Genomic DNA, 72,089 nt, shown 5'->3' on the forward strand with positions numbered 1-72,089 from the left:
CGGTTTTAAACACTCACTGCTGTGCTGTGGGTCGTACATCGATGGGCCAGTCTTACCAGGGACCTGCTGTGAGCATAAATTTTTACCAGCAACCAGTTGGGAAGGAAGGGGGTGGATGGGGTCTAGTGTCATTGTCTCATAGCCAAAAATGTATGTTTGCATACAATGTCCCCTTTCCTAAAGCATACTCGCCTTCTCCATTCCCCTGCAGCAGTCTTCTCTTCCCTCGCTTTTCTTCTGCATTAATGTATGGCTCTATTGTCGGCAGACGCAATGTCATGAAATAATGCACTGCTCTATTGCCAGTGAGCGTTAACACAGAAATTAAGTAGAGGAAAAGAGGACTGCTGTGGGGGAAAGGGGAAGGTGTGTATTGTATTTCTTTTACAGAGTGTGGCCGCGGCCCGGGACCAGGTGGTCAACAGCCCGGTGGCTGGGGAACACTGGTGTATAGGACAGCTAGTGATCAAGATGATCATGGACATGCTATTTCATATTTATTACCTTATTACATGCTCATGTATGTTGGTTAGAAATGCATAGCTATGGCTAAAAAAAGATTCTCCAAGAACAAAATGTGCCCTTACCATAGAGCCAACAAGCCAGGCAGGAGTTCGTCCACTGGTTGTGTAATCTGAACTTAAATGTCAGTAGAGTTATTAAGCCACTGGCACATCTTCTATGTGACATATGACAGCTCATTGTGTCCTGCTCCCTTATAAACGTACCTGAGCATAGTATACTGTTCTTATCATTGGAATGAGTCAACTGTAGTTTGAATACTTTGCATTATGGAACATGACATAATATGGACATAGACAAGGTGAAATACATATTACCGGCAAGGTAAAGGTGTGCTTTGTAGAGAGACTTATGTTTTTAGTGTCAACTTTAATTATATGAAATTTATGGTAATGTGCCAACCTTGGGCGAAGTACACATAGTGCCTCTACTCTGAGTCTCTTGAATAATATATAACATCATAATTTAACTTAAAGGAAACCGGTATCGCGGTTTTAACACTTTTTAAACTTTATAGCAGAAACTGCTTCGGCGCTGCGTGCGCACGCCTACATAGGTCGCGGTCGCGCGCAGCGCCGAAGCGGCTTCTGCTATAAAGTTTAAAAAGTGTTAAAACCGCGATACCGCGGTTTATAACACTAACGAAGCTAAGCACCGGCACCAGCTCACCCTGAGCTGGTGCTCGGTGTTTACAGCTTACACCGACGATCTGAAATGGTAGGTTTCCTTTAAATGGTTGACTGTTGTTGCAGCTCTGTATAACTTGCACCTATATTTTTCATAATGAAAAAGTGTTGCAGGATTTTCATTGCAATTCATTACGGTAAACACTGTTCCATTCAGCTTGATATCCAGCCGCAGTATTAATATTAAGCAATGGGAGTAACCTAGAAGAAAGAACAACTACACTTTAACATCACAGGACATAAAAAACTGAACAAAAAAGCTCTCAAAACCGTTTTCCAGGAATTCCTCATCCTCATATAGCGGACCCCTGAGGAAGTCGCTTTGGGCGACGAAACGCATGGGTATTCTACCACATTGCCCTAAAAAGCACTCTCTTTATTGGAAAATACTATGGACTGGTAACCATGTACCACGGGTAAAACTATTATATGTTTTTTTCAAGAGTGTGCGTGCCACCCATTCCATCTGTGCTTCATGCTTTACATTGTGGGAGCTATTTTGACCTCTATTTGATGTTATTTTAACATTTGTTTACACACATGGGACACGTGGCAATATTTATATCTGTTTTTGGTGCAATGTGATTTGTGTCTTGGTGAGATGTACTGCTGTACGTTTTAAATGCTTTTAATTTATTTGTTGTGTGCTAAAGATATGGAATAAAGATTTGTTGATATATGTTTACATGAGTGTGTTGGCCTTTGCGGTCACTATAACGGACTCTGATGAGACCAGTCATTGGCTGCAGCAAGTCCCATGACCGCTGGCACTTTTGGATCAGTCGCAAGTGTCGGTAAGCAGAGGCAATGATGAAACCAGCAGCCGAAACAGGGTAAATACACTACACCTACCCTTCCCAGGATTCCTAAAAACCCCTCTAAGAAAACATTAAAAGCTTTATCCTCCATCTAACTTTAACCACCAACGATGCCAAATCTGCCATGTAATCCAACAAAAATACATGCGGCAAATATTTATTTGTCAGACCTGACATCTCCAAGCAAATTTATCCACTCTTCCCAGAGGCTGTACTATCTATTTGTTTGGTTCTAATGTTAGCAACGAGTTTCTAAGCTCATTTATATCTTATCTATTCAATACTAGCACAACATTAATGACTGAAAGGGGATGTCCCAAGTTTTCAAGTTATCTCCTATCCGTAGAGGTTAACAAGCTCATCGGTGAGGCTCCGACTGCTGGGACATCAATAGGACTCTCAGCAACCCAGAAGAACAAGGATCCCATTCTCATTAATTACTGGAGTCGTAGAACAGAAAAGATTTCTGATAGGGGGACAACTAAAAATGTAAAATCATAACTGCAATGTCAAATTCCCTGCCCCACATGAACAAACATGGCAGGCAAGGGACAGAGCTATGGGCCAAACCAGATACAATGGTGGATCTTCATATAGGCGGTATGGGTGGGCACCAGGGCCCTTTGGCTTCCGAGGGGTCCACTCTGACCCATACCAGGGCGCTATATGAAGATCTGTCATCAATCTTAAATTAAAAAAAAATTATACTGACCTTCCGGCTTTGTCTGCCCATCCCTGTGGCTCCATCTTTTCCTCTTCCGCGCGTGCAGGGAGAAGATGCCGGAAGGTGAGTATAAAGGGTCATTTTGGTAAAGGGGGCATCTGCTGTGGACATTTTAATAAAGAAGGCAATCTTCTGTGGACATTTTATTAAAGGGGGCATCTGCTGTGGACATTTTATTAAAGAAGTCATCTGCTGTTGACATTTTATTAAAGGGGTCATCTGCTGTGGATATTTTATTTAAGGGGTCATTTGCTGTGGACATTTATGTAAAGGGGAGCTCTGTGGTGGACATTTCATTAAAGGGGGCATCTTCTGTGGACATTGCTTTAAATGGGGGCTCTGTTGTGGACTTCTCTTTAAAAAGGAGCTCTGCTGTGGACATTTCTTTAATAAGATGTGGCTGATGCTCAGCATTTTATTAAAGTAGCGGCTGTATAGTCTTATACGCAAGTCAATAACTTTTCCCAGTTTTTTTGTGGTAAAATAAGGAGTCTCAGCTTATACACGAGTATTTAAAGTATGAGGTAGAGATCAGCTGCAGAGCACACAGAGACTGAAACAGCCAGTAGTAGCATCGCCTTCACTTTTTGGGAGATCTGGTCTGGTTGGTAGTCAGTGAATGATTTTATCTGACATGTATCTGACCAATACATCACTAGCTTCTAAAACACCAGTCTTCTAAGCAGTTGGAGTGGTAGAATACCCTCACTGCTTGACTAGTTTCCACAATTCTTTTCAACTCCCATAAGGAGGTGGACAAGCTTACTCTTCTGCGCAAACACGGCCCACATTTATCAAAACTAGTGCACTCTGTACTATATAGAAAATAAGTTATGACCGGAGCTCCGGTCAGAAGTTATTTTCTATGTTTTACAATTTGGGTTTACTGGATCAACCCTTGACTGTTTGTAGCTCCACGAGAGAGGTGTACAGCATAAAGCTGTTATTGCTGTATTTTTTGCTTGTTACAGTCTGTACTCAGGGCCGGCGCTATGGGTAGGCAAAGGTGGCAATTGCCCAGGGCCCCCAGGGAGAAAGGGGAGAATCTCTTCTTTCAAATGAATCTTGAATTGTGTTTCTAGGTGTTATGGATCCAGAGATATTCAGGTTTAAAGTGAGAATATCAGGTGCCATTTTTATATATAAATATCTCCGTTTTCCTACATTTTAGAAACACAAATTTAGATTCATATAAAAGAGGAGACTCTCTTCTTTCATAGGAAAAAAGAAGTAAGGTTCTATGTGTCACAGAACCAGAGATACAGCCCCCTGAAGTGTCTTCCCCCATCTCCAGATTCTTAGCCATCAGGCTGCGGGAGCATTTGCTGCACAGGAGCTGCTGCACCTCACAGATAATGGAAATATTCACTTTATATGTTACTACATTTTGAGAAGGGATAATATCAACTAATATTCATGTTTTTAACCCTTCTCTATGCAAATCTAAGAACACACTTTGGGCCACATGTATCAATCGTTTTTTTCTGTTGTTTTTGCGCCTTTTCATTCAGGCGCACCGTTTTTGTGCCATTTTTGCAACTAAATGCCAAACTAGCTGCGCAGCAAAAATGACCAGCTTTCCCTCATTTATCCTAGCAATCCAGATGTTTTGATGCGCCTAATGATATTCATCACTTGCGACTTTTCATTTAGGCGCAAAAACGGGAGGAAATACACTCTAACCCGAAGCTGGCGTTAACTGAGAAGAAAGCACTGAGCCCCTTTGCAGAACAGCTCATTTCTAGCAGAAAAGCTCATCCAGACACTGCAGACACTAGAACAGATCATACAGACATGAGATACTCTGCAGACACTAGTACAGATAATACAGTCATTAGATACTCTGCAGACAGGAGCTGCAGACTCTATTTACAGTTCATCACCTTCTATTTACAAAACATTCTGCAGAATCCTGAGCTCAAAGCAAGAGAGAAGAGAACGTTACAGAATGTTGCACATAGTACTGACAGGTGTCCCCCATGTAATTCTGCACAGTATCACCAGTGTGTCTGAGGGGGATACTGTGCAGGATTACAGGGGTGCAGCAGGAGATCAGCACTGGGGGATCCCCTCTAGGAGAAGCCCCTGCTGAGGAGGTCACTGGGTGCAGGGTGTCACACACCTGGGTGCTGCTGTGAGTGTTATCTTCATTCTGGGCTATGGGAGAAGCAGAGAGGAGCTTGTAGCAGGATCACATGTAAGTGCCCGAATCTAACATTGCGCCTTAACTGCGCCAAAATTGCGCCTAAACTGTGTTAAAGTAAAGTGATTAATAAGAGGCAGGAAATTACCTTATCACAGATGGTTGTAGCTTGTGATAATTCTGGAAAACAGTGCGCCAGAATTTAGGCGCAACTACTACTCTTAGGCGCACAAAAGTGATAAATGTGGCCCCTTCTCTCTTATTCCCTTTTATTTTGTGAGTTTTTTTTTGTTGGGAAAATTGACTGATACGATGAACATTCAATCCTCTTTGCCTAATGTGACTAATGTCAAAGCCTAATGTGACTACACCGCGACCAGAACATGTCCATAAAGTTATATGTAACACCAAAAACACACACGTGTCCTGGAATAAAGTTTTTATTTCCCATCATCCTCCATTATTTCCACCGATGTTATGACATTCTCACTCTCATTCTTATGAAGCGCGGAGGATTCTGTTATTGTGCAGCTAATACAATGGCGACATCTAAACGTGACTTTTATTATCTCATTAGAGAGGTTTATGGATATATAGTTATTTATTTGGGTTACCATTGTCTAAGGAACAGACAATGATACATATGTGTGAATTTTCTGCAGTTCCCTTTTGCTGCATATTTTGGTGAATATATTGGTGTGGGGTCTGTATGATCTCCTCACATCTTACTGTTTTAGGAAAGTAGATTTTCTTTATATAAGTATCTGGATTTGTACATATTTTAGAGGAAATTTTGAATGTTAATTGCCAAATGCATCGCCTGTTTGTCTGCTTTCAAAATTCTATAGGTTTTATGGCGCCTTTACTTTTTATTCTGTTTTATTGCTATATTTTGCAGGTTGTGACTGTCTAAAAATGTCTAGCTAAAAAGCAGATCTCTAGTTATTACAGTTTTAGTGATATTATGTGGATTTATTCATGTGAACATATCAATAGGGCACGTTTGTGAACTCTACAAATGTCCATGTTTGGATAAAATTTTTTGCCATCAAGGTCAAATTTTAAGTATTTTTAATAAAATGTTTCAATTTGAATCAAAATTGCATGAAGGCGCCTATGTCTATAAAATCTTTGATGCAATTTTGAAAATGGGGCAAGTGTCTGCTTTCAGAAAATATCGGTCCCTCTCCCCAATGGGCCTCACAGTTTAATCAGTAATTTTTTGGAGTGTGGGAAGAAACCGGAGGACCCGGAGGAAACCCACGCAGACACAGAGAGAACATACAAAATCTTTGCAGATGTTGACTAGCGCTGCAAGGCTGTAGTGCTAATCATGGAGCCACCATGCTGCCCATAAATCTCCCTATCATTTATCATCTCCTATAAAATTCTCCCATATTACATTTTGTTTTACCATACTAAAGGAGCCTCTTGCTGACTTTGACTGGTCATAAAATAGTTTTATTTTGGGGCCCCACTTTTAATTTTGCCCAGGGCCCCACTTTGTCTAGAACCGGCCCTGTCTGTACTATGTGCAGTTTGCCCGAGGAGTGTGCAGAGTGCGACAGATTCATGATATGTGTTTTACGGTCTTCATATATATATATTTTTTTTTTAAATGGCAAAAAAATTTCAAATTTGGGCGCGATTTTCCGTTACAGGGTTACACGCAGTGAAAAACTTATCATATTTTGATATATCGGGCATTTTCGGACGCAGCGATACCTGTGTTTATGATTTTTACTGTTTATTTATATTTATACCAGTTCTAGGGAAAGGGCGGTGATTTGAATTTTTAGTTTTTTTTATTATAATTTTTTGTAACTTTTTTTTTATTTTTACTATTTTTCAGACTCCCTAGGGTACTTTAACCCTAGGGTGTCTGTACGATGCTATCATATACTGCCATACTACGGTATATGTCTATTTTACTACTCATACATTACAATGTGCTGATAGCACATTGTAATGAATGGGTTAACCCGTAGTAGCTTCGGGTCTTCGAAGCTACCCGAAGCTACCATGGCGACGGATCGCCGCTCCCCGATGACGTCACCGGGAGCGTCGATCCTCAGAAAGATGGCGGCGCCCATGCGGCGCCATCTGTTTGAAGCCGCCAGCAGCTTTGCCGGCGGCGAATAGCAGGGAAACACCCGCACTCGCTACCGGTATGCCTTTGCTGCAATATGCAGCAAAGACTTACCGGATATGGAGAGGGCTCGGCCCGCGACACTAATACGTCACATGTCGGTAAGGGGTTAAGGTAGATCCGGCGGTAGATGCATCTAATGTATGTAAGGACAGCCCTTTTAAGGGCTAATCCTTTACTCCACTCTATCTTTTATAATCTTTAAAATCTTTACTCCCCGCCCCAGTAGCCTCTTTGATCCTCCTACCCAGACATCTACAGTGCACAGCTACAAGGAGCTGCGCACACTCGTCCGCGAAGCCGGAGTTCTGCACATGTGCAGAAAGCAGGCCGGCGGTTGCATGATTTTGGCTCCAAAGCCGTGCTGTAGATGTCTGGGTAGGAGGGTCAAAGAAGCTACTGGAGCGTGGAGTAGCCGCGCTGTGTAGCTTCAGCTCCGGCTACTCCACGCCCCAGTAGCCTCTTTAGAAAATGTGCATATTACCCCAATTAAAGACTATAAAAGTTAGAGTGGAGTAGAGGATTAGCCCTAAAAAGGGCTAACCTTACAAACGTTAGATGCACCTACCACCGGATCTACCTTAATAAGTAGATCCGTGGTGGTAGGTTTCCTTTAACAGTATCGCCATTATGCAACTTTGCTTTATGAAGTCCACAGGGGGATACTGCAGGGGGCATCGCTAAGCGGGGTGTTTTCAAAACTGGAAACCACTTCTCTAAAGCCACTCCCAGGGGACTAATGGCCTAGTCACAGAACACATAACATTGAAAGGTAATATATCACATAACTTTTTTTCTGTAAAGCATTTTTTTTTTAAAGAGAACCCGTCTTGCAAAATAACCCCCCTAAACTAAATATATTTTCATAAACTGCCATTAGAGAGCATTGCCTCTATCCCTTCATTGTCCCTCTACATGCCTGTAAACCTAAGCAATGAGGTCCTAAAGCTGTATGCAAATGACCTGTGAAATGTCGAATGAACCATTAGCATATTCAAGCTGTCCACTCTATTCATGAGTGGGAGGCACAGCCACACCCCCAGTGCATGACTGACAGCCTGTATAATGATGTGAGGCTGTATAATGATGTGCTTCCTGCTGCTGGTGGCCACGCCCCCTGCAGCTTGTGTGTGCATGTGTGTGTGTTTAGGAGAGATACAGCAGCTCCATGCAGCCATGTTACAGCAGAACATGTCAGATTCATGTGTAGCTGATGTCTGTGTCTCTCACCTGTATATTAGGAGGATGCAGCATGTCAGCAGATGCAGCACACACTAGCAATGCTTTACTATACATTACACACAGACATGAGCAGGGGGAGGATAGGGGAGGGTTAACAGGGGTGACATCACTGCCTCTGACCATGTGACCAGCCTCATTTACATGATAAAAAATAGATGATTTTACAATGAATAATGTATGAAATGACTAGATAAAGGCTGGGATGGATCCTTGTGAGCTGCTCCAACAGGTAGTAGTGACAGGACAAGTGACACAGACCTGATGACAGGTGTCCTTTAATACAAAAACTCTTTGGCAGACTCCATTGGGACTTGGGGTGCTAAAAATGGGTCTCCTGGTGACAGGTTCCCTTTAAAAAAAAATTCATGAAAACATTTTCACATAAAAGTCACAAAAAAGTGGAGATTTACTCACAAATATAAAAATAATAAGTAAAACTGAGTTATGTATACTACAGTACTCAACATCAACAAGAATTAATACTCACAAAAATGCTAAAACAAAAGCCATGTGCCATGTGTGGCTTAAAGATGATACTAATTGCAATGTCTGGCGGCTTGCAAGGCTTTGTGATTATTTCAGGGCTTCTACACCAGTTTTCTAGTGTTGGAGTTCCGATACATGTCCCATAATGAATGTGGCCCAAGTTGGTTCATATAAGAAATACTGGTAAATACATGAATAGGGTATGCAGTGCATATGCACTGTGCCCCCTGTGGTGAACCCCTGGCTCTACCAAATGTAAAATAAAGGTGTGCACAGATGGACACAGCTCTGTCCCCTTCCTCCCATGACCTGTACAGATATGAACTTGGTCAGAAGAAAACGAGTGGTTACTCCAGTGTGAGTGGAGCATACTGGACTATGGAGTATATTGCAGAAAGGAGTATACTGGAGTGAGGAATAGTATGAAGTATAATGGAGTGTAGTAAGGAGTGCTGGAGTGAGTATGGAGTAATACGGTGTGCTGGAGTGAGTATAGAGTATACTGGAGTGAGGAGTAGTATGGAGTATACTGGAGTGAGGAGTAATACGGTGTGCTGGAGTGAGTATAGAGTATACTGGAATGAGGAGTAGTATGGACTATACTGGAGTGAGGAGTTGTACAGGGTGCTGGAGTGAGTATAGAGTATACTGGAGTGAGAAGTAGTATGGAGTATACTGGAGTGAGGAGTAGCATGGAGTATAATGGAGTGTAGTATGGAGTGAGTATGGAGTATACAGGAATAAGTATGGAGTATACTGGAGTGAGGAGTAGTACAGGGTGCTGGAGTGAGTATAGAGTATACTGGAGTGAGGAGTAGTATGGATTATACTGGAGTGAGGAGTAGCATGGAGTATACTGGAGTGAGGAGTAGCATGGAGTATAATGGAGTGTAGTATGGAGTGAGTATGGAGTATACAGGAATAAGTATGGAGTATACTGGAGTGAGGAGTAGTACAGGGTGCTGGAGTGAGTATAGAGTATACTGGAGTGAGGAGTAGTATGGATTATACTGGAGTGAGGAGTAGCATGGAGTATAATGGAGTGAGGAGTAGTATGGAGTATAATGGAGTGTAGAATGGAGTGAGTATGGAGTATACAGGAATGAGTATGGATGGAGTATACTGGAGTGAGGAGTAGTACGGGGTGCTGGAGTGAGTATAGAGTATACTGGAGTGAGGAGTAGTATGGATTATACTGGAGTGAGGAGTAGCATGGAGTATACTGGAGTGAGGAGTAGCATGGAGTATAATGGAGTGTAGTATGGAGTGAGCATGGAGTATACAGGAATAAGTATGGAGTATACTGGAGTGAGGAGTAGTACAGGGTGCTGGAGTGAGTATAGAGTATACTGGAGTGAGGAGTAGTATGGATTATACTGGAGTGAGGAGTAGCATGGAGTATAATGGAGTGAGGAGTAGTATGGAGTATAATGGAGTGTAGAATGGAGTGAGCATGGAGTATACAGGAATGAGTATGGATGGAGTATACTGGAGTGAGGAGTAGTACGGGGTGCTGGAGTGAGTATAGAGTATACTGGAGTGAGGAGTAGTATGGAGTATACTGGAGTGAGGAGTAGCATGGAGTATAATGCAGTGTAGTATGGAGTGAGTATGGAGTATACAGGAGTGAGGAGTATAATGGAGTGTACACGCAGTGCTGGAGTGAGTGGGGAGTATAGTGGAGTGAGGAGTAGTATGGAGTATCATGGAGTGTAGTATGGAGTATACAGGAATGAGTATGGAGTATACAGGAGTGAGGAATAGTACGGAGTGCTGGAGTGAGTGTGTAGCATACTGGAGTGAGGAGTAGTATGGAGTTCATGGAGTGTAGTATGGAGTATACAGGAGTGAGTATGGAGTATAAAGGAGTGAGGAGTAGTATGGAGTATCATGGAGTGTAGTATGGAGTATACAGGAATGAGTCTGGAGTATACAGGAGTGAGGAGTAGTATGGAGTATAATGGAGTGTAGTAAGGAGTGCTGGAGTGAGTAAGGAGTATACAGGAGTGAGGAGTATAATGGAGTGTACACGCAGTGCTGGAGTATAGTGGAGTGAGGAGTAGTATGGAGTAACATGGAGTGTAGTATGGAGTATACAGGAATGAGTATGGAGTATACAGGAGTGAGGAGTAGTATGGAGTATACAGGAGTGAGGAATAGTACGGAGTGCTGGAGTGACTGTGTAGTATACTGGAGTGAGTGTGTAGTATACTGGAGTGAGTAGTGAGTGTGCACTCCATTCCCCCTCTTGTGGGTCACACACGTGCTCTCCCCCGCCCTCCTGTGACCGGTGCTGCCCCCTCCCTGCGCTCGCCATACGCTGGAGCCTGCGGACGTGTATATGCAGATGCGTGTGCAGCCGGGGCGGCGCATAGCGCATCACACAGCACGGCCCTGCGCTCTCCACAGCTATATAAATAGCACGGCCGGCCCGGCATGCACGCTGTCCTGTAGTCCTAGGGAGGTAAGTGGCCCTGTGGCTAGAGATAGATACTGTGTCTGCTGGGGGCTGGGGATGAGCTGCCATGTGCAGAGTCCAGTGGCGCAATATAAAGCTGAGAGCTGCGTCCTAGCGCTGTGTGCGGATTGTGTACTGGGATTATGTGTGACTTAACCCCTCCGCTCCTGCAGCCATTTGTGATTCCAGTGGGGTGATCTGCATTACTTTCAGTTTCATCTGCGGTGTATACAGTACAGGAGCTCAGACCTCTCTGATCTTCTGCATTTTCCAGGCTTTTGGGGATTTTCCTTCCTTGTACATGGTTTGCAATGCTGCAGAGAAGCTACAATACAACGTGCGTTATTTCCTGGCGTGTGTAATGTGGCAGTGCCATCTAGCTGCCAGGTGCGGCTTTACCTTGTCGTCTTGTGTTTAGGAGCACTGACAGCTCATGGATTATAGTTTTCATTTTTCTTCAGATTTTAACAGTGTATTTTTGCTGTGCATGTAAAATTTTGACCACAGTATTTAACAGGAAATACAGAATTGGACCTATAATATTTGCATTGTCTAAAATAGAACATTCTCAGTCCAATCCTTGTTCTCCAAATGTATTGACTAAGGAAATTGTGACAATATAACGTAGTCTATCCCCTTCCTCTGCTCAGTTTAATCATATTCACAGTATTAATGTCTCTGTGGCCTCGGTATTGGCTGGGATTTGTAAATGTTTTCCTAAAATATTCACACCATGTTTTATCGTTACGCTAAGTTCATACACCGGGAAAGCGGGAGCGGATGCTGCGCATTGCATCTCTCCGCACAGCCCCCCCAAGCGCATACGTTGCTTGGCAGGAGGAAGGACCCAGTGATGTCACTGTCCATATAAGGACAGTGACATCACTCGGGGAACACCCTATTCATGTGCACTCCTACCACCACCACATCAAGGGGGCTGACGCACCCCACTGTAAAGGCATACAGTTGGAAATTACGTTGGAATCCTCGAGATTTGTTCTTACAACGTATGGCACAAAATGTGATGTGAACACAACCTTAGGTCGCATTCACACAAATGTATGAGGGAGCTTGCAGCCGTACATACATCCCCCATAGAAAGCAATGGCCACACGGAGCAGTACGGTGCTGCACACGTGTGGTACCGTACCGCTGCATACACAGGGAAAAGTTAAGACTTGTCCTAATTTTTCACATCACGTTTTGTGCCATGCGCCTTGCAACGCAATGAAGAGGGGGGGGTTACCACTCCGCCTCTCCATCGCAGCGAACGTTCGTGTGAATGTAGCCATATAGTCTCTACAGCCAGAAGGCAAACCAGTTGGTTGAGTTCTGCGGTGGAGAAGCTGAGCTTTGTTATGTTTGTCAGTACCCTATGTAGGCAGTTGTTTTTTTTTTGTTTTTTTTTTAATTTTATTGTACTCTCGTAGACTTCTATGGAGAAAAAAAAAAAAGACTTGTTATATTTTTGACATTACCGTCTGATTTCCAGGTGCGTTGAGAAACACTGTGACATAGCCGTATTTCCAAGCAAGGTTAAAGGGGATGTTAAGCTGATTTTAAGGCCTTTCATGCAAGGGAAGTCTGTCCTTAGGACAGCGTCTGTGGGACATGGGACTAGTGAAATAGGAGATGGGAGGCATACAGAGGCCAATAAAAGGCCCAACATAATTGTGCCCATTAGGCCTAAGTCCCCTATCAGGGTTTCTATAGATGGGTATACGTCATCTACTCTCCCTATATGTGCCTTCCTAGGTAATACAGTAGTACTCTTTAAGATTACCCCCACATAAAACATATCATCCATGCTGTGTAGGCTCCTCTTATATTTGCTGGTGACAGATTTCTTATGTAACCAGGTATGTGTGATTGGATACTTCCCAGTGACATATTAGCACTTTGAGCTTTGTTACAAAGTCCTGGTTGTTTTATCTATATGTCTTGTAACTGCTGAGCTAGCACAATTTTTACAATCCTAAAAGTTCCAGTTCCATGTAGTAAGTATTTGTACACAGATTTCAGTAACCCACGTGCTCTCCAGAAGTGCATGAGGTAGATGAAAGGATGTTGTATTGAGATTCTGTACAGTCTACCTGTTCAGTTTCGGCTATAAAAATTGTTCTCTGTTTAGGTTCCCTGCCCAACATGGTGTAATCACTGCTCCATTTTGGAGTCTTACTCCAGTGACTTTGTCACCGGATATAAGACAAATCCAAACGTAAACATTGGTTTTGATCTAGTATTAATAAGTCCATCCTATAACCCTGCAGTGTTGCCTGATACAACTTACAGCATCCTGCAGCATTTCTTTCCATAGTGTCTCTGCTCTTACAGTAAAGAATCCTCTTCTATGACTTTAGTGAAAGTCTTTCCTCTGGGGGTAAAAGTTGTCCCATTGTATTTAGCACCAGCCTAGATGTAAAAAAAAAAAAAAAAGAAGAAATCAATAAGATCCTCTCTACTATCCATCTATTCGTAGCCCTTAGTGAGAAACTTGGCGTCTTTATCTTCCCTAAAAAAATAAATGAGTTTCTTAAAATGAATCATATCTTGTTATATACCGTGTGTGGGAGTTCATGCTTATATAGATTGGCCTTCATGTCAGTAAGTGTTTTTGTATTAGTTACGGCACAATATGCTTCTCGCAAGTAGCGTCTGGAGGACCTGCCTGGCAGAGCTGCAAATTAATGAGTATATCCAAGACAACAAGCGATTATCTCCTCTCTCTGCGCTCAGTATGGTAGATGAGGCTCTTACAGCTTAATGGGCATTAGAAAGCCTTTAACCACCTGGCCAGTCTGGGACATCCCTTTCTCTATACAGAGGAAGGTTCATCTGTAATGTCTCGGGTCACGTTGGCTGCAGAAATTCTTTTGCTGCAGATTTATTAAAAACCATTGTAGAATATAGGCCTGATGATCAACATCTGTGTAATTGTTGTAAAACTATTACCATCAGCATGCAAAGAACCATTGATGGAAACTACCCATATAATGTGTTATATGTAACGTGATCTTTGTGACTGTTGGGCCTCATGCACACAATTGTTTCCAGGCTGCAAATAACGGGCCGTGGACCCCTTTTTGCGGCCTGTCTGTCATAGCTCACATGCCAATGATGAGAGAAGACTTCCTGTGCTACAAACAAGAAATCGGCCTGCTCTATAATTTGCGGCCTAAGCAGTCAGTTTATGTATGGGCCTGTGGTAATGAGCCCGTAGAAGTACATGGGGACATGTAGTTGGTGAACTCTGAAACAATGGCTAACGCACGTCCTCATTACATGCGTGTGTGTGTGTGTGCGCGCATGAGGCCTTCTAGTTCCCAATCCCTAAGGATCCGTGCTTTTATATAGTGGAATGGAGGATGAGTTTCCACAGAATCTGCTCTCCACGTGCAGTGACTAAAACTACTGAACACAACAAATTACTCCCTCTAAGACTCTGCTCAGGCCGCAAACAACAAATCCCTGGTCTGTATTTCATCAGAATATAATCAATTGCTGAGCCAGATTTGTTTTTTTCCACGCACAAAAAATAAAGGTTTGGCATTGTCTGTAGCTTTTGTCAGCCTCTTGAAGGGTCACATCTTTGCAGTCATTATTTGTGGAGGATTTGCTAGGCAACACACACAGAAGGCACCTGCATATGATAGATTTGCATATGATAGATTTTTCGTGTTCCGATACACCATCACTGGCAGGAATAGGACAATGTCCTATACAAACATGTTCTTGTGCATGAGCCCATTGAAACAAATGAGTCAGTATATCATCCCCGTTGTTTGCAACCTGTGTGTTATTGACGTTTTGGGTCCACTCGCTTGCCAACGGCAGAAAAGACTGCTGAGCTGCAAATCCAGGAAAAGGACCTGCCCTATGTTTTGACCCTCATGCACTGGGCTGCAGAATCCATGGGTATGTATAAGAGCCCATATAAATACAGGCTGTCCCCTACTTAAGAACACTTGACTTACAGACGACCCCTAGTTACAGACGGACCACGGAATATTAGCAATTTCCTGTACTTTGGCTCCAGGCTACAATAAACAGCTATAACAGTTATTAAAGGTTTTTTTGCAATGAAGCTTTATTGTTAATCCTGGTTCGTATGACAACCCAACATTTTTAAAATTCAATTGTCACAGAGACCACAAGAATTCTGGCTGGGGTTACAATTATAAAATATACAGTTTCGACTTAGATAAAAATTCTACTTAAGAACAAACCTAAAGAACCTATCTTGTACGTAACCCGGGGACTGCCTGTACATGGGAATGTGAGTCTAAACAATGTTCCTGCACATGAGGCCTTAGGGTGGAGACACACGTGGCGTTTTTGGGCCGTTTTTGACCAGTTTGAATTAAGATAATTGGTCTTCACCCTAAGTCTTAGGCCCCTTGCCTACGGTGTAATATGTGCTAATGGCAGCTAGCATACAGTCACCATAGGAGTGCATGGTATAGTGAGCATACATGTGTAAGAATTGCCTGACAGCACACCATACTATGGAGAGGGGAGGAGGGTGAAGCGCTTTTCCATCATCCTTCCCGTCCGAATGTATGCTACTATAGGTTAGTGTGTAAGGAGCTTAGGCTTGATTCCCACATTGTGGCCAATAATGACAGAAACCGCAATATAATAAAGTTTGAATACACTAGAAAGATCAAGTGAATTTACACAGAGGATACGATGTATGAAAAAACTTCTGCAATTATATAGACTTGCAGTTCCTATAGTTCTTTGATGGGCAGAAAATTTGTATCTCAGTGGGGCACCTCTAGACTCCACATTTTGTGTTTCGTAACATGAGGCCTGCTACAGGAGTCCTCAGCAAGCCTTCACAGCTCAGTATATACCATAGATTGTATAAGGAAATAGCTGTAAGTGACTTCTCTAGAGGTCACTCCGGACACTAGCAGGATATATAAAGATCTGGCATTCACTGCCTGATGGGAGCCTAGTGTCTGTCAGCAGTGCGCTGAGAACACAGTATATGTATAGTACTGGTAAGCTGCTACCTACTGGGCTAGATTGTAGGAAATGATTCATTGTTCTAGGGCTGGTCCTAGATGATGACTTATGGGGACAGCAAAATGGCAACAATCTTCAACTAAGTAACACCATAGGGAAATTTTGACGGTGTATAACACTTTTATTGTTGATGGAACATTGATTAATTTATTGAGTTCAGTCAAGTACATACAGTTGAAACTAGAAGTTTTACATACAAGAAAGACGTGCATGTATTTTAAAATAGTGTATTTCTCATGTTCTCTGATATGATATCGATAAACCTTTTACTTTTCTCCTTATTGACCTAAAATGTAACTTTAAGGCATTTCAATTACTTTCTGCAAAATCAAAAGTTTACATGCACTAATAATACTACGCCTTTAAACATTTTGGAGAGTCTATATGATGTCATGTCTTTGTCTAAACTCAGATGTTGCAAATAAAGAGAAGAGTCCACACTGGTGGAGATTATGACATACCTGAAAAACACTGCTTTGTTGTGTAACATCATTGGAAACTCTAAAGATATCAGGAAGAGAATTGTGCATTTGCACAAGTCTGGTTCATCCTTGGGTGCAGCTTCTAGATATCTGAAGGTGCCTTGTTCATCTGTACAAACCATCCAATTTTTTGGGATACTTTTCCTGTGCTTGGAAGAAAATAAAATTGAACAGTTTGACTCTAATGACTATTGTTTCATTTGAAGAAAAAAAGGAAAAGCTTGTGAGCCTGAGGACACATCCCAACTGTGACAACCCCCTCCCCCCACATGTTGTGGGGTTGTTTTGCTGCAGAAGGACTGGTGCCTGTCTCAAAATAGATACAACATGAGAAAAACATTATTTGGCAATTCTGAAGCAACATCTCAAGACTTGAGCCAGGAAGGTAAAAGCCGGGCACAAACAGGTCTTTGTAAGGGACAATGACCCAATGCTACTTCCTAACTGGATACATAGTGGCTTAAGGATAACAAAGTCCATAGTTTTTGAGTGGTCTTCACAAAGCCCTGATCTCAAGTCATACAGTTTAAGGACAATGGTACCAAGTACTAATGAAATGTCCTGCAAAGTCAAAAGTTTACGAAAGTAATAAAAATTCTCTCATTATTTTGCCATTTGGCGAATATGAATCATTTTTTGTGATCAAAATTTACATAAAACAGGAAAGGTTTATTCTCATTTCATGTAAGTGAGAAAAACATCACATATATATGTATACAAGTTGTCTTGCATTTTTGCTCCTTTTGCTCATTTAGATGTCTTCATTGAAAATAATGTGTCCTCCAGCTAGTGGGTGAAGACTGTTTCCTATGTGGGACTGACTCCTGTCTGTGCATTGTCTCTCGGCGTGTGTGTGCACATGTAGGAGGGCTAGATGAATAAGTGGCGAGTGGCTTGTCTACATTTAGTGTCAGCTCTCCAGATCGCTGGAACAAATGGCTTCTTTTATGAAGTGTGCGAAGCTGACAATATCTTCCCTTGTTCTTTGCCCAGAGGGGCGAGTGCATCTTGATCAGGAGATGGGAGTTGTTCTTGTTGTCTTGTGAATTAAATCGCCCCTACGCTATAGCGATGTAGCTTCCTGTGACGGCAATGAGGGGTAATCTGCCAACATGGTACCATTGTTTGCTATAGGCAAAATCTTAGTATATCTGGTACTGTAATAAAAGGTAGGTGGGTTTTTTCTTCTGTAGCATTCGGTTACACTCACAGCATGCTGTTACAGATGAAGTACAATTCCTGATCAAAGCTACACGTTCCATACACTGTCATTTCTGGCCTTCTACTAGAATTCTGGAACTGCAGTAAAAACTGATGCTTTGAAAAAGAAATACAGTGAAGTACAGGCAAGGGGAAAAACCTATTATAGTGGGGGACATGCATTTGCACACCCAGTTCTCGTGTAGAATGTACAAGATTTTTTGGCAACGCCTGTTCCTCTTAACAAATTTTGCCAAGACCATGCAGCCTATCAATGCCAGCAGCGGGCTAGTGACTTTAATTACAGCTATAAATAGGTGAAGGGGTTTCTTTGAACTTGGGATATGTGCACCAATCTTCATCATTATCCATGGGGGACATTTATCAGGTATTCTACACTAGAAAAGTGGTGGCGAACCTATGGCACGGGTGTCAGAGGCGGCATCCAGAACCCTCACTGTGGGCAAGCAGGCCTTCACCAGATAGGACTTAAAGGAAACCTACCATTTCAAATGGTTGGTGTAAGCTGTAAACACAGAGCACCAGCCCAGGGTGAGCTGGTGCTGGTGCTTAGTTTCGTTAGTGTTATAAACCGCGGTGTTGCGGTTTTAACACTTTTTAAACTTTATAGCAGAAGCTGCTTCGGCGCTGCGCGCGACGCCTGCGGCGTTTCCTATGTAGGCGCACGCGCCGAAGCAGTTTCTGCTATAAAGTTTAAAAAGTGTTAAAACCGCAATACCGCGGTTTATAACACTAACGAAACTAAGCACCAGCACCAGCTCACCCTGACCTGGTGCTCGGTGTTTACAGCTTACACCGACCATTTGAAATGGTAGGTTTCCTTTAAGGTATCTTCGTGCATTGCTGTGTTCAGTGCTATTTTAACCCCTTAAAAAAAAAAAACCCCGAAAATGGGCCAGGTCGTTTGTTTCCATTTTTCACTCCCTACTTTCAAAAATCTTAACTTTTTTTAAAATTATTTTTACACATAAAGAGCTCTCTCTGTGATGGCTTGTTTTCTACGTAACAAATTCCACTTCATAGTGACATTATTTAATATTCCGTGCCATGCACTGGGAAGCAGGGGGGAAAAAAATTCCAAATGCAGTGAAAGTGGTGAAAAACACATTTTGGGCCATTTTCTTGTGGGGTTGGATTTTACGTCTTTCACTGTGCGCCCCAAATGACATGTCTACTTTATTATGTGGATACGGAGATACCAAATTTGTATAGGTTTTCATACATTTACAAAAATTAAAACCTCCTGTAAAAATTTTTTTTTTAATTTTGCCATCTTCTGGTGCTAATAACTTTTTCATACTTTGGTGTACAGAGCTGTGGGTGCTGTCAATTTTTGCGGCTTTTGATGCAGTTTTCAATGCTACCACTTTTCCGACGGTACAACCTTTTGATCACTATTTATTGAATTTTTTTTTTTTTTTTTTTTAGATTTTTCAAAATGGCAAAAAAGTGCCATTTTCAACTCTGGGCGCTATTTTCTTTTACGAGGTTAAAGGCAGTAAAAAAGTTATCATATTTTGATCAGGGATTTTCGGACGCGACGATGTCAAATGTGATTTTTACTGTTTATTTATATGAGTTCTAGGGAAAGGGGATAATTTTATTTATTTTTTTTTTTTTTTAATTTTTACTATTTTTCAGACCCTAGGTTGTCTGATCCTACCATACACTGCCATACTACAGTATGGCAGCATATAGGGATTTTCTTTGTCATTCATCGCACATTCTAATGAAATGGTTAAAATGCGACCCGAGGCTGTCACGGCGACCGATGTGATGTTGAGCGACAATCCTCACCAAGAGGGCGGGACCCATGCCAGCGGTGATCAATAACACCCTCGATCGGCGCTAGATTGATAAGATGTAACTTATGGCCACAAACCACTGAAGCTTTATTTCCTCTCAGAGGAATTCAGGCATAATCTTGAGAATGAATGAGTGATGTCTCCAGGTACATTTACAGCCTGGATGACCTTCCCGTGTGCAGCACAGATAACATTGTAGTGAGGAATGTAGTAATGATCATCCTGTTATATAACTGCACTCTGCACATTGGTTTTATTGGTCGCCAATCGCATAAACTTTCCCATCTGACCTGTCACTGCACAACTGCAGGTTCTATCTTGATTGCAGTGGTTGTCATTACTCTCTCCAGTGGCTGAGAGTCCTGTTCCCAAGTCAATCCAACTTGCAACCATCTAAAACAGACAAGTTTTCTAATCCTTTTTTTTTTTTTTTTCTTCCCTGTGGTGCATAAAAATGTGGGTTTACCTCCTCTGTTTTCATAAATTATTATTATTTTATTTATTTATTTTTTCTATGTTTTATATTTATATTCTTCTCTTTTTCTAGAGAACGTACCCCATCTTTGGTCAGTATTGTATGTTGCATATTCCCTATGTAATATTCTCAATGCTGCTTTATTTGTCTTAGACCCCTCCAAGGTGAAGTTGGTGCTACTTTATATTTCATTTACTACTATTATGGACTTTATTTTGGAGGGTCTAAATGAGTGTCCTGACCCTCCTGATGACCATTTGGTGTCGCTATGTGACCTCCCTGTCGGGGAGAACAGCTGACCCCCTCTGATAGGAAATGGTTAACATTCTCTGCCACAAGGAAGCTAGAGCTGGTGAATGAATGTCTGTCTCTGCCAGTTGTCCTTTTATTCCTATGACAAATATTGATGCCATTGTGTCAGGGATGCCACCCTCCGCATGTGGGGTGACTCTCTGCAGACTTGGCTGTCATTGGCTCTGACCCTCCTCTGTTACCTTTTGCCTACTAGGCATTAAGCAGCAGGTCTTTGCATGTGACTTCTGTCCTGAGAGTCCTTGCTGGCAGCTGGGACGGCAGATGACAAGTTCACGTCCCTTGCAGCAGGTTGTATTGGTGACGGCGGAACAAAGGAGAAACCGGTGAGTTCATTGTCTATGAAGACCTGAGGAGCAGAATTGCTGCAGGGAAATGTGTGTGTGTGTGTGTGTGTGTGTTATTTAGTGTTGTTTCATTCTTTTAGACCAGGGTTATATGAATTCATAATCCATTTATTTTCTGGCTTTGTCTTTTATAACTTTTGTTTGTTTTTCTATACAAAGAAATACTTAAGACCATACATATTCATACTTGTCGCCTAAAATTGTTTTATTGTATCCTCTTTGCTTTAAAACAATACTGTGTCCATTTTTGTGTTAGGAAGTTATTTCTATTTTAAAAAGATATACGGTAACTGTGATACTGTCTCAATATTTATGGCAAGAAATAATAAATCTATATTTCAACAGACTTTTCCAGCCGGGTCACAATTCAACTAGTCATATTATTTTGCTATAGTGTCTGTGTAGGGGGCGCATAGTCTTTATCCTGGGCTTGTCCAGGAGGGGGCAGCGCAGACATGTGTCATGCATATCAGCCCTGATTATGGTTTCACTTTTTGGCTTAGTGTAATAATTCTATAATCCGTTAATGTTGTGTTCTACAACTCTTTAACAAAGTCACATTAACTATTGGATTGGTCTGATATCCCCATAAAGTGGACAGTGTTTTGTTCAGAAACTCCTGCAGAAAAAATAATTGACATCTATGAATGCCTAAGGCCCCATTCACATAATACTAAAGCGTGTGCAGAGATGTGTGTGTGTGGGGGGGGGGTGCATTCTTTAGGTGAAGGGTGTACAGGTACAGGGGGGGGCATGCTTATTTTAAACCATTAAGTAATTGAATTTTATATTTGTACACAAACTTGTGTGTGTGTGTATATATATTTATGTTGTCTGTATGCCCTAATATTTTACTATGCTGTCACACAACTTTTAACATGTCCTAGTCATATCAGAAATTGTGATCACTGTGGGTCCATGAGCCTAGACACTACCAATCCCTAAAATCTGAAGGGGCTATATTCAGCTGAGACCAGTCTCTCCTAGATGCTGATGAAATACCAGGGCTTGATAAATTACAAGTAACTCCATATCTAATCTACATTTATCAAAGCTTGTGATACCTCTGACTTGTTAGCCTGCATTTTTTACATAACTTAAAGGTATGATTGCGTTCACACTATGCACATGATTTGCACCTTAAAACGCATTTCACGCGCATCAGGAGTAACTTTAACGCAGATGCATTTAGACCTCAATAAAGTAGCTGTGTGTGTGTGGGGTGTTGTGTGGGTTTTTTTTTTTTTTTTTAATACATATGTTGCTAATGCTGAACGCAGGCATTGAGGTCTATATGTTCTGGGAGGAGTAACTTCTGAAGAGCATTAAATATGTTTCTAAACACAATTCAAGAACTGTATAAGCCAAGGTTCCTAATTTTAACATTTGCATTGGCCACAGCCTGCAGCCAGTAGGAATCACCCCCCCCCCCCAGCTTCAGGGTGTCGTTACCTTGAGTGGGGTGCAGTCACAGTACTGATTTCTTTTAAGTCCTAGACACGGTGGCTTAGGGTATATTCACATGTGATATGCCTGCCGTGTGCTGGAGGTGACCCCTTCTCCCTCCATAAACAGCGGCACACGGCCGCACACTCGCAGAAAGATAGAGCATGCTGGACATGTGTGGCACCGGGCCGCCATTGCTGTCTATTGGGACGTATATGCGGCCACAAATTTGCAGCCGCATGAACAGCAGTGTGAATGAGCCCTTACTGGTTAGCCTTGCAGCGCTGGGGACCTGGGTTCAAGTCCCAGGGTCAACATCTGCTTGGGTTTCCTGTTATTGTTTGTATAATGAAAAGTTATTCCGTTTTCCAATATACTTTCTATATCCATTCCTCATGCTTTTCTAGATCTCTGCTTGCTGTCATTCTATAGAAAGCTTCATTGGACAGAAATCTGACCATGGTCACACAGCTGTGCAGCTTGTTATAACATCCATCTCTAATTACTCTGACTTAATAATCCCTGCACCTGTGTGACCATGGTCAGATTTCTGTCCACTGGAAGTAAAAATAGAAACTTTCTATAGAAGGACAGCAAGCAGTGATATAGAAAACTGCAAGCATTTAATACAGTAATGTATAATTTGTCATTTATACAAGCAACATTAATTTGCTGAAATGAGAATACTCCTTTAAAGAATAAAATACACTCCTTGTAAACTCCTTTCTCCTTTCTCTCTGCAGTCTGTGTACTTCTTGGTAGGAGTAGATAATCTGACATTCTTCATACAAGGACCATGAACATGAATTTCTTTCATAAGTAATAGATCTTGCAAGTTGTGCTACTTCTTCTTGTGTAACTCCTCCCGTCTCTTCTCCACCCATAGGTTTAGAGAGCACCAGTAACAATGCAGGCACACGAGATATTCAAGAGTATCCGGATCCCAGAGCTGGGGGATGTCCGACAGTATGTTCGCACACTTCCCACTAACACGTTGATGGGCTTTGGTGCCTTTGCAGCTCTGACAACCTATTGGTACGCCACGAGACCGAAAGCTCTGAAACCACCCTGTGACCTGGCCATGCAGTCTGTGGAAGTCAAGGTAACATCTTGTCTTTAATGTCTCATTCTAAACCTGCAACATCTGTTGTACTCCTTGTGTAGTGTATACTCTGTACAATGCCTGCAGGTACAGTCTCTGCTCCTATATTACATTGTGAAACCATATTCTCTGAGTAAGCCATCTCCATTATACATATATCAGTGCTTTCATGGCTATTCACCTTGTTCTGACATATATATAGATAGATAGATAGATAGATGTTGTTGTTTCACAATCCGTTTTCATGATGACTACACTTTCTGCTTTTATCTCCTGTACACTAGCTTTCATTTACACCCACATAATGTAAAACTTCCCATAAAGTACTTCTTCTCCAATAACTTTGTGGGTCTGATACAGTAGTCATCTGTTGCTTGCATAAATGTCATCTGACAGAGTTGAGACCATCATGACACGTGTTTCCTGGACATGCTTCAATTTTTGCATGTAAAATGTACTAATCTTATAAATAGAGCATGACCTTTGCATATGGCTTTACCGAAACGGCTATCTTTAGAGCAGATGTATTGAGGCTTTGTTTCCGAAAACCATTCACTTCTCCAGTTGACCATTTTTGCAGCACACACATTTGCACGGCCTGTACTGTTTCATAAAGATCTGCAAAATCACTATTGTAGCCTAAGGCAAAACTCCTTGTATGCTGCAAATTGTCTGGATAGTATCTCTTCTATTACCTTCCCCACTGCCAACATATATAGCAGTGCTGTACATAGATGGTGACTATGTAGATGGTAATCACACAGGACCAGACAATGGACATGAATCCCTATAACAAGATATCCACGTTGGTGGGCTACTTATTTTATTTACATGCAGATGTAAGCTGTTCTTCATCTGTACTATCCGTGATGTGTACATGCATCTGTACGCTCAGAGCAGGTCCTATCAGTACATCCATTTTTTGGTTCTTATTTGTGGATCACTTACTAGATAACACAATTATGGGACCCCTAAAAAAGGTCAGGATTAAGCTGGTGAAATCATTTACGTGCATTTCAGATGGCATAAATATGAGACATGGACGGTTTTACAGGCTCTGCGACTGAGCGATGGAAGTGTGCTATAATTTTCAGTGGGATGGAAGCTTGTGGCGCAAGGGATTAATGATTTGGCACACAAACAATAAGGCTTAGACCTGTCTCCCCATCCATGAAGGTGAAATGGAACTCCATAGACCAGCTTTTAGCTTCTCTAATTGTGAGCCTAAAACTGTGCCACAAAAGGAGTTTAAAAAAATAAAGTGCCAGAAAAGTGTTAGATTCCCCAGCTGCACCACAACCCAAAAAACGAAAAAATTGTGCGTTTCGGAAAAGCACCAGTATTGTAGCACTGCCTCTTCATAAATGAGGCGAAGCAGGGGGAAAAATATTGTATTTTTACATGAAGAAGAATTTACATTTATTGCTGGGAAATAAAAAATCTACATTTATATACTGTAGTCCTGTCACCACATATCTCAGCATAAACAACTGAATTACATCAGTCTTGACACTATTTCCATTTACAAGTATCTATGGTACATTTAAAAGTCCCAGAATTTATGAACAAAAAAGCTACTTTTTTTAAGGACCATTAAAGCCGATAATGGCCAAGGAATGTTGAATCCGAATTACGGCAAGGCTCTTTTAACACAAACGTTGTGGGAATGAACTGTATATCCGGCCGGATATAAATCCCCCATAGACTTGTCCTCGGTACGGTGAGCACTCCAGATCCCCGTACCATTGCCTAGAAAAAGATGGAGCACGCATTATCTTTTCCCGGAAGGATGGCCGGGCAGCGGCCATACCTTTGACCCAACGCTGCTCAACCCTCCCATCTCCAGTGTCTTGCACTGGGGCCTATGATAGAATCTTGTTTCCAGAAGGACCAGTGTATAGTCAGCAGCACAAGGTGCTTGGAGGTTTCCTGCCCCTGTCCCAAGACATTTGTGTGAGTTACTGAAACCTTGTGAGGTTACGTATTTGTTTGTCTGTGAAGAGGAATATTAACAAGCTCCATTGAGACAAGAAGTGAAAAGGCAGGATGGCAATAAATGTATCTTTTTATCCATCCGAACGGCCTTAACACTTATAAAATCTATAGGGTGGGATGTATCCTGTGCAAGCGTATGGTGAACCCCCTTGCATGGACCAGATTTATCAGGGGGTGTCCAGCCCATGTCTGATACATCCGACAGCTAGCGTGTTCTATGCCAGGTCCGGCTGGTGTTTAAATTGTGCTATACAGTTCATAACACAGGCTGTAGGTAGTGGCAGGGCAGGCACTTCCCATGTCTGTCCACTCTATCGCAGAGCATACCGGTTTAAGGCATGAAATAGGTGCAATTCCTATCTGTGCTAGTAAACTGATGTATAAGCCATCATAAATTTTTCCCCTCGTCTTTAAGGAGTCTGGAAACCAAAAACGCCAACCCATCTTTGCATGGTCCATGATGACTTCACTTGGGAACCTGAGGAAGCTGAGCTGGTCTCTATTGAAAAAGGGTTACCAAGGCACCATCTATTTTTATTTAAGCGGTGGTTAGTAGTGTCCTTTTCGTAGATTTTGGTATAATATACCTAAAGAGTTATCTCATGTGGCTTGAGTGTCTCCATTTACCAAACATACACACGTGGCATGGTCTGCGTGTGCAAGTACTCTGAGTAGGAAGAGGAGCAGAAGTGGTTGATGGCGTATCTTCTGCACTATGCAAGGTTTTTGCATTTGAAATGCAACTTTTTGATCCTTTGTCTTGATATCTACTATTCCCTCTTCATGTTAAGAGCACTGCTCTGATTTGAAACATGCCTTTAGTATTGTCAATTATGCTATTTGAAAAATTCTGGTCTTGAAGGGGTTTCTCAGGGAATATAAAAACAGACTCGTGTTTACTGACTTGTTTCCCCATTCCTGGTTAATCCACTTTAATAAGTAATCTGTTCCATGGGAACCAGGAAGCCATAACTTTACCCAGTATTACACTTCAGTTACTGTCACAAGAAAAAAGAAGTTTTGTACTTTATTCGGCCATGAATTTCTTCACCTGGCTAACAAAGTAGCCATTAAAAGGCATCACAATCTCAAGAAGGTTAACTGAAATATAAGATGTTACAAGCACGCTTCCTGGACAGGTCTCTTCAGAAAGTCTGTTACACCATGGCTGATGAAGTGAAGCAGATTTTATACAGTGAACAGAGAAATGATGAAAAAAAAAAAACCCAAGAGGTGTCGTCTTCAATACACAATGGTTGGTCACCTTTTATTATCACTGGTTTCCAAATGTGGATTTTACGAAAAAGTTCAAGAAAACCCCACCACAAAGATGTCCACCTAAAGAAATTGTTCTCAGACCCTCCATTGCTGTGCTACAGGCAAACCCCCAAATCTGAGGAATGTTGTGATCAGGAGCTCCCTACCAACAAACCACAGACAAATTTTGACCACAGACAGAATACAGATTCCCAACACACAGCAGGAATATAACATCCCGGCCACATTCTCATGTTCCACTTCTAATGTGGTCTACCTGTGCACAAAATGTCCTGTCGGCGGCCTTTATGTTGGAGAGACAGGACAAAAACTTAAAGCCTGGATGAGGTCTTTTGCAGTCCTGACCATAACAGCCTGGATATGAAGGTTCTAGTTTTAAAGGGCAATTTCCGGTCACAAAATGAGACCAATTTGGGAATACAAGTTTATTACCCTCTGACACCTTCCACAGAGGACTCAATCTATCAAAGGGATTCATGACCCACTACAACCTCTAACAAAGTATCTTTAACTTGGAGGCAATAAACCATCACACTGCCCAAGCCATCTAATTAAGGAGCTGTTGTCTCAAATTTTGTTAATGCTAGTGTCCTTTTTAATCGCTTCTGTTTAACTGTGTATAAAATGTTGTCACTTCAGAAAGCCTATTATACCATGCCTGATGAAGGGACCATAGCTGTCTCTGAAGTTTTTTTTTTTTTTTTTTTTTGTAACTTCTTGTATTTCAGCCATTAAAAGGCATCACAATCTCAAGGAGGTTACTTTATTTGACCTATCAAAAGACCTAAGTTTACCTGCCCACAACCTGTGGTCCCTTTTTTACCGCCAGTGTCCTTGGCATGTGAGGTCTGCTCACTGACTGTAAAAGCCAAAGCTGCAAAAATTGGTAGGACTAGGACCTACTGTATAATTTGCTGCTTGGGCAGCCTTCTCATAAACGGGGCCATGGAAGCTACAGCCATGTGAGCCCATTGAATTGCACATCGCAACTCAAAACATGTGTGCACGAGGCCTGGATTGGAGTGTCGTTGCATCATGTGACTAAAGTCGAATTCATGTCATTCATCACAGGATGAATGGGGACTCATAGATCCTCTATGTAAGGAAACGTGCACATGCATGCTCCTCCTCTCTCCATAGAGGGGAGGCTCAGTCACTGTATGACTGGGTGTGATGGACCTTAATGGCGACCTTGATCTGGTTGTGTACATGCAGAGTATGCTACTGTAATATGTAACTTAATAATTACACTTAGTCTCATGGAAGGAGATCTGTTGACCCGCAGTGTAAAAATACTGATTCCTTGGAGTAGATTCATAATAAAAGTGGAGCAATCAGGATGGGGGAAACAAGTTGGTAAATAACATCTATTGGCAATGAATACATAAGTTTTTATATGCCCTTGATAATATCTTTATCAAGGGCACGCTTGTGGGGCAGTTGGTGCACCCATGATTTGCCCTTAACACCTGGAGCACTGCTATTCCGGATTGAAGCTCTTCCCTATCCTCTGAGTGCTGCATCCTGTTAGATTAGCAGGAAATGTATCTTGTGAGAAGAGGAGATGCTCTAGGTGGGAATAGCGGCACTCCAAGTGCTGATTTCATGCCCTGAGCTCATTAGCATATAGTTGTAACCCCTTAATGGCCACCCTGTCGGGTTTCTGCAGCGGTCAGTAAGGGTGGTACTTCTGACGCGCGGCCTTTCTACGGCGGTGCGTCAGGAGATTTTGGGACATCGTGGTCAGTATAATGCCGGTGTCAGGCTGTGATATCAAAGCCCAGACCCAGCACTAACACCTGGGATCGGAAAAACTCAGATCCTGGGTGTTTAACCCCTTACATGCCGCGGTCAAGCATGACCGCGGCATGTAAGCGTGTCTCACGTGGATTTTCCCAAAAAATTCTAACGTTTCTAAATTGCAGGTCAATATTGTTTTAACCCATGTGAAACATTTAAAGGATTAATAGACTCAATAGAAGTTGTTTTACATACGTTGAGGGGTGATTTATGGAGTTTTACTATTATTTGGGCCTTTCAAAGTCACTTGAAAGCTGTGTTGTCCCTCGCAATGTGAGTTTTGGCAATTTTCATGAAAATGAGAAAAATCGCACCTAAAGTTCTGCTCCTCATAACATCCTAGAAAAATTACGGGACGCACAAAATATCATCATACATAAAGCAGACATTCCGTAAATGATGATTATCAAGATTTTTGGGTAGTTTTCCTGTCTGAAAAGCAGAACTTTTCAAACTTGGAAAATGAATTTTTACAAACTTGCCAAATTTTCACTTTTTTTTTTTTTAGAACAAAACGCAAAACTTATCACTTAAATTTTACAACTAACATGAAGTACAGTCTCTATCACCTGGATATGTTAAAGCGTTCCAAAGTTATAACCAATTATCGTGAGACATGTCAGAAAACTAGTCTGGTCACTGAGCTGAAAACTAGTCTGGTCACTGAGCTGAAAACTAGTGTAAGTGATAAAATGGTTAAAGGGGTATTCCAGAAATATGAACGTCTGACACACAAACCCTTGATGATATAAATAAATGAATACAACAATACTCAATGTCATTAGTCACAAAACGGAGCTAAAATAATATGATTTTAGGATTTACAAAATTTATGGCCTCTCTAAAGTAGGTGGAGTTATCATCAAGATGGCCGCCACTGGAAACTACAAGTTCCATGATCCTTTAGTTCTCAGTAACTCCTCCTATCACTTATGCTGTGATGATATAAGACTTTCTTGCTCTGTTACCATAGTAATGATGTGTAACTGCCATCACCACAACACTGACCATACTGAATGCACTGCAACCAACCGACTACAGGCAAACGTAGTGGTGATCACATGACCCTGCCCAGGCAGGTGCAGGACATGTGATGTGGACATGTGACCAGCGGCCATCTTCTTTTCTGAGACGGACCGCGCGGAGGAAATTAACGGACTGATTAAAGGGCCGGTAGCATTTTAATTCTTCATTAGTCTGTCACCAGCAATTTTTGCTAAGGGGAGCAAAATTTTAAATAACAACTAATTACATATTAGCTTATATTTTGAGTGCCCACTTGTATATGAATTATGCTGATTCCTGGAATACCCCTTTAAAATGTGGAATTGCTTGGACTGTGAATAACGCACAATAATAATAATAATGGGCTGTTGGAAATAGCAGCGCAATTTTTTCAACTTTCTGACCATTTAAAGCTTTTAAGACCTTGTGTATGTGGTAGCGTTTTCTATTTGGCATTGTACGGTGCTACTGTATTCACATCTAGAGGCAATGCCACTTTAGTAAAGTTTTTGGAAAGAGAACTGTCTGGGGTCATTGAAGTACTGTATTGGTTCATAGATTTGCATAGGTCCCTTTCCTTGAACTGTGTAATACAGTTCATTTATATGTGAAGAATAGCATAAAATAGAGGGTGAATCGTTTGCTTACTAGTATCTGCCACAATGATGGGTTACATATTTGTCCTTTGTTATACCGGTTGATAAAAACCTGTGACGTTGTGTATTGCTGGGAGATTATGTAAACAGTAATCGTATAACCTGATAGACTAGCGTCCATGTATGATGTTGTGTTCGTTGCTGCTGGTGTACATTACCTTTTTAAAATCCTATTAAAGGAGTTTAGATTTTGTACTTTGGATTTGATGCTTTAATCTCTCTAGTTAATGGAAACTGGAATGTAGTGGGTTTCATATTTCTAATACTTTCCAAAGTACAGAGGTTCTTAAAGCCTAGTTAATAAGAGACTAATGTGATCAACCCTTACCTCTGATCCTCACAAATCCCTTGTTTTTATAAATCATTTACTCCCTGTAAGTGATAGATGGTCTGGAGCTGGTGCACAATGGTTACTCTTGAAACTGATTAACTTTAAAAACGTTGGACAATGGGTCCTTGCTCTCTCCTCTTCTGTCATTGTCTAGGTCCATTTCTAGTCTGCAGTTGACTAACCACTTATATGGCTGCCTTCATAGCAATGGTTATCGTGTTTCTGCTATCATTGTAGTGAACACATCCAAGGCAACCACTTTTAGGGAAGTTTTTACTTAGAAAAAGTCCCACTAGAATAAGTGTGGGTTTTTTTTTTTTTTTTTTTTTTTTTTTCCTCCTCTTGATAAAATGTTTTGAATAGAGATGACTTGGGATTGCTCCGGTCCCAGAACCTAAAAGAACACTTGCAGAGTAATGTGAGTGGGAAAAGCATTGAACCGTCAGATTTACAGGACTTGACAAGCAACACGGTTAAATGATTGACCAGAGACTGAGGCTACAGGTGGGATTCATTTTTAAAGGACACCTGTCATTAGGTCTGTGTCACTTGTCCTGTCACCTCTACCTGTTGGAGCAGGTCACAAGGATCCCATCCCAGCCTTAATCTAATCAATTCATACATTAATCATTGCAAAATCATCTATTCTTTATTATGTAAATGAGGCTGGTCACATGGTCAGAGGCAGTGATGTCACCCCTGTAACCCCTCCCCTCTCCTCCCCCAGCTCACGTCTGTGTGTAATGTATAGTAAAGCATTGCTAGTGTCTGACATGCTGCATCCTCCTAATACACAGAGACACAGACATCAGCTACACCTGTACCTGACATGTTCTGCTATATACATGGCTGCATCCTGGAGCTGTTGTATCTTACGCACACAGGCTACAGGAGGTGTGGCCACCAGCAAGCACATGGAGCAGCCATTACATGGAGCAGCTGTCAGTCAAGCACTGGGGGTGTGGCTGTGCCTCCCACTCATGAATAAGTTGGACAGCTTGAATATGCTAATAACTCATTGGACATTTCACAGGTCATTTGCATACAGCTTTGGCACCTCACTGCTTAAGTTTACAGGCATGAAGAGGGACAATGAAGGGATAGTGGCAATGATCTCTAATGGCAGTTTATGAAAATATATTTTGTTTAAAGAGAACCCGTCAGGCAAAATAACCCCCCCTAAAGGGGACCTGTTTCTTCTCCTTGCAAGTGTTTTATAGGAAATGGTTAGATCATCCTTGAAATTAAAACTGCATGAATTTGTTCCAGATGTCTGTTATAGCTAGTGTTCTCCTGTAATTTCATGATGGTTTTGCAGATCTGATAGAGGGTGTGGAACACACTTAAAAAAGCATAATCATTACAAAATACTTTACATGTGCATTGAAACTGAAGCAGTAGCATGTGTTCCTGACATGACAACAAATCCCCTATCCGCACGAGCGCCATGATGCCCATAGATCCGTTGTCCTCAATCCTGTGAATAGGGGTTAACTTATGTATTTGAATAAATATGGAATAAAATAGTTTTGTGTGTATTATGACTTGTGTGATGGCTTATTTTACTGCTTTACTGGACTTATTACTGATCCTTATACAAACACCAGAGATGGTTACAGCTTGACATGTGCTCCCCTTTTTATTTGAATAGAAATGGAAAGTGTCATGGGGCAAGTAATGTGAAAACATTGTGACATCATTGCCCTACAACATTGCCTCTGCAGTAAATCTAAGCAACATTCACCACTGCATCATCCATGGTACTTTCTAAAAGTTTCTAGGACAAGCAATGCTACAAGCTTGTGAACTTTATTCCTCCACTTGCATATTCCTGAATCTAAAAAATGCGAAAATCATCCAAATAGTGATGGGTTATCACTGGCTGTAAATTGGTGGCCTGGTGTTCTTGAAGCTTGCTGTTGGGGCCAGTCGGACTACAGTTCCTTGGGCCCAAAAGCTAAATTTATTTTGGGGGCCTATCCTTCATCATCCCCTATTGGCATCTTAATTAGGTTGTCCTAGTTATACTGTGCATCTCTGGGATAAGTTCCTATAATATAATACTCATGCCAATAGTACACACTGACGGTCTGTGGACATCATCGAAAGGGGGAGGCAGACCCCACGTGTTTCTTCTTTTAATTGCCCTTGATTAAATAGCACACCGGCTCCTCAATCTTTCTCCTACTTACAAAAAGCCTGATGATCTGCTGTGTGGGGTAGATGTATACCAGATTAATCTCTGTAGCTATAGGGTTATGCTTTATTACCCTTAAGTGTGTGGTTATCTTTTTATCATGCTATGGCAGACTTTGCTCTATGCCAGTGCTTCTCAACCTTTCTAATGCTGTGACCCCGCAATACAGTTCCCCATGTTGCGGTGACCCCAAACCCTGTACAAGAATATTGTATTTGCACCCAAAATGCAATAAAATCGAGGCTCCGATGGCTTTAGGCGACCCCTGTGTTTTGGTCGTTCGACCCCTGCAGGGGTCGAGACCCACAGGTTGAGAACCCCTGCTCTATGCTGTTGTCTTGGAGTTATTTGTATGGGGGACAGGTGAGTATTCACTCTAGAATGGCTAAACCTTTTCCATGTTAAGATAAAAATGGCATAGATCTTGTAGACCCAATACATGCTGCACTCTAATTCGTAGACTGCATCTTGCCATATATTTTAAATTCTGAAGACTGTTAAAAATTCGGAAATAAAGATCCTCCGTTTTTGGAAGTAGTTTCACTGGCTATTGTCATAATTTTTTAATTCCCCTCCCACAACCAAAAATAAATAAAAATGGCCATTTTTTTTTAAGACAGATTGAATTACGCAGAAGTTGGAGTTGCTTTGAAAGTGAAGAGGTTTTTTCTGCCTACTGATTAGGGATTTTACCTTGCCTATATCTCAATGGCATTTATGGATGTGCTTTTGCAGCAGCCGCATAGGTACTAGTGGAGAAAATTAATTTAGGTCTATGGAGGGTTCATGTAGAAGATGTAAAAAAAAAAAATGCTGTGATTTCAACTTTTGCCGTTAGCGGAGGCTAAGATGGTATATTCCATAGTATTGGTGGTAGTATTTCTATTGTAGTCTTGTTCAGGATGGAAATTGCAGTTACTGCTGCATAGAAATCTCTACAAAATTAGCAGTTATCAGTTTATATGCTGACGGAAGAATGTTTTAAGTCTTCAAAAAGCTCCATAAAAAAAAAGTTGTGTGGATTGGGGCAAATTGAATATACGTGAACCTGTTTTGAATAAAAACTTTCAACTACCAAAGCCCAAGAATAAATAAAGCCAGAAAGGAGGAATGCAAATGATAAATTCTCCCCACTGAGATTGTGTCTTAACAATAGAAATGACCGTTGTCTGGATGCACATGTACAGGGCACAACTGTAGTAGAGCATGTTACATGCATGTGCTGAAGACTCTTGTGCTTCACCCATATCTAAATATAACCTTCTGGAGTTGTTTATCATGGTTGTCACTTTGTGTAAGTCTTCCTAATCCTACATTTTTTTTTATTTTTTTTTTTTTTTTACCTAGGGACATGAAAATGCTCGAAGATCCACGATGTTGGACAATGATGAGGTCATCACTTACTATTATGATGATGTCAGAACTGTGTATGAAGTGTTTCAAAGAGGACTGAGAGTATCAAGTAAGTTTTTCTGTTTTGGGAAGTGCTCTTCTTATATTCTTTTATATCTGCCTTGAGGTCATAAAACTAAACTTTTTACTTTGGCATATATACACATACAGTAAACTAATAAAGGGGTTTTCCCACAAAACAAGTTGGGCCATATTCTGTGGACAGGGTGTAACTTACTGATTGGTAGGGGTCATGAGAACGAGTGGGTCGACAGTGGTACACTGGACCCCCCCATTCTTGTGATCTGCAGGGATGTAATCACTGAGACTTCCCCACTGATCAGTAAGTTGGCAAAAACCCAATATGTGATACCTGTCTGCAGTCCGTATAATATCCATAATTTTATTTTCACATCCGCAAAAAAACTTGATTACTGATCTACTTCCTGCTCAGCCCAGTTTGTTGCCTAGCAATGCTTGAGACAAAAAGGACCACATACGGATCTGTGTGCCCTTCATTTATTTTTGCTGATCCATTGACTATTACGGAGTACATGCTACTCCCCCATGGGCTGCACATCCGTGAAAGACGTGAACAGACCCATAGAAATCAATGGGTATATATAGTATTTGAAAAACTCTTGTCTGAGTGAGCCCTTCGGTTAAGTTTACACTACAAAAAAATGGAAGGTGAAGGGAAGTTACTTTACGCTGTTCTGGAATTCCCTCCCCTATGATTATGGCATTTTAGCCATTTTTTTTTATTGCATGGGGGTCAACTGGTGTCTTTCTGAAATATATATATATATATATATATTTATATTATTTTTTTTTATGAAAATTGCTTTGCTAAAATGTATTAATTTCCTTTTCTAGACAATGGACCTTGTCTGGGACATAGGAAACCTAATCAGCCATATCAGTGGATCTCTTATAAAGAGGTAATGTTGGGTTGTATATTATAGTCTAATAACCAGCCCCTAATGGGAATCAAAAGTACTTGATGCTGTGATGGGCATGGAGCTCCATAACGTTAGAGCTGGACTAGTAGAAATCGATAAACGGAACGTGTATCACTGCCCTCTAGATGACCATATGGCGTTCCATCACCCCAGGGGGCTTCAATCGGCCCAACCAACTCTTAGGGGTTATGTGCTTTTTCTCAGTATTAAGTTATTCTTTATTGAGTACCTTCCTAATGTGTGACCACTTTTTTTTTTATTATTACTGGAAATAAACCTAGAAGTTTTCTATAGAATGCCGGCAAGCCGAGATCTAGATAACTGTAGAATTGATACAAAGCATATTGGAAAATTGTATAAATGTTCAACATACAATAACATTCATTAATTTGCTGAAATGGGAACACATTTACATTTTAATTATTGGTTACCCTTATGTCTGTATGATGACATGAGGTCCAGCCCCCAGTCTTGGATTATTTATTTCCATGTGCCATAACTGCTGTGTCTTTTTTGTATTTTTAAGGTGTCGGATAGGGCTGAGTATCTGGGGTCCGCCTTGCTGCACAGGGGCTGTAAACCAAGTTCTGAACAATTTATTGGCATTTTTGCACAAAACAGGCCAGAGGTATGATATATATTTTCCATTTTCTTTTCAGGTTTCAGTTTTATAATGTGATATATTGGATGTCTAGAATTACTCTATTGTGTCCAGTGTTGGATATGCCTAGGAACCAACAGTAAAATCTTTTCATGGCGGCCCGCCACAGTGGGCCGCCATCTTTGTTACTGCATTTTGTTTATGTAATTCTTTATGCCGTGGACAATATCCTTAAGTTTGTTGTACTTCAGGATCAAAGGATAATGCTTGCCATGCATGGCCGACTCTGTAGATGTCTCCTTATAAAGTACATACAACTGACTGTGTAATGTAATTGTTTGTTATAAAAATCAATAAACATCATCTTGATTTAAAAAAAAAAAAAATCAATGAGGGAGGAAGGACACCAGTTGGTTATATATTTATATTTGTGTCCTCTGTCACTTAAAAATTAACTTGGAAGCCTGCTAGATAATCTACCCAAATATCATGGGGTGATTGACATGCACAAAATGCAGATTTCTGCACAAATTGTGCAGGTCTTGGGGCTCACTGGTAGATTAACTTGTCGGATATTCTGGTTTCCATGGGCAACATTTTTACTTTAGAATTTTGTGATAAATCTCCCCCTCTACCACCAGGATAAAAGGCTGTATGCAAATGAGCCTGAGGGACTCCATTAACATCTATGGAGAATAAAGCCCCTCAGGCTAATTTGCATACAGTCCTTCATCCTGGTGCTAGATGCCCTTTAATATTTTTAAGCATCAGATTGGTTGTTGATCTCTTCCATCTTTAACTAATACATTCATATTTGTAACTTGTGTATTTATTATGAGAATTTTTTTGCTCAATTTCTACCTTATTCTATTTAATAAGCTAGTGGTGTGCACTGTATACTGTGCAACCAGAGCTATGTTAAGGTTGTACTAAAAATGTCAGGCTGTATCTTGCCAATGTTTAGTAATTAACTCTGCCTCTTCTGTTTACAGTGGATCATCACAGAATTGGGCTGCTACACCTACTCCATGGTGGCTGTGCCTCTCTACGACACCCTTGGAGCTGAGGCCATTACCTATATTATAAACAAAGGTACTTGCTTTTCTGGCTTATCAGGTTTATACTGCATTCAGAGGGAATTTGTGCTGTTAATTAAAGTCTTCCTTGTTTTATATTTGTTCTGACTCCATGTAATGGCTCTTTAGACTGAATACATTTCGTTGTGGCTCCTGTAGAGATTTTAAAAAGTTTTAATTTGTTTCTTGGCTGGATGGTCTGAACTGTAAAACAATGGAGAATTGTTTTAATAATGTATTTTACTACTTCTAGCTGAGATCTCACTGGTGTTCTGTGACAACACTGAAAAGGCAAAATTACTACTGGGCAATGTGGAAAAGGGAGACACCCCTGGCCTTCGTACAGTTGTGCTTATGGATCCCTTCGAGGAGGATCTTGTAGAGCGAGGCAAGAAATGTGGTGTCGAAATTATCAGCCTGAGAGACCTTGAGGTGAGTATGTGATTCAGTTTATGGATATTGGTTGTGTCGGCAGAAGGGGAAATGATATATGTATTGGAGGCCCAGTGCCTTCGGTCCGCTCCAGGTGGTGCATGGGATTCATAGTCTGGTCATGGGTCAAAGGTCGTACAATCTCAAAAGGATTGGAAGTTTTAAGGCGACCTGAGGCTGCTAAATGAAGAAAAAATGTGGCCGTGTCTGTTTACATAACTACATAATTTACTTGAAAGGAATTCTTTGTAGAAGTGATATGCAATGAACTCTATGCACACACATTGAGACACACTGAGATAAAGCATTGGTTTTGTTGAATAGTTTTGCACTTACCAACTGGTGCCTTTTTGTAAAGAATTGGCTAATAAACGTTTCCTAGTTTTATATGGCCATAAACAAGTGTGATGTCTGCTCAGTATAAATTGGTAGTGTGATTTCCTTTTGTCTTTGTTCTCACATTGATGTTGAATGGTCCACCCCACCATCTTCTAGTAGGTAAAGGAATGATTTTGCTTATGGCGGTACATCAAAATTACACTAATGATTTATAGACCAAATGAACAGGCCAGGATGTTCCCACTGCCATTATATTAAGTAATCTGCTCATTTCTCAGAATGTATTCAAAATTTTATTTCCTTTGTCCTCCCATACAGGAAGAAGGAAGGTCTCATCATGAGAAACCAAAGGTGAGTTATATGGTGTATATATAAATTGGCAATTTATTGATGACCAGAAACTGGTGCGTGTGCTTAGATTTGACATTTTAAAATGTATTTCTTATAGCCCCCAAATCCTGAAGATCTGGCCGTAGTTTGCTTTACAAGTGGGACAACAGGTAATATTAATATTGCAATATGTAATAATATATATTTCCTTTCAAAGGAAGTTTAGTCTATATTAAATTGAGTTTCCTAGACAACACAATTTAGATTTTTACCTGCGCTATATGCAGCAATATCCTATTCTACGTAATCTTATTGTGAGCTCCTTTTCACAATTTTTTTTATTATTGCTGGCTCAAACTGTGTTTTTAATGTGACGCAAAATGTGTTATTGGAGTGTTCAGCTAGAACCTTTATATTGATGGATGTGCTAAAAGTAGAAAAACTAGTGGTGCCGGTGACATGTCAGGTCATTAAGACCTTATACTCTGTATTTGGGGTAGAAATGCCCAAAATGGAAAACGCAAATACGGAGTAGAGTTGACAAGATGCCCAACAGGGGTCAGTCCATGATTCCCAGCACATGCACGCTGCCCGATTTCACGTACAGACCAGTGATGAGTATGCGGCTCTAAGCATCAGTGGTACTTTGCTGCAGGACATCAGCACTAGCACTGTAATCATGATATTATATATAACTTTATAATTTTACATTACCATTTTGTATATGGGGTTGGTGACATGACGCATACAACTTGTCAAGTTGCTAACCTAGTAAAATTAAAAACCTGATGATTTTATCAAAAAGTGAAATGTTTTCTCTTCTACCTTTTTTTTATTCTCCTGTAATAGGAAACCCAAAGGGTGCAATGCTTACTCACAAGAATATTGTGAGCAACAGCGCTGCCTTCCTTAAAGTTACGGAGGTAATTGTTTGTGGTTTTTCTGTGTCCAGCATGAGATTCTGCATGACCATGTGCAAGTGTAACTATTGCTTTATTAATGGGGTCTCTCATTTTGCTTGTCTGAATTGTACCCTCAGTCTTCCACAGCATGATAAAATCAGTATAGCTTATTTACAGGGTATACTATTAATGGTAGATGTCCTAAAAACTAAACCGTGGCCTAATTCAGGTTAGCCTTGCATCATAACAGATCACACAGACATGCAGCCTGTTGTGTGGTTAATGAGTCATACGTTTGCTATGGTTTTATGGCGTCTGCTTTGAAGATGTAAAAGAGGTTACATTCTTTCTTTGCTTTTATGTGACCCTTTATAAAACACATATAACTTGCTGATCTGTGATGAGACGCTCCACAGATCATGAGAACGAGGGGTCCCAGGTACCTACGTCGGACCCCTCATCGTTCCTGAGATGAATGGAGTGGAATGGTCACGTGCGGCCATCTACTCCATTAATTTGGGGAGCAAAGAGGGGTTGGACGGAGATACCTGGGACCCCAACTCGTTCTCCTGATCTGGGGGGGTCTCATCACTGACACCTCCACCAATCGGCAAGTTAGGCCCTATCCTGTGAATTTAGCCCAACTTGTTTTGTGGGAAAACCCCTTTAAACTTTGACTCCATCTTGTATTAATGTTTGGCATAAGGCTATGTTGACATCTTTATTTTTTCTTATTACCTCCACTTTAATGTATACATGTGATGCAAGTGTCAAACATTCTACAGAATGCTTCTTTATCATGAGAGGGTGGACTAGCACCAGCCTCTGCTGTACTATAAAAAGCTTTTCTTTCAAAGCGGACCCATCAGCAGAAGGGGTGTAACTTGAAGGGTGCAGAGTTTGTGGTCACATGGGTTCACCTTGGTACATAAGGTGTCTACTCCGTATGAGAAGTTTTAGTATTTCTTCTTAGGTTTTGGAGGACCTTCTAAAGATTTTTGCAATGGGGCACTAGCAACTTCAAGTTACAACCATAGTGCAGCATGTATGTTGAACATCTTCTTCTCTTTTTACCTTATACTAAACTTTTTTCCTTCTGGGAATTTGTGCATGCAAATCAATTAATCATTTTCCTGATCTATGTAATTTACTTTGCGTAATTGAAAAACAGTCTTTTGTTGTGCTACTTCTTCCTTCTGGTGTGCAGGACTTGGCGTTTCCTTCTACTCAGGATGTTCTCATCTCTTTCTTGCCGCTGGCGCATATGTTTGAGAGAGTTGTGGAGGTAGGCACAAAGTACGGTTTATGTCTTGTGTGCTCAGCACTTTTTGTCATATTTTCCAGAGCTTGCTTACTCTGAACGCCAGTGATATACATGTATCCTATTTGCCTATGGCACACATGTTCGAGAGACTGGTACAGGTAAGATCACCTATAGTCTCTTATGTGGATGTTCCCATAGATTAAATTAGACCATAGAAGGTAGGTTGTAAGTAGATTAGGTTGTATATGTGTATATAGATGTGTAGTGTTGGACATTTACGAAAGGCGCACTTATTCCAATAAACCCTATTGGGCTAGGTTCACATCACGGTTTTTGCACATTTCGCTTACATTGTAAGGGTATGCTGGTGAAATTACGATGTTTCCTTACAACATACGGCACAGACGTATCCTTTATATAGTGTGATATGTTGCCCTAGTGTTTCCCCTGTTCTTTAAAAAAAAAAGTGATGTGAACCCAGCTTTAGTTGGTATGCTATGTCACCTTTATAACCACCTTCACCAAATTAAATAAAATTTGTGCATTTTCTAAATGAAATCATGACCTTTCATAAATCCTCCACTCTTGTAGTTTTTGGAAATGTTTGCATCTGAAGCTCTTCCATGCATGAGAATGGAGAGGTTTTTGCAAAATAGGGTTTTGACAAGAGTTGGTTCATTCACCTTCATGAAGTCGGGGGTCCCTGCAGCCTAACCCCAACTTTAATGGTAAAAAAGTTGCATTATTTATATAAATATATACAATTTTTGGCGGTTTACAAAGAATATAATTGCACCATGACAACATGCAACTTGTCCAGGTAGGACAAATGGAAGGTTACTTTACCCTCAGAGAGGACTTGCATGCAATCCTAGAACAATCAATAAGACTGCAGCAAATTTGGGCAGGAATAGAAACTGCGTAAAAACGGCCATGTGTGAGCGCTTAGGAATACGCAGGGTTGTGTGCTAGCTGTGGTAATCATGTCCAACACAGGAGCAAAAATAATCATGTGCTGGAAGACTGCAGAAGGGATTGATCTAGTTACAGGAACACACATACCACTACATATGAATATACAAATTTGTGAGGGGAAATGTAGGCTGTGTCTTCCGTAAAGGGAATTTAAACAATCTTGTTGGGGGGGGGGGGGGGGTGTTGTCTATTAAAAGACATTTGGAGATGCAATGCACATAAATGGTGGTCTCTCAGGACCACACATAGAGGAGAAAAAAGCAGGAAGCCGTGTACAACTATACAATATGCATAATTTGTCTGCTATCATAGACAAATAGTCTCCACAGTAAAAAAAAAAAAGACATATGGAAAGGCCCAGCACGTTTACAGTCTAAAATGTGCAGTGCGCTGTACAACAATGGGCTCAAAGAGTAGCACATGCCCTTGTAAAAATGAACAAATATGAAACTTGGGGAACTGCAGTAGAGTGGGAGTCAAGCCATTTGTCCCATATGACATGGAACCTCCTATCCTTATTCCTATGAATAAATAACCACATTTTGAGTGGAGGGTGTTATTCACCACTTTCATCCAAACAGCCACTCCCTAATTTACGAAACGGAATTTACGAACCTGTTCCCGGGACAAGCTAAAAACCACAGGACAGGACCATATTGGATGGAGGATGGTCCCTGTGGTCTCAGGACCAAGGTTCCTCTCACATTGTACCCTTGCCAGTGTGGTTGTCCGTTTGATGTGAGTGGATAATAACTCTGTACAGCCGGGATATGAGGTCCCTACATGTTTCCTGCGGGAGGATGAGGGAAACAGGAAAGTAATCGAAGTTGAAGAAATAAAGGTGGAAGGAATTTGGCAAGTCGTAGGGGAAAATGCTTTTTTAGTACAACATGTACTAGAAATATTACCCAACATGTTTATCTCCTCACACCCATATACATAGTCTTCTAGAAGGATGCAATTATATTCAATAAGGTATTTCTATTATGTAGGCTCCACACCAAACAATTTACCTAATACTTAATTGATAAGTGAGGGGAAAAATCTATTGTTTGGAATAATGATCATGCAAGAGATGGGACGTGTCTGGATTACACATAGAAAACATTCTCTTCTCAGCCATATACCACACCCTAGTATTACTAAATCGGCCATAGTTTGTGTAATCAAAAATTTAAAAAAAAAAACTTTATTTTGTGTAGGCCCTCTAGATTTGAAGCTATTATTTTTTTATTATAGAAACTAATAGCCACCATATTACCGTATTTTTCGGACTATAAGATGCACAAAAAATCCTTTTGATTTTCTCAGTGTGCCTCCTATATGAAACGTACTTACAGACGACAGCTGCCTTGAACTGTGCACAGGTCTGCCACTTGCTGGTCATTCATCCTTATAATCCGGTGCACCTTATATATGAACCAAGACATTTTAGCGGGCATTTATTGATGGTGCGCCTTATAATCCGACAAATGTGGTACCTGTGTGCACCACTTACATTTTATCTATTTTTAGGTTTTGGAAAGATTTTTAGTGTGGCACAAGACTGTTATGGTTTAAACAAACTTTATCCATTGTTGCATTTTTACATGTATAACTTTAAAATCTTCTGGTTTCAGTGTGTAGTACTTTGCCATGGAGCAAGAATAGGCTTCTTCCAAGGAGACATTCGATTGTTAATGGATGACTTGAAAGTTTTGCAACCCACAATTTTCCCAGTTGTTCCTCGCCTGTTGAATAGGATGTTTGACCGGGTAAATATTTCAGTATTAGAAGTGTGTATTCGTGTGTAATATATATGCACGCCTCTTTACATTTCTTAATTCTTACATTCAGATCTTCGGACAAGCAAATACTACTTTAAAACGCTGGCTGTTGGAATTTGCTTCCAAAAGAAAAGAGGCAGAACTTCGGAGTGGAATTATCCGAAAGGATAGTCTTTGGGACAAACTAATATTTCAAAAAGTTCAGGTAGGGACGCAACACCCCAATTTTTTTTTTCTTCTCTCTAAGCTCTCAATTGATACAGCTTTCCCTCCCCAGCCTGAAGGTTTACTTTGGTGATCAGGTTTCTACAGGTAGATGTAAAGAGGTCGAGGCATGTGTATTATTTTTTATTTTTATACACCTGTTATTGTATAGATGCTTTTTACACATACGTAGAAAGTAGATTAGCCTGTTTAACACATACTATGTGTGTGAGTGCATTCATACTACCAAATGACTCCTGCTGGTAGTGGCATATCCACATCTCTATTTACTTCTGAGGGACTGACTTTTCCATAGGTTACCAAACCATCTTTATCAAGATCCAGACATATGAATGCTTATGGGTACTTTTATGATGGCCGAGCTCTGGTTTTTGTGCGTGGGATTAACTGTTGGAGGCTCCTTGTTTGCCTTCGTTGTTAAATCCATAGTTAGAATCTTTGTTTTTTCACATTCGTTTTCTAGATAACTGGGCATCTGTAAAATGTGTTGAGGGTGGCTTCGTATTTTTTTCTTTATGCATACCTTCTAACACTGCTTTATTCCTTTTTTTTTTTTTTTTTTTTTTTTTTTCCTTCTAGGACAGTCTCGGGGGAAGAGTACGACTAATGATAACTGGTGCTGCTCCGGTATCCCCTACTGTCCTCACGTTCTTAAGGGCGGCTCTTGGCTGTCAGGTAAGCTCAGATTTTTTTTTTTTTCATTTAGTAAATTCCTAAATCTCATTGGTTACAAATGGCACTAGAACACATATATACTTTTTTCCATTATCATATTGAAAGCAGAAATCTCTTCTTGTGGTTGTCATGATTATAACAAGGGCCTTATATTACTACTGTTGTCCATGGGCTTAAAGGGGTTATCTAGGAATAAAAACTTACTTGGAGCCGGGCCAGGCTATTTAAAAATAAACGTGTACTTACCACCTCCAGCTCCGCTGATGTCCTATGCTGCGATCCGTCTGATCTGTGCCCCTGTTTGATTACAGGGGCACAGAAGCCTTGCACAGGGAGCTTCCGGCTGGTGAGGAGGCCGGCTCCTCCCATCAGCCGCTATCTTTCAGCATTTTAAGCACTGTCGGACGGGAGCCTCCGGCCAACCGGAAGCTCCCTGTCTGCCCTTGCAAACAAACCGACGCACAGATCAGACGGACCGCGGCACGGTACATTAGCAGCTCCAGAGGAGGTAAGTACACGTTTATTATTTTTAAATAGCCCGCCCCAGCCTGACCCTAAATTATTCCTAAGCTCTGATAACCCCTTTAATGTGGTATTGCAGCTGTGTCCACTACAAGATGTCACCATTTACAAGAGTAGCATTGTATTTATTTGGTAAAATACCTTTTAGCTTTTAATAAGTTTGCTACTGTAAACCATGGTAGACTTGCCTGCCAAATCACCCGGCGAGTGAGAGGGGATTTGGTGGTGTGTTACTGCTGCTAACTAAAGAGTATGTACTTTGTAGTTTTCATACTGCAAAATGTGGCCCCTGCAGTTAAAGTATTGTGCTGTATTATGGACAGAATCTAAGCCATGTTTATATATGGATAGCTTACATTGATATTCGTAATAGGAGCTATTTAGTTATTAAAAAAAACCTGATTTTGTATTGCTCCTGCTATATACATTTCCCTTTTCTACATTGTGTTCTAAAGACTAAGAGCTTTTATAATATTTTTTTTTAATCAGTTTTATGAAGGTTATGGGCAGACGGAGTGCACTGCTGGTTGTTCACTGACTGTTCCTGGTGACTGGACTGCAGGTAGGAAATGTTCTTCTGTGAGTAAAAGATCTCCAGTATTTGCTACTTTTTCTGTATTTTAATGCATAAAATCAAATGGTAGATTTCCTTTATAAACCAAAAATACCTTGAGAATGCTGTAGCTACTGATGCAGAAACATATCTTATTTAATCTCTGATCCGAGTGGTTTTAATTAGGGTAAGAGGATAAGCGCCGAGCAGCCAAATAAAAATCCAATGCTTGTACCTCTGGTTCTGTTGCTCATTGAATTGATCAAGCCAAATGCAAGATTAGATTATCTGCTTTAATAGGACCCCAAATGCATGTTTCTTTATACTATAGCATTGAAGATGTGGACATCTAAAGTAAAGCCCCCCCCCCCCCCTGCAGCCTCTAAACTTGACTAATCTTGGGCAAATATGACTTTTCACTGCTCTTTTTCTTTATTTTCCCTTTTTTTTTTTTTTTTTTTTTTTTTTAAATAAATGGGTAAACAATTATGATTTCGCTTAAGGGGGAAATATTTCACACCCTACCTGAGGGGGCTAGTAGTTTAAAGGGTGATTGATTCCCTTTAACTTTTTAGTCACTGGAAAGACCTTATCTTACAGAGGAGAATCATCAAGTGAAATATTCTCTAGGTATAAAGGGTTAATTAGCCCCTGTCCTTATTGGTCTGTTTGTTACAAACTTGCTCACTGCAGGAGAACAAAGGAGCAGGAAAAATGGCAAAAGTGTAAAGGGAAAAGTATAATCTTTCCTCTGCATTATTTTTTTGGAATATAAACTTGTAAGTACAGGGTACTTGATACAAACCTGTTAGTACTCGCCCACATCTCGTAAATCTGGTTAAATATTTTGAACCTTCAGTAACTTTTATTGTAGTTCATTCTACTATACCTCTTGTGTGCCAACACTTAAGCCCACAGAGTATAGTAAAGACCCTGAACATTACCATAAAGATTCCCTATTCGGATCAGAAAATGGTATCCTTATTTTCAGAGGCAAAAAAAATCTGATTAAGAAATTGTCTCAAAAAAGAATCAACCTTGATGCCAGTGTGGACTTGCTGTTTGGCTTATACACAGGCTGCTTTATTAGGAAATTGTATTTCGGGCAGTTCACTAATGTAATGTACTGGCGATTTTGCTTCCTGGAGAAGAACATGAAGGGAAATCACATTTGATTTAGAACAGACCCTATATTTAGACTGAATCTTATGGTAACCAGAGATGAATTTACTGAACTTTCATTTGCAAAACACAAAATGAGGAACTTGTATACACTACAGCTATTTAGGTCCCAGATATATTACTAGTATCTGCTGTAAACGCTACTCATATATATGTGTATGTATGTGACATTACAAAATTGCCACTCCATGGGGTAAATTTGTAGAAATGATCATCAACTGTATATATCTACCTCTATTCCAGGTCATGTTGGGGCCCCTATGCCCTGCAATTATGTAAAGTGTGTTTTTTTGTTTTGTTTTTTAATTTCATATCTTTCCAACATAATCTGCAGATACAATACAAACTTTGTTTCATGTATCATAAAGATAAAAAAAGATAACCAAGCATTGCTATTAAATTCTTCCACATTTTAACATGTGCAGAATTTCGTGCAATAATTCTAATCCCAAGACCCCCTCCCCCCTTCCCTACCCCAGCACCGGTGGAGAAAACAACGAAAGAAGGAAAAGGGGGGAAAAAAAAAATTACTCAAACCAAATCATATTTTATTGTTTTCTCCACTCCAACCAGTAATTGCATTCTTTCTTGTCCTTTAGGTTCCCTTCCATCCTACATCCCAAAGGAGTTAGTTCGTAGTTCATTGTTCTTTCAACTAATGTGTGCCATTCTTTTATTTTGGGGTTATTTCCCACGTTCCAGTTTCTGATCAGTAACAACAGTCTCCCATTGAAACATAATTTATGTACTAAAAGATTTTTCCCCTTGGATATCCCTGAAGCTGGGATGAGTCCCAAAATAGCCACTGAGGCGTCACACACTAAGTTAATTTCCAATCTCTCCGTGATGCACTCATATATCTCCATCCAAAGTTGTCTTATTTTAACGCAGTTCCATAAAATATGTGCAATATCTGCTCCCTCCTCCTGACACCTATTGCATCTCGAGTTGTCTGAGTTTAGCCTTATATAGTATGTCTGGGGAGTAATAAATTCTGTAGCGTATGTTTAATTGAATTAATCTATGGTTCCAATTCTTAGAGGAATATTTTACATTTCTATAAATATAACTCCAGTGCTCTTCGTCTAGTGTACCACAGACCTTCGCCCATTTATTTTGGCTGGGGTGTTTCACTAATGTAATGTACTGGCGATTTTTGCTTCCTGGAGAAGAACATGAAGGGAAATCACATTGATTTAGAACAGACCCTATATTTAGACTGAATCTTATGGTAACCAGAGATGAATTTACTGAACTTTCATTTGCAAAACACAAAATGAGGAACTTGTATAAACTACAGCTATTTAGGTCCCAGATGTATTACTAGTATCTGCTGTAAACACCACTCTATAAACGGTGACATTACAAAATTGCCACTCCATGGGGCAAATTTGTAGAAATGATCATCAACTATATATATCTACCTCTATTCCAGGTCACGTTGGGGCCCCTATGCCCTGCAATTATGTAAAGTTGGTGGATGTGGATGAAATGAATTATTTTGCAGCCAAGGGAGAAGGAGAGGTAGGTCCAGTAAAACCACTATTAAAGCTCCAGCAAGAAATGTTTGTCTTGTATTTCTAACATTTAATGTTTCTTTTCATAGGTTTGTGTGAAAGGGTCAAATGTCTTTCAAGGTTACTTAAAGGATGATGAGAAAACTGCTGAAGCTTTGGATAAGGACGGCTGGCTGCATACAGGGGATATAGGGAAATGGTTGCCGGTAAGAGAATTACAGATCAGCAACAGAGCGCTACTTCTCATTTGTGTTGTATTCGGAACAGGAATTGGAGTCTTGATGCTGGGGATTACCCAATATTTGAATGTGGCCGCTCATCACTAAAAGTCCCTTATTGCGATTTACATATCCAAAAGCTGTGATTTAAGGGCTTGGAACAACTTTCTGCTGCATGGAAATACTACACTTGTCCATGACTAATAGTCACACATCACTGCATTTAATGACACTAGTAACATTAAACATTTTGGGCAACCCCTTTTTATGTAACTTTATCACTGGAGGACAGATTTATTAGGTATAAACTATTTCCGTGTCTCTGGACTTGACTAACCATTCATTACATACTTGCATTTATATGTTTATAGGAGCTTTTCCTGGTCCTAAATGCCAATTGCTTAAATAAAACCTACAATTTGATTTGATGCATTATGAAGCAAACATGCCTTGAGACACTAATGCAGGATCATATCTTGGTTAATGAGTGGTTTTGTTGGAAAAAACCATTATAACATTCAGCACCTTGGTACAGCTGGGTCAGACTGGCTGCCTAAATCAACACATTAGACACTGAGCTTCTACATACAAATGGAGGTTAGTCAAGACATGACTAATCAACCTGGGCTAGATCACTCATACACAGCAGCTGGGGGATGGTGCAGCAATTGATTATTCTGCCTTCAAGCACAACCCAGTGATTCATAATGCATTAAATCAAATGGTAGGTTTACTTTAATCTGTAATCTTTTGTTGTTAATGGTTTACAGTTACCAAAAATAAGGACCTATATAATACACCTTTTACGGGTTTATAATCCTGCTTTGCATTAAACACGCTTTCCAAAACTGAATCTGTATGTCACAAGTTGGTTTTGGAATGTTATCTGAACACAGATTAAGATGAGGGTTGCATTTAAAAAAAAAAAATGTTTTCTTTCTTTCCTAGAACGGTACTTTAAAGATCATAGACCGGAAGAAACATATATTTAAATTGGCGCAGGGTGAATACATTGCACCAGAAAAAATAGAGAACATTTACACAAGGAGTGAAGCGGTGGTGCAGGTCTTTGTACATGGCGAGAGTTTACAGGTAACTGGGACAACGTGACTTGCGTGATCGGTTGTGGGGTGGACATCTCCTAAATAACTTTTTTTTTTTTTTTTTCTCTCTTCAGGCCTTCCTTGTGGCCATTGTGGTTCCAGATCCTGATAATGTAATCAACTGGGCAAAAAAGAAGAAATTTAACTTTTCCTATGAGGAACTATGCAAGAATAAGGTAAGTTTAACTCCTTTTTATATTGGGGTTATATTCACAGTGATATTGTGCTCAGTATTTTGCATTGTCCTTTATAAGCCAAGACCAGGAGTTGGTCAAAACACAGCATATAGTGATTTAGGCAGGAATGGCCGTACTGTGGGCGCTGAGGACACAAGCTGGTTGCAACAACTGCATTAGCATGTGGATTAAACTGTGATTATCTTGAAAATGGCATAACTGATGGAAATAATAAATGTATCTTGGAAATTACACTCCTTTTTCTTAAGATTATGATTAAAACATTATAAATGTTTTAAAGGGGTTTGCCCATGAAAGAAAATTCTCAAATGTCAATCCCCTAGTGGTAATTACACGATAAGGATCATTTTAACCCCTTGCTTTACAATTTTACTCAGTTTTTATTGCTGTTTCAGCTCCCATCACTCCGTAATGGTCAGTGTAAAATTCTGGGGTGTGGGCGGGGGCTCTCAAAGCAGACACATCACTGTATTATCCATCTAGTGCCATGAGATGCTGCTTAAATTATCAGGGTACAGATTTATATACTCCTTTCATTTGGTGAGATGAGATGCATATTACACACAATCATATACTCCACTCTGCTACATGTCAGCCACATCATGCTGTCAGATCTGCTTTGCCTCCTGTCGCCAGATAAAGACCTTATCTGCCTGTAGCTTGTCACTTTACTCTCCTCATGGTGCTGTTTGCCGGTAGGAAGTGTGTGTCTCGGAGTGCAAGGGTAGAGGCCACTGCAGGGAGCAGCTCAGTACAGCGTCAGACAGGAAAAACAATATGGTTAGATCTGTGAAATGCTGTATTTTTGTGAATTGGAGACTGTTTTATTTTGTTATCCTGAGTATATTTATGAATCTTGTCTTTGTGGGAATACCCCTTTTAAACTTTGACCTAACCCTTTTTCATGGATAGAATATTGGCAACAAACAGCATCTGTCTTTTTATAGGTCATGCCATGTCTATACATTAGAGAGCACCATGTAACGTGCTATTTCCTCTACAAAGAAACAGTACTCATTTAGATTCCCTACAGATCATCTTGTGATCAGCTCAGTTTAGAGGAACCCTTTGGAAAATTCCCTTTTCTTTGAAAGAGAACTTGATATGCAAAATTTCAAGGGTGTGTTTCCGAGAGGTAGATATTAATCATCCAAGGGGATAATGAATAAAGAGATGTGTATCTGGGTGAATGCACCATAGAAATAAATGGATAGAATCGCCCACATGCGTGGCCACCTGCACAGTTATAGAAACATATCAGTTGTATATTCTGTGGATTTGCCATAAATTTCCAAGATGGAATTCCCCAATATATTGTGAATACTCTATACAGACTTTTGCAGGAGGGAATAGTTGGGATGTCCACTTCACATAGTCTTTCGTTTTTGCAGTAGCTGAGTAAATATGAAGGCTCTTGAAATTCCTTGCAATTTTTAGATAAGCTAGACATATTACATACACTTCTGCCAGGTTCACTAATGCACAATCTGTTGTTTCTTCATAGGACTTTAAAAATGTAGTTCTGGAAGATTTACTGAAATTGGGAAAAGAAGCGGGCTTGAAAACATTTGAACAGGTAAGAAAAGGGTGACATTACTGATGCTGACAATGTGCTACTGCTTTCATTTTCTGTAACTCAAAGAGCACAAAATCCTGGTCATAATGTAAAGGCGGTAAGATTTGTACTTTTGTAAGTAACATTGTGTTTGGATTGTTCCAGGTTAAAGACATTGCTCTGCACCCAGAAATGTTTTCAATTCAAAATGGCCTGCTGACCCCCACCTTAAAGGCAAAGAGGCCCGAGCTCAGAAAATATTTCCAAGCCCAAATCGAGGAACTTTATGCTAATAACAAAGTATAAAATGTTCACATTTATGGTAATCTATACACAACCTCTATGAAAACCTTGACTGGTCCTAGGAATAATAATGAAGACCTCTCTACAATGCCTTACAGGTCACCCATCTAGTTGTCTTTTGTACTGTGACCTAATATATTTAAGCTAGGCCTTATTGTGAAGAATTGGGACAACCCTATTAAGAATGTCGCATCTGGAACTTCGGTCTCCAATCAATTGGATTTTGCTCCCGACATGTTGGTTTGTGTATGAAAGACTTTTTACACTTTAATTCCAAAACTCCAACAATTTGCTTGGCCAAATCAAGTCCTTTTCTAACATCTTGCACCTAAAACTAAATGCACAGAAGATCTATTGTTCTAACTTGTGTTCTGGGATGTATACAAGTCATACAGAGTATTTTAAAATGGTGACCTGTAATATTTTACCACATTTTTTTTGTACATGTAGGCGAGACTTTGGTAAATGCACTGTGTATACTACACCTCTTAAAGGAATTGCTCTCTTATTGGGGGGAGCATCTGTCACTGTTGTCAGAAAGCTGCTAGAGGCCTGGGATACACCGTATTTTTCTTGGCTGCCGGTCCTATGGAAACTTAAAGTGCAATTATTGCTGCGACCTATGGAGGGGATCTAGTTTTATTTCACTAAGGGAATGTCTACTTATTGGGAGGGAGGGTAAAAGGGATAATGTCAGAACCACACGTTTTAAGGCTTTTTAGGTGTCCTTGTACAGTATCATATATTTTTTTTTTTTTTTTTAGAAATGCAAGGCACAAGGGAGTTGTATATAAAAAGCACAACAATGGTTTGCACTATGTAAAGACCTGTGATTTATGATGATGCACTGTATTCTAGGCTGATATCCTTTCTAGCTGCGCAATGAAACTGAAGTGAATTTTTTGTCATAAATGATGTGACTTGTTAAAACTAAAGTTAAATGTTTGCTAAACGGTTTTTGATCTTGTAAGAACCAAAAATGTTGCTGTCCCAGTTCCTTTTTCAGTCCCTTCCAAAAATGAAGGAAACCAAATAAATGATTATATGAAGTATCGTGTGGTTTGTTAGGGTTTTTTTTTTTTTTTTAATTTAATGCTGCATGAATTTTTTTTTTTTATTGTACACAATCGCAAGACTCTCCTAAGTACTCTACAAGTTTTATTCCTAGGGATTCAAAAATATCAAATTAAGGCTTTATTAGAACTGGCATTCATGAAAAATTTATAGTGTTGGTGTCCTAATTGGGTTGCTTGTTCCATTTAGGGGATATGGGGGGGATGGGGTGTTTTTAATAAGTTTTCTTGCATCTTTTAATACAGAAATATTAACCTTGTAAAAGTGCTGGAGGCGCTCGGGTGCCGACTGCCTGAGTGTCTCCAGCATTTTTACAAAGTTAATATTCTCAGCTTCCCCCTCCTCCTGCTCCCAGATGGGAAATTACGATCCAGCCGATGTCGGAGCCGGGGGTGTGTGCTTTCTCTCCTAGTTCACCAGCCGACAGCCGGAGGAGGCTTGCAGCGGGGGCGTGCATAAAACATTGTTTATTGACTCAGGGAAACCGTGATGTGCTTAGGCGCCGTCTGCCTGAGTGCCTCCGGCACTTTTAGAAAGTTAATATTTCAGTATTAAATATGCAGAAAACCTGTTAGAAACGATCCCCCTCATTCCCTGGATGGAACGAGCAACCTAGTTAGGACACTCGGTAATCTGGTGATGGATGTCCTTTAAAGTGAACCTGTCATCAGGACTGTCATTTTTAGCTGGGGTTGGGTTCCAATAGATATGTTATAATTTTTTAAATGCCTTTGTTGGCATTCTAGATCATTTCAGTATTTTTATAGAATTTTAATTTCTTTCTCTGGCTCCCTGCCAGAAGCATGTGGTCCCAGGGGAAGGGCTGCTGCAGCTGAGGTCTACTCGTGCATTCTTACACCATCCCACTCCCTCCCTTGCCTGCTCAATGCACATGATGGGGAGGGTGCTGCATGAGTGTGGAGGAAAGGAGACTGGCACAGGCTGCAGCTGCCCCCTCCCTGAGGACTCTCCACACACAGTTGGCAGGGAATGTAATGTGAATTAACCTTCTAGAAGGTGCCGAAATTATTCGGAATGCTCACAAAGGATTTCTTAAAATCTGCCTAGGCTATTGGAGGCGGTCGCCATCTAAAAATGAAATTCAAGGTGACCGCTACGCTTTAACGTAGAACTGTATAGTTGGTGTTGTGTATTGTTATTTTCTATACCTGTAATTGTTGAAAATTTAATTTTTCCAAGATACAGTCAGTACATTATTGCAGCCATTGGCCTGCTATAATTTTCCTGGTCTCAACACTTCACTCTTCAGTCCTGTGCTGTGGTTGTCAAGATGAACCCATACAGGAGATAACAGGATCTCTATGGTGTGCAGTGGGTGAGTGGTCTGAGCTTGGCACAGTACTTGCTCCCAAATCTTTAATTTACAGGAGCTAAGGTGCTTGTCTCGTGTTACCACACACAGTGCACCCCTCCCCCTGCGAATGATCACTTTTATAAAGAATGTAGTATACAGCCAGTGAGGAGAATGGTGGAGGGGTCAGCACTGTAATCTGATACACGGGATGAAAACTATTTGCTTCCCAATGACGGCTGTGTCTTCCTCATCCTGGATGCCAGCAGCTGCTTTGTTTTCTGTACTCTCCCCACTTCACAGGAGAGTGGGGAGGGATGAGTGAAGGCATCTGCTGGTCAGCCTAGCTGTCACATCCAAGTATAAACTCCAAATAACATGAGGAGGAAACTGCCATGAATGTTAAAACTCTTTATCCTATTGTAATGGAGTGTAAACACTTTAAAGATAAAATATACTGAATCTGGTAACCACAAGAATAGGATGACCGATTATATACATCAAAGGGTAAAAATGCATCTGCACAAAAAGTATGCCCAGGTAACAGATTTATATCATTGTGTGTGTGTGTGTGTGTGTGTGTGTGTGTGTGTGTGTGTGTGAGACATATATTTTTTTTTTATTAAAAGGTTTAAAATAAGGAACTATACAAGCAAGTGGTAGTGATTAATTGTGCACATCTCAATATAGCATACATGTGCAAGGAGAGAATCTGCATACTAAGGACAGCCAATGGGGAGAAATCTTTACCTGAGTGAAGTTGGCCCCCCCACCTTGTTCAAATCAAACAAAATTGGTGTCAAACGTTTGTGCTACGTTTGTGCTGGTTTGTACAGCAGAAATTTTCGTTTGTGCTGCTATCGTTTTTAAAATTTTAATGAAAGTTTCCAGAGGTCAACCAGCCCCCCCCACGTTGCCCAAATCAAACAAAACTGGGACCGAACAATTCTGCTACGTTTGTGCTGCTCAAATTTTTGTTTGTGCTGCTTTTGTTTTGAATATATGAACAAAAAATTAAAGTTCAAAAGTTCAGCCAGCCCCCCCACATTATCCGAATCAAACAAAACTGGTGTCAAACGTTAGTGCTACGTTTGTGCTGGTTTGTGCAGCAAAAATTTTCGTTTGTGCCGCTATCATTTTTAATATATTCATACTTTTTGCAGAGGTCATCAGAGTTCATTTCTTCCAAAGTACAATGTGTTTGCTAGCGCCCCCTGGTGATCAAACCAGGGAAGTGTCACTAGGTTTGTTTTTTACCAGTTCATCCTAAACACCTCAAACACCTGAACATACTGTAAAAATTATAGCAGCACAAACAAAAATTTTTGCTGCACAAACGTAGCTCTAACGTTTGACACCAGTTTTGTTTGATTTGGTTAATGTGGGGGGGCTGCTTGAACTTTTGAACTTTCATTTTTTGTTCATATATTCAAAACAAAAGCAGCACAAACAAAAATTTGCGCAGCACAAACGTAGCAGAATTGTTCGGCACCGATTTGGTTTAGGCAATGTGGGGGAGCTGGTTGACCTCTGATGACCTCTGGAAACTTTCAAAATCTCAAACGATAGCGGCACAAACAAATTTCTGCTGCACAAACGTTTGACACCAATTTTGTTTGATTTGAACAAGGTGGGGGGGCCAACTTCACTCAGGTGAAATCTTTATATCACCAATAAAAATATAAAGAAGACAGAAAACTTACATTCACCCAGACATACCGTCACAATAGTAGTACATTGGGCGGATTAATACTGCCCTGGGCTGTATGAATATTACAGCCCTACAAGTCTTCTGGAATCCTTTCCTATGTATGTTATTAGAATCACGCTTCTTGGGGAATGGAGTTTGCATCCCTTCTGTTTGATTTCAATCTGCAGTTGCAGGACCTTTGGAGAAACTTCAAAGATCCTGATATGGCTCTTGAGGAGGAACAGATTTATGAGTTCATTGGTGAAGGTCTAAAGGTATAAAATTTGGTGGGTGGCCATGGGTCCCCTAGAAAGCTTGGGGTTGGGCTACTGCCCAAACCATTTGTATTTTAATCCACTACTGATACAAATACTTAAATATGTAAACAATGGTCCAGTTGGAATAACAGTGATAAGTATAAAACCAAATGTAAAGTGATAGACAAGTGCCTGTACCACTCAAATACAGAGATGAATAAAAAAAATGTCCAGACAACTTAAAGATAAACTATGCTATAAAAAATGTACAATTCTGTTTTATCCTTTACCATGCCAAGTTGAGATCTCTGATGAGAGGAGCGATTGAAGACCGCATCATTTCCAAGAAACTGACATTCATCAAGAACAGACTGATCTCTACGTTGTGTTTTCCACTCAAAATGAACCCAGAAGAAATACCCATTTATTTAGAAGCGGAGACTTCATACAAGCTGAATGTTGACCCTATACTTGAGCCATTCTCCTTGCCTCATCGACACCCCCTGCTAAAACTGTGAATGCCATCCCTACAGGCCAGTTCCTGAGAATCAAAAGAACCAGCTTGACACAACAGAATTTGGGCTCAAGCCCAACGGTTTCGGGTCCAGGCATAGTCGTCACTGCATATTAAAGAAATACAGACCTGCGAAATAACTCCAAGATCTGTTCTTATATATCCGACCATAAAATACAACTTCCCTTTTTTTTCCACAATAGTTGGGCCAAAATATCAGTTATGCATAAATGTTGCCCGTTGCTCAACACTGACCCCATATTGATGTCACATCCTGATATCACTTATCGGTGAGGCTGAAACGCGAGGGATTTGCTAAACCAAGCTGGGGATGCACTCTGGTTGGGAAATGCGTTGCTTGCCTCAACGTTGGCCTGAGTCCGTCTTGTACTGATAGTGGTGAATTTTTATTTTTTTTTACACCACAAGTGTTTGAGTACTATGTAACGTGTTCATGTTCTTTGACTTGTGAGTTTAAGACCTGGTATTTTGGAATCCTCAAAGGCCAACTGAACCAATTCCTTGTCACTTCCAAACTACCTAACTGCGATCCATCTAGTTTCTGGGTGCAGTCACACATTGAGTTTTTCAGATGCAGTTTTTCATGCCCAAACCAGGAATGGAGTAAAAGTAGGAGGAGCAGCACCTTTTAAAAGAAACCTACCACTTAAAAGTGGTAGGTTTAGACACATATACATGGCACCAGCTCAGGGTGAGCTGGTGTCAGAGCATATTTTTGTTAGGGGAACAAAGCCCCTATCGCCGTTTTATAAGTTATATTAACTTATAACTCGGTGCACCGCACTTGGGCACGCCGCACCATGCGCGTGCCCGTGCGTGCGCGGGATTATAAAGTGCTGGAGAGCCGGTGACGTCACCAATCTCTCTGGCACACGCGCGCCTGCGCAACTTAGCACGGCCTGTTTCCCCGTGCTAAGTTGCGCAGGGGCGCGTGTGCCGGAGAGCTCGGTGACGTCACCGGCTCTCCAGCATGTTAGAATCCGGCGCACGCACGGGCACGCGCATGGTGCGCCGTGCCCAAGTGTGGTGCGCCGAGTTATAAGTTAATATAACTTATAAAACGCCGATAGGGGCTTTGTTCCCCTAACAAAAATATGCTCTGGTGCCATGTATATGTGTCTAAACCTACCACTTGTAAGTGGTAGGTTTCCTTTAATTAGGCTGGTGGCACACGTGGCGTTTTGAACCCGTTTTTGGGCCGTTTTTAAGCATTCCCTTATTTGAAAACGCATCCGTTTTTCACCCTTTTTAATTAAGATAATTGGTAAAACTGGTCAATAACAGATGCGTTTTTTAAAAGGACTGCTTAAAGGGAACCTACCACCACGATTTTACCTATAAAAGTAGATCGGGTGGTAGGTAGATGTAAGGGACGTGAGGATAGCTCTTTTTAGAGCTAATCCTCACGTCCCTGCTAACTTTTATTCCCTTAATATGTAAATTTACTTATGCGGCTACTGGGGCGTGGAGTAGCCGGGCACGAGGCTACACAGCGCGGCTACCCCACGCCCCAGTAGCCACGTTACTCCTCCTACCCTGTGTGTGCAGCGCGCAGCATCCAACAAGCCGGAGTTCTGCGCATGCGCAGTAGCTCCGGTCTCAGAGCTGTGGCTGCTCAGCCGCGGACCTGCGTTCTGCGCATGCGGGCGAGGGCGAGGGCTCGCAGCTATGAGGAGCTGTGCGCCGAACACACAGGGTAGCAGGAGTAACGTGGCTACTGGGGCGTGGAGTAGCCGCGCTGTGTAGCCTCGTGCCCGGCTACTCCACGCCCCAGTAGCCGCATAAGTAAATTTACATATTAGGGGAATAAAGTTTATTAAAAGTTAGCGGGGACGTGAGGATTAGCTCTAAAAAGAGCTCTCCTCACGTCCCTTACATCCACCTACCACCCGATCTGCCTTTATAGGTAGAACTGTGGTGGTAGGTGCCCTTTAAAAAACGGGTACAAAATGCCACCTGTGCCACCGGCCTTATTTGTCTCACCTCACATCCACATCTGCTTTTGACTTAAAAAACTGCATCTGAAAATGTGACCGCACCCTCAGGATTATGGGAATTGATCATGTGAATCGGAATATGATGTGTGAGGCCCTCAAATGTAAACCAATCCAGATGAAATCTAGATGCATCAGGATACTGTTGAGCTATGAGGGCTAAATGAGAACTTAGGCTTCTATTCTGTTGTGTCAAACATTCTCTAGTAGCACTCAATATGCAGCAAGTATTTTTGTTTTTACATGTGATGTTCTGTTTTGCGTGGAGTAAATGCTCCCCCTAGTGGTGTCTGTGAGTTTGTATTATGCTGATTTTAATTGTAAGTGTTTTATGTTCCAGATTTCTGTTCTGTCATCTCCACATGGATTATATGGCACAGTCTCCTCAGCATGATGGGCAATATTGGCATAATACCGCATTTTTCATACTCTACTTTTTTAATCTGCACCTTTTGCCTATGAATTTTCATTATCTCCGTATATTTGCATATATACACTTTTTTATGGATGGCTCCTTAAAAAGTCAGCTGAATTGGTGCTACTCCTACCTAATCTGATAACATACCGCCGTTTCTTAGATTTCTAATTTTTTTTATTTTCCATTCTGCATTATTGTTCATTCTACAAATGCTATCCTTTTTTTTTTTTACCTTTTAACATGTATTTCTCAATTCAATTCAATAAACATTAATAGCATATTTTAACACCATGTCACTTGTTCTTTATACTGTTTTACTTTTTTTACATCCTCACTTCACTACACCTACATTGTGTAGAGCTGTGCCATAACCTGGGAACTTTCAGTCATAAAAGTTAGCAGGCTATAGCACTAGCTAGTAATTGCACTAGGAATTACGGGTTGTTCACTATCAATTGTGATTATTACAGGGCTTGTATGCCACAAAACTGGTAAATCTTCCCACCGTTTCCGCTTCACCGCTTTATATTATAACTTTTTACGCTTTATACATTTAGTCAAACACTGGCTGTTCCAGTGTATCATCTGTTATTTCAGTTTTTCATACATGCCTCATGCACACACTGTCGTCTTACATTCACACTTAGTTTGTCTATTTCCCTTTTTAGACAGGGAGCTGTGAGGTCTTATATAGAAAAGTGTGTGCCTTTTCTAATCAAGTCCAATCAGTTTAATTAAACAAAGCTGGACTCCAATGAAGGAGTAGAACCAGGGGCGTAACCAGCAGCGGCTGGGCCCCATAGCAGACCTTTGAATGGGGCCCCCTTCTCTTCCGAATACATATTTATACACACACATTTACACAAGTGCAATCATTTTTATATATGTGTCTACACATTCATACATTTATTCACACAAGTATATGCACACCATATACACACAATGGGGGATATTTATCATACGCTGGCGCTTGTGCGCCAGCGTATGATAGCCGCGCGGCTGCAAATTCGCAGCCCGATACATCAAGAGGCTTCTGCCTCTTGATGTATCGGGCTGCCAGCAGCGTAGCGTTTATCCTACGCCAGGCAGGGCCTGGCGTAGAAAAAACCGCAGCCGGCGACTTTTCACTGGCGTGAAGGTGGCGGATTGGGGAAAATAATCGCAAAAGCTAGCAATAAGCTAGCATTTGCGATTATTTCAGGGCCTCTGCGCCACTGGCGGTGCGCAGAGGTCCTGATAAATATCCCCCATACAGTATATACACATCAAATTTACAACATACACACAGATATACAGCATATATACACACGCATCCAGTATATACACAACATACAGAGAGATATACAGCATATATACACACACATCCAGTATATACATCATACACACAGATATACAGCATATATACACACACATCCAGTATATACAACACATATACACAGATATACAGCATATATACACACACATCCAGTATATACAGCACATACGCACAGCTATACAGAATATACACACACATCCAGTATATACAACACATACACACAGCTATACAGAATATACACACCCATCCAGTATATATAGCATATATACACACACATCCAGTATATACAGCATACACACAGATATACAGCATATATACACACACGCATCCAGTATATACACAACATACAGACAGATATACAGCATATATACACACACATCCTGTATATACAGCGTACACACAGATATACAGCAGATATACACACACATCCAGTATATACAACACATACACAGATATACAGCATATATACACACACATCCAGTATATACAACACATACACACAGATATACAGCATATATACACTGTCATCCAGTATATACATCACATACACACAGATATACAGCATATATACACACTCATCCAGTATATACATCATACACACAGATATACAGCATATATACACACTCATCCAGTATATACATCATACACACAGATATACAGCATATATACACACACATCCAGTATATACAGCATATATACACACTCATCCGGTATATACAACACATACACACAGATATACAGCATATATACACACACTCATCCAGTATATACAACACATACACACAGATATACAGCATATATACACACTCATCCAGTATAAACAACACATACACACAGATATACAGCATATATACACACTCATCCAGTATATACAACACATATACACAGATATACAGCATATATACACACTCATCCAGTATATACAACACATATACACAGCTATACAGCATATATACACACTCATCCAGTATATACAATACATACACACAGCTATACAGCATATATACACACACACACATCCAATATATATACAACATACACACATCTATACACACACACACACATATATATATATCTCACAACACACACACAAACACAGTTACATGCATTTAATACATACTGTATTAATTGTACTCACCCACCTTCATCACTAAATGTCACACAGTCGTCGCGTCGCGCCTGGAACATGGGGTCGGGTCAGAAGGCAGACGAGGTGAGCGTGCCGCAGGTGAGGCAAGCACGATGGCCGCAGGAGAGGCGGGCGAGCCAGGCCACAGGAGAGGCGGCCGGGCCGCAGGATAGGCAGGCGAGCCAGGCCACAGGATAGGCAGGCGAGCCATGCCGTAGGAGAGGCGGCCGGGCCGCATGGGCGGAGGGTGGTGCGGCCTGGACATGAAGTTGGCGGGCCTGATGCCTGGTGGGCGGGGCAGGCACCAGATTCCTCAGAAAAGGTAGTGGGGCGGCTCCTGAGCCCGGGACGACATCCGAATTATAATTTGTTAATGATATGTCCCCGGGCCTGTCCCACTATCTCTCCGCCCACCTCATATGCAGTGGGACAGGCCCGGGGACACATCCATAACAAATTATAATTCGGATGTCGTCCCGGGCTCATTGGCCGCTCTTTAAATCAGCGTTCCCGCTTCCTGCCAGAGGCAGGAAGCAAGTAAATAAATTATTCTTTGCCCGTCCATCACGGGCCCCCCTGCGCCCAACTGCTACGTCTGCTACGGTGGTTGTTACGCCACTGAGTAGAACAATCTCAAGGAGGATCAGAAGGAAATTGACAGCATGTGAGTTAAATATGAGTGTTGAGTGATATTTCAGTTTTTCTTGTTTAATAAAGTAGCAAAAATATCAGTTTTTTTCCTGTCAAGATGGGGTGCAGAGTTTACTTTAATAAGCAAAAAAAATTACTTTTCAATTGGCTGCAATGAGTGAAAGACTGAAACAAAGAGTGAAAATTTAAAGAAGTCAGACTACTTTCCCTACCCACTGTATTATCGGTATCTATGTGAGTGGTAAAGACACTTGAATACTCTCTGCTGCACTTTACATTTTCATGTCACTTTACATTTTCATGTCTCAAATTATGCCCCTTGCCCCGTTCCCTGGTGTGATGCCACACCCCATAGCCACTAATAATGCCCTCTTTATCTTTTTAGTGCAAAAACAAATAAAAGTCACCTTTTCTTCTTTACCCATAGCACCTCAGCTTCCTTCACAACTGCTATCAGTAGCCAAGTATTAGAAGCCAACTATATAGATACTGAGAGCAGGAACAGAGGCTGAATGGCAGAACTTGGAGCTGACAGAGGCAAATGGGTGTTCAAAGTAATAATAATCTTTATTTATGTAGTACCGTCAAATTCCGTAGCGCTTAACAAATCATAGGGGACAAATACAAATATAATATTACATTACAGAGTATAAACAGTCATATGGAACAATAGGAGTGAGGGCCCTGCTCGCAAGAGCTTACAGTCTATGAGGATGAGGGGGGGGGGGGGCACAAGAGGTAAAAGAGATTGTATAATAGTCCAGTTATTCTTTATAAGTTAACAATACAAAATAATGTAATAAATTGAAAAATAAAAATTCTTGAACCAGCCATCAGCCGCCATCTTATTTACAAGGTCCAAGGTGAAAGTGACTGCAGAGAAGCCTGGAGCGTGGGATATATCTGCTGTTTGCCAGATAAGAGATGGGAGATAGGACATAGGATGGGTTAGTAAAGGGAGAGTTGACATTTCCAGCAGTTAGTGAGTGTGATAGGCTGCCTAAAAAGATGGGTTTTAATAGCACGTTTGAAACTTTGGAGGGTGGCATTAGTCTGAGAGTCCGGGGAAAGGCATTTCAGAGAATTGGTGCAACTTAGAGAAGAAGTAATGGAGATGTGCGTGAGAGGTTCAAATTAAGGTAGAGGTTAATCTAATATCACCGGCAGATCGAGGAGCAGGGGTTGGGCGATAGACTGAGATGAGAGAGATAGAGGTGCAGCATTATTCAGAGCTTTGTGGATGAGGGTTATTATTTTAAAGTGAATACGGAAGGAGACGGGCAGCCAGTGCAGTGACTGGCACAAACCGGAGGCATCCGTGTAGCGTTTGATCTGAAAGACGAGCCTGGCTGCTGAATTAAGAATAGATTGGAGAGGAGAAAAAAATATATACAAATAATAGTATATATTGGATACTCTATAATTAACTTTTTCTAAGGAAATGAGTAGATATTTAAATAAAAGATGTTCTATGGAAATAAATTAAGTGACATTTTACAACGTGCTATAGAGAAGTTGTTCTGTCTTTCCAATCAAGGACCTTCCTAAGGGTCATGCCACACACCCCGTTTTTGGACCATTTTAAAACATGTGTTTTTAAACAGTCTGAAAATGCATGCAAAGATCTCTCTACGTGTGTGTACTTCTTCTTCTTCCTCAAAATAGCAGTGTCTGTATTCAGCAATTGGCAGCCCTGCTCTCCTGAGGTATTCACGTTGCCAGGAGATATTTGTCTGATAGCTTCTTCCGTCTATCACTGGCAATGAACCGTCTGATGTTATTGTCCTCCAGGTCATTGAGGAAAGTTGCTATCTTCTAATCCTTCTACATCATGTCATACATCCTCCTGTACCTTCCTCTGCATGTCTTCTCTTATGTCATGACATGCGGGTGGTAGTAGATCTTCTTTCTCTGTGATATGGATTCAGGTTTTGGTGGAAATGAGCATTAACAGACTGGCACCAACCAGCAATTTTCCCCTGCATTGAAGTAATACAGTGCTTTCGATTGCTGTGTGTGGCACTTGTCAAGATGAGTCATATCTTATACTACAGTATATACCGAGCATTTAACACTGTAATATTTAACATTATTAGCATCATTTTAAAAGTTGATTTTAGAAGGAATGAGGCTATGGACAACAAATATAAGAAGATTGCCACAGTCCATATAGCTTAGATCTATGAGTAAGAGCCCCTGATTTATCATTCTTGATTTTGATGGTAGATTTCATTTAATGTGTCTGTACATGTCATGTATCCTTCAGTGAAACAACTTATGGATTTGTATTATTCATTTGTGTGCAAAAATAAATTAAAAAGTGTCCTAGGAATTTCCACTGGTCATAAGGAAAGTATAGAGTATTTGTACACTGTGCTGTAGCCACACTTAATTGTGTCATCAGATGCAGAAGAGATGTGTTTCGTAGAGACCTCTTCTCTGTGATATGACACACTCTTACCAGCTACACAAGGTATTTTGCTTTTGTGCATGGACTTATACGCAAATTTTGACTAAAGCAAGTTCATCCCTGGAACAGTCTCCTTCCTGAACGGTATGATTGCTGGACATTCCCATCTTGTTATACTTGCATATAATTGTTTGTATAGATGAACAAGGCACTGGATGAGTTCAAGAATTATTTTGGATGAGTAATTTTTTTACTCTCCCACAGTGCTTCCTATTAATCTCCTATAATGTTAGATCGCCTTGTGCCAATATCCAGCACCAAAATGACAGATCCTCCTGATGAATTTATGTCACAGTTCAGACCAGCACCATCGCGTTATTCCTCATCCTCCTTAAGTTGTTCTTATCAGACAATATATCTGAAAGGAATATGCAAGCAGATGGTGTAGTATGTTCCAACAAGTTTAAAATTTATTTAGTTCATCATACTCACAAAATAAAAGTTTAAAATGCACATTAGAATTGGTAGCGGGACTCTAGCTCACGAGTCCAGTATTATGGATTTGTACATATTTTAGAGGAAATTTTGAATTTTCATGCAATTTTTGCATTTAATTGCTGTTTGCTGCAAAGTTGCATGAAGGTGGTAGTGTCTATGAATTTAAAAGTTATTCTTGTTTACATGGTGATTTCTGGAAAAATTTGATTTTGACAGAAAAGCAGCTTTTTATTTTGTGCTTTAAATATTTTTAAACGCATTTGTGGATAGCAACCAAATATGTCACAGTTTTTGTTTTAACATTTTTGGGAGGGTAAATTTTTGATGTTGTGTATTGTGGTATATAGGAATCTGCTCACTTTGTGTTATTATTTTTAAATGACTATTTGTGCATAAACCTCCACTTCGATGTGAGTTTTATGTAAAAACTTACGTTATCACTGCATTTTCAATGCACTTTTTGTTTAATAATTTGTGTTTGTCACAAAGTTACATGCGGGTAGTCAAATGTTAATTGCCAAATGCATCGCCTGGTTGTCTGCTTTTATAAATGAAAGGCACCAGTAAAACCTATATATTTTTGATTTGTTTTATTGATATATTTTGCAGGTTGTGACTGTCTTTGTAGCTGAAAAGCAGATATTTAGTTATTTCAGTTTTAGTGATATTATGATGATTTATTTATGTGAACATTTCAATATGAGGCATTTGTGAACTCTACACATGTCCATCTATTACATTTAGGAGATGTGAAGGTAAATATTTTCTGTTTGGAGCACATTTTTTGCCTTTCAAAGTCAAATTTTAAGTATTTTTTATAAAATGTTTCAGTTTGAATCAAAATAGCATGAAGGCGCCTATGTCAATTTCCCTAACATCTATCTATCTCCTATAAAATTCTCCCATATTACAGTTTGTTTTACCATACTAAAGGGAGCCTCTTACTGACTGTGACTGGTCATAAAATAGTTTTATTTTGGGGCCCCACTAAAGCCAGTGGAATGCCTCAAAAACACGATGCACAACTAGACCTAAAGCATCATGTGAATGTGCCCTCAGGGATAATCATACATCTGTGATCAGCGGGAAAAAAGTTGATTTTTGTGATTATTTCCTGCTGTTTTTCTGCAATTACAGTCTATGCCATTATGCCAGTCTTATATGTCTTATATAGTCAATACTCTTTCATTCAATGAAATGATGGCCAGTTATCTCTCAAATTGGAGCCACCCACAACATAGGGTCACTTTTAAAATGTGTAAGCTTGTGCAGACTTTGATATCCAGTGGACTGCACTATTTTACAAGAAATAACATTGCAGCATGGCTCTGTCCCACTATTTACATCACAAATGGTTAGATATCACAACAAAGATCTCATTTTATTGGGTTATTTATAATATGCAAATAAAGAAGAAACGGGGACATCCCTGGCAGCCATGTTAGATAATCAGCCTTTACAGGTCCTCCTGACCACCAGGATGAATAAATGTGTATTGTTTGTATTGTTACTATTTATAATCAACAAAGGACGAGCACAGAACCGGAAGTAGTGTACAAATGCGGAAGCGGAAGTGAGTTATCTATTTGCGTTCCAAACCTCTCTTTCCTTTTGGCGCCCAAAACCTGTTTGATGACGTCAGGGAAGCTCTACGCCAATGGTTGACGCGAAATTCAAAGTGGCGTTTTGATGCCTCAGCACAGGTAATGAGGGAACGTAGGGTATAAAACGCTGCCATCTTACAGTGTGACTGCATCGGGGGTCTACGTGTATGTGTCAGTCAGAGGGTGTTGGTTGTGCAGGACTCCTCTCCTGGTATAACCATTACAGCCGCTCAGACCTCGGCTTCATACTTCTATATTGAACACCTGTTATACCAGCATGTAACACTAGAGGGCGCCCTTGTACTGTAGCTTCAGTGCGGTGATGTACAGCTGATACACGGTCATGTGTGAATGGTGCCCTGCTATCATGTGCTGGCGGAAGAAAACTAAGAACACCCAACTAATGAGCCTTGTCCTGGTCTGAATAAAGGCAGCGCCATTCACAGTGGTGGGGATGGGTGCAGGCCATGAATACCAGAAATACAAAAACCTGGCGGGTGTTTATAACCCCCTCCGGACAACTAGTAACTTAAAGTTGGCAAGTACAAGCGCAAAAGAAAAATATCAGCACAAATGACATATGTCCCGTGACGTGTGCCCCAGACCTCTGGAAGACATATTGGTATTATTTATATAGATATAGGAGGAGATTTATCACTAGGCAGGATTGTGCCCAGATATCTATGTATTAGGCTACATTCACACACCTGTATGGGGGACGTATATACGGCCGATATACGTCCCCCATACATCGCTTTGGGCTGACGGCCCTGTACGGGAGCATGTCCTATCTTTCTACATGATACTGCGCCATGGGTTGTATACTCCTCTGGAGAGGGACGGGGGTGAGCTGCACTCATCCCCTGCTCCTCTGCGCAGCACCGATGTATGCCCGCCGTGCTGCGGTACTGTGGTCATACATCGTGTGCCTGTAGCCTTAGACTGGCAGGTTTCCACCAGTCGGATTTATAGTCCGGTGTATGTGCAGTGTTACATGCCTTCTGATTTGTGTGCTGTATGCGAATAGACTGCACCAATCACACGTATACTTAAGATCTGCTCAATTTCCGCCTTTTTGTGATGTTTTTGCACAGCAAATTCTCAGATACCTCAAACATAAAATTGAGCAAGTTTGAGTTAAAACTTCCCCCTGTAGTAGCAATGGACCCACATACACCACCTCCTACGTGTTGTAGTTTTGTGATTAAATTTGTGTTCTTTTGAACATTCTCAGTTGATAGATGTGGATTTCTTGCTAAAAAAAAACCTGTGCAAAAACAATGTTTGCGCAAAAATTTGCGACAATTATACGCCAAGAAGCTACAACGGACTAATGTTAAATTTCCCCCATAATTTCTTTCTTAGAGTGAATAGGTATAAATATAGGCAATAATACTCTTAATTGAATCTTTTTTTTCCAGACGAGAGGCCAAAAATAGAAAATGTCTGCAAAGAAAAAGGACTCTAAAACCACAACCCATTGGTAAGTTCATAAGAAGGTATTGTGTCGTGTTTAGCGAAACCGTCATGGTCTGTTCAGAAGAAGACACCACACATGGTATTTTGGTCCATTTTTAAGCATGTGTTTTCAGTCCGTTAAAAAACGTGTGTGTTTTTGTCCATTTTTCCCATATATCTTAATTAATATATTTGGAAAAACCAGTCAAGAACCGACTAAAAACGCCATGTGTGGCATCACCCTTAAAAGGGACTATAATTCACTAGGAGGTACGTGAGTGAAATTTATTCTGGAGGTCAATGATATTGACTTCCAGTCATTAAAGTCAATTCTTTTTGTTGTTTGTTACCCTACCCGAGGATGCCTCTCGTTCAATCAAGTAAAACCTAGAAACCGTGATCCTTTAACCCCTTGTGCAGAGCTGTAAGAGGGCTTATTTTCTGCCCAACACATTTTATTCTGCCATTTATCAGGAAGATGAAAACATTTTTGGTTCCCTTTAACCCCTAGGCGCACCAGGACGTTATAGTACGTCCCCGGGGCTAGAGACTTAGCGCACGGGGACATTCTATAACGTCCTGCTTCTGGCACTGGCTCACGAACGGAGCCGGTACCAGAAGCAGCGGCTGTCAGCTGTCTAGTACAGCTGACAGCCTGCGCTAACACCCCCGATCGGAGCCGGCTCCGATCGCGGTTGTTAACCCCTTACACGCCGTGGTCAAGCGGTGTTTGCGCTGTGGATCGGATCCCCCGTGCCGCTTACCGGGGGATCTGATCCTCTTCTGGGCAGCTCCGAGGACTGGCATGTGCCCCGGAGCTGCCCGGTCTCCCTGGCAGTCAGACCCCTTCCGGGTCTGACTGTAAACTGTCTGAGCATGCTAAGACAGTTTACACTGCTCTACAATAAAATAGTATTGTAGAGCAGTGTATTGAACTTGAACCAGTGATCAGAGCATCACTGGTTCAAGTTCAAGTATTTATAATTAAAAAAAAGTCAAAAACACTAAAGTTAATACATTAGAATAAATAAAAAATAAATGCATTAAAATATAAGCCCCTAAAATGTCACTTTCCTATAAAACCACTTAATAAAGTATAAAAAAACACTAAAAAACCCTGCATATTTGGTATTGCCGCGTCAGTAACAATCTGTATAATAAAACAGAATCGTTACTGGACCCGCACGGTACACGCTGTAGAAAAAAAACACAAAAACCATTCCGAAAAAAGATCATTTTTAATTAATACCCTATAAAAAATGCTCTAAAAAGTAATTTAAAAAATGTTATGCACTCCAAAATAAGCCCACTAAAAAGAACAACTCTTCTTGCAAAAAATAAGCCCCTAACCAGATTTGTCAGCCGAAAAATAAAAAAGTTATGCATATGAAAAGATGATGATGCTAAAATGAACAAGATTTTCTTGGTTTTTATTCAGTACAATTGAATAAAATACACAAACCCCCACGTATTTGGTATCCCTGCATCCGTAACAATCTGCATAATAAAACAGAATCGTTATTAGATCCGCAAAGTGAACCCCGTAAAAAAACAAAACAAAAAAAAAGCTCCAGAAAAAAGATCATTTTCAATTAAAACCCTATAAAAATGCTCTAAAAAGTGATTTAAAAAATGTTATGCACTCTAAAATAAGACCACTAAAAAGAACAATCCTTCTCGCAAAAAATAAACCATTAAACAGATTTGTAAGGCGAAAAATAAAAAAGTTATGCATATGAAAGACGGTGATGCTAAAAGTAACAACATTTTTGCCAAATTACTTAATAATATACTATTTTTATGGTATGGTAAACGGCCAAAAAACCCCCCATAAAAATCTTCCTGAAAAGTGATGATTTTCATTTCCTCCACCAACAAAGAGTTAATAAAATCTCACCAATTAGCCTATAGATTCCCCCAAATTACGTACCAGAAAAGTGCATCTCATGTGGCAAAAGAAATAAGCCCCTATAGGTCCACATTAAAAAAAAGAAAAAAATGATAGCCTGTACAATGTGACATAGAAAATCTGATCTGGATGGCGCCTCCTTCCCTTCTATGCCCGGCCGTGTGCCCATACAGCAGGTTACCACCACATATAGAGTATCCGTGTACTCGGAAGAGATTGGGTATCAAACTTTGTTGAGCCTTTATTCATTTAATCCATTGTAAATGTTTAATTTTCCACCCAAAATGGGTGTATTGTGAAAAAATATTACAATTTGCAGACTGCACCTCCATTTTGTTTTAACCCCTATAAAACACGTAAAGGGTTAACAAACTTCTTAAGAGGTTTTTCATACGTTGAGGTGTGTAGTTTCCACAATGGGGTATTTTACGAGTCTCACTATTATTTAGGCCTCTCAATGTCAATTCGAAGTTGAGCAGGTCCATCTAAATACAGGTTTTGGTGATTTTACAAAAAATGTGAAAAATGGCACCTAAATTCTGAGCCTCATAACATTCTAGTAAAATATGTGGAATCTTAAAAAACCATGCCAACATAAAGCAGACATTTGGGAAATGTAAGTTATGAATTTATTTGGGTGCTATGACTATCTGCATCAAAAGTAGAGAATTTAGAACGTTGAAAAAAAAGAATTTTTCCAAATTTTTGCCAAATTTTGTTTTTTTTCATAACTAAATGCAAAAGATATCATCCAAATTTTTAAACCAATTTGAAGTACAATGTGTCACGAGAAAACAATCTCAAAATCCCCTGGATATCTCACAGCGTTCCAAAGCTATAACCACTTATAGTGACACAGGTCAGATTTGAAGAATGGGGCCCCGTCCTTAAGGCCAAAAGAGGCTGAGTCCCGTAGGGGTTAAGTAGAAAAAATGTTAATGGAGCCTGGAGCGCCTCAGGCTCATTTGCATACAGTCTTTTATCCTGGAGGATAAAATGTAAAATTGCAAATTTGCCTTTCTGCTTTCGGATTACAATATAATTGAGTATTATAACTTACCTTGCACCCTGACAGAATCCTTTGTGTAGTCCCAGGGGTTGGGCTGTGGTTTGGATGCATTTCAAAAAACATGTGACTTGTTTGTGCTGCAGACTGCTCAGCTATCAGCCCCCACCTTTGTGCTCCTGTACAGCTCCTCCCTCCTGCTCCTTCAGAGGTCTCAGTGTGGTGCTCTGACATCAGTTTGGGAAGAAGGAGGGAAGGAGCATATAGAGGCTGATAAGTCTAAGGCAGGTTATTGTGTAAACTCCAAATAAAGCTCTATGCATACACAGTATCTCCTGTATCTCTGCTGTTAACACATGGCTCATCATAGGTATTCTTCACACACGCACAGAATCAATGAGGATGGCAGAGTACCTGAAGCTGGTGTGCAAGCTGCGGCTACCAGGGGCGTGCAGTAGCCTACAGAGACTACTGCACGACAGTGGTAACCTCTGCAGATAATTTGCGTATAAAGTTTATTAACCAAAGGGCTCCATACAAAGAGAAGATAAAACTATTAGATTATGCTGTAGTGATGTGGTCCATGGGGATCACTTCAGAAAGTAGATTCCTGATGGAAGATTTCCTTTATGTTTACCTTTGTAGAGTAGAGGTTGAGATCTTCAGCTCAGTTGCATTTAAGATAAACTGCAACAGCCAGTGCTAAAAGAAGTATGATATCACCTCTTAATTTAAAAGAAGAATTCATAAAAGCATCAGGTACTGGGAGCTATAGAGACCAACTTCTGCTGTGTAATCTTTTCACAATTTGCTGGTTATCACAAGTAGTGTTAAGTGTCCAAAGTGTGATTTGATTTATTTTATTTTGTAGGACAAAAAGCCCCAAAAGACCAAATGTCGGAAACCAAGGAAATATTAGCAAAGTAAGTTTCCCTGAGGAATTTTTTAAATAATTAGAAGAGAAAGTACATGCAATTCGCACATGGATTATGCCAAGACACCGACTGATTAGACCACGTAGATTAGGGTGATGCCACACATGGTGTTTTGAACCCGTTTTTGGTCAGTTTTTTAGCAGTCCGTTAAAAACCGCATATGTTAAAAACGCATGCGGTTTTTGAAAACACATCCGTTTTCGACAGGTTTTAACAATTATCTTAATTAAAACTGGTCAAAAACGGAGACGTTTTCCAAAAACGCATGCGTTTTTAAACAGACTGCTTAAAAACTGACCAAAAACGGGTTAAAAACGGCATGTGTGGCATCACCCTTAGGGTCATGTCACACATGGCGTTTTTAAACATCCGTTTTCAGTCCGTTTTTTTTGGTTTTTGGCAGTTAACCATGCATTTGGCTGCTTACAACCTGTTTATCTATTAAGATAATTGGGAAAAACGGACCAAAAACGCCATGTGTGGCATCTCCCTTAGGCCCAGTTCACATCTCCATTCAGTCTTTGGCTACATGCATCAGTAACCAGGTGGAACAGACTGAACAGGTGCAAGTCTTTCGATGAAACCTTACTTGTCTGTAGTTGCATGACCTGGTTTTGGCCCACACGTTGTGTTCTTGGACCTTTTTAAAGCATGCGTTTTCAGTCCGTTTAAAAACGCATGTGTTTTTTAATGTTTACCATGCGTTTGGCTGGTTTGAACCCGTTTATCTTCATTTCTAAAAGTGTAGACAGCTTACAAAAACGCATCAGTTTAAAAATGCAGACAAAAAACTTGCAAGGAGGAAAAAAACCGAACATGTCTCATCGGCCTTAGGGTACGGTCAGATGCGACGCTAGCGTTTGTTACAAGCGCAACACGAGCAGAATGGGGGCAGGCCTCTGGTCCAAACGCATTTGCAATGAAACGCATTGAATTGGCAAGAAATCGCATGCATTTTACTGGAAACGCTAATGAGATCTAGCCAGCGCACAGCCCCCACCTCTAGCGTTACGCTTGTAAACGTAGAGCTAGCAGTACATGTGACAGTACCCTTACAGAGATGTAAACTAGGCCTTGAAGGTTTAGTCCATAGG

The 72,089-nt window shown here is 40.6% G+C and overlaps 2 protein-coding genes across 7 annotated transcripts in view; both read left to right on the forward strand.

The window, feature by feature from the left end:
- Nucleotides 1-11,079: 11,079 nt before the first annotated feature.
- Nucleotides 11,080-51,852, forward strand: ACSL1 (acyl-CoA synthetase long chain family member 1). 3 transcript variants are annotated; one of them, XM_072122980.1, is made up of 21 exons: nt 11,080-11,234; nt 23,234-23,449; nt 34,059-34,173; nt 34,980-35,044; nt 35,592-35,693; nt 36,659-36,758; nt 36,996-37,174; nt 37,832-37,864; nt 37,962-38,013; nt 38,693-38,766; nt 40,090-40,167; nt 42,604-42,738; nt 42,821-42,955; nt 43,555-43,650; nt 44,662-44,734; nt 47,343-47,431; nt 47,514-47,630; nt 48,591-48,734; nt 48,820-48,921; nt 50,447-50,518; nt 50,663-51,852. In XM_072122980.1, exons 2-21 carry the CDS (start codon nt 23,255-23,257, stop codon nt 50,801-50,803), a joined length of 2,097 nt encoding a protein of 698 aa, XP_071979081.1. In that variant the 5' UTR covers nt 11,080-11,234; nt 23,234-23,254; the 3' UTR covers nt 50,804-51,852. The 3 variants fall into 3 exon arrangements, with proteins under 3 accessions (XP_071979081.1, XP_071979072.1, XP_071979077.1); XM_072122971.1 differs by lacking the exon at nt 40,090-40,167 and adding an exon at nt 39,953-40,030 and having other exon boundaries at nt 11,081-11,234; XM_072122976.1 differs by lacking the exons at nt 11,080-11,234; nt 40,090-40,167 and adding exons at nt 20,738-20,880; nt 39,953-40,030.
- A 13,789-nt stretch (nt 51,853-65,641) lies between these two features.
- The window catches only part of CENPU (centromere protein U), a 22,260-nt gene continuing 15,812 nt past the window's right edge, over nt 65,642-72,089 (forward strand). For 2 of the 4 annotated variants that reach the window (XM_072122942.1, XM_072122956.1), the window contains exons 1-3: nt 65,642-65,786; nt 67,109-67,170; nt 70,932-70,983. In XM_072122942.1, the coding sequence (XP_071979043.1) occupies nt 67,130-67,170; nt 70,932-70,983 (93 nt within the window). In that variant the 5' untranslated portion in view covers nt 65,642-65,786; nt 67,109-67,129. Of the gene's footprint in view, nt 65,787-65,845; nt 65,899-67,108; nt 67,171-70,705; nt 70,820-70,931; nt 70,984-72,089 lie in introns of those variants that run through there. The other 2 variants (XM_072122948.1, XM_072122962.1) reach the window with 2 other exon arrangements.

This window comes from Engystomops pustulosus, chromosome 1, assembly GCF_040894005.1.
Source record: "Engystomops pustulosus chromosome 1, aEngPut4.maternal, whole genome shotgun sequence".
Taxonomy (NCBI): domain Eukaryota; kingdom Metazoa; phylum Chordata; class Amphibia; order Anura; family Leptodactylidae; genus Engystomops; species Engystomops pustulosus.

Bases quoted from the DNA above. Each gene is read 5' to 3' on its own strand.
- ACSL1 (XM_072122980.1), top strand. From the start codon at position 23,255: ATGCAGGCACACGAGATATTCAAGAGTATCCGGATCCCAGAGCTGGGG. The intron at 37,865-37,961 runs GTGAGTTATATG...TATTTCTTATAG, and splicing joins CTCATCATGAGAAACCAAAG to CCCCCAAATCCTGAAGATCT. The intron at 42,739-42,820 runs GTAAATATTTCA...TCTTACATTCAG, and splicing joins TGAATAGGATGTTTGACCGG to ATCTTCGGACAAGCAAATAC.